Below are 71,460 nucleotides of genomic sequence, written 5' to 3'. Positions count from 1 at the left end.
TGAAACACACAGAGGAATAGGAACACAGGTAGTAAGGAACGTGTCAGCCAGATGTGCCTTTCCCCTTGTCAGCCCTCTAACATCCCATGTCAGTGGTTTGCACCCTGCGCCCCTTGTAGTCTCATTGCATGGAGTAAGTGGCTGGCTCTGGGCACTGCTCTGAGCCTGCTTAACTGGATTTTCCCACTGCTGAGTTCAGGAGTGGTTAATCCATCCCCCAGCCAAAGCCTCCAGCCAAAGCCCTTGCAGATGAAACAAGACTCTGTGTTGCTCTGGCACCAGCCCTCCAGAGAGCTCCAAGTACATTGTGAATCTCAGTTCAGCCTCATAAGAGCCCCGGGGATTGGCAAGTTTGACCCCCATTGCACAGATGAGTGAGTGACTGCGCAGAGAAGCCATGGGCCTTGTTCCACATCACACAGCTAGTCAGTGGCAGAGCTGGGGAAAAGAACCGAGGAGTTCGACACCCAGCAGCTCTAATAAGCCACCAGACCTACGGCACATGACACAGCAGCACATCCAGATTCTCCTAAGACAAAGTCAGCGTGAGAAGAGCATTCAGTTCCGTCCTCTGCCTTATAGTATTGGCAGGAAACTTTAATTCAGAGACTCCTCCAGCCCCCGCAAGCTCAGCTCTGTCTTGTACAGAATATGAACAGCCCAGCAGCTTTTCACTGTTTACAGTTATTAAATTCTCAGCGAACCCAAGAGATCACTATGGAATAGTTGGTGAAGAACCTCTGCACAATAATTTGTGATCCATAGAAAACACCAAGCTCACAGTATTTAGGGGGAAAGGCGCTAGCTGTTGTATGTGATCAGACCCCATGATCATGTTAGGGTATGGGGCAGTGTCCACGGGCGAGGGACAGTACTGTCAGTCCTTGAAAAAGAAGAGGCCTTGGCAAAAAATAAGGGGGAAATGCTGCTGATCTGCAGGGCATTCTCCACAGCCACACAAAGCAAAACCAAATGAAGGGAAAATCCAAAATCAGGGGCACCGGGTCCCACAATTTTAATCACCAAGTTCTGCAACATTTGGTGTTTTTCTTAAAGCCCCTTTTCTTGTGCCCGTGTGAGACTCTCTGCTTTCATTTTAAAACAAGGACCTTTCAAGCCCCGGTGGTTGTCGAAAAAAAGCTAGAAAATCTGACCTGAGTGCAGCCACCAGAAGCCCCGTGTTCATTCATTTTTTAACTGCCCTGTGCCCACTGAAATGCAAACCACGCCGGGTGGGTGAAAATAAATAACAGCTTCTGAAAGGTGGAGCAAAACCAGTCCACAACAAATCAATTTATTAAATAAATTCCATGCAAGAACTTTAAAATGGAGCATGGGCAGATTCAGAGGAATCAATTAACACAAGGCAGCATCTGGGCTGGCTGAGGATCATTGACCGGCATGGAAAATATGTTTCCAAATGATTTACAATATGCAGTAGCTTTGTTACAAACAAAATACCCGTCCCACTAGTCTCTAATTCTGTCTCAACCAGGCTGATAAGAAGAGACCGAGAGAGAGGAACAAGGACATAAGAATGGCAGCTTGATTTCCTTGTATAAGTGTCACTCGATTAGCGGACTCTCATATTAATTCCCTGCAATTCTCTGGTTTCTACTTGTTTTGGAAACTTTCGCAATAACTGTTTAAATGACTCATTTATCAATTAAATGTGCGATTTTGCAAGGCAAATTAAAACCCATGTTCTTGTTTAATTAATAGGACTGCTTAATATTAGATAAATTAGGGATACTGTTGATGAGCTGATTTGTTAATTAATGGAAGCCTTGGGGCTCTTGTTTTATTAAACTTTGACAAATTCTTTAATCTAAACGTGGAATTTCTCCCGTAGAAACACTAGAATTTTGCAAATTTGCTGGGCTGATTTATGCCTGTAATGCACCTCATGGAGCCACTGCCACCAGTGCAGAATCAGGGTTAAAAACCGGCAAATCATGACCTCTCCATTTGCTCACACTTATGGCAACATTTTACATCCACTTGACCCGCACTTTGCAAAGAGGTCAGGGGTGACACTCGGTGCAAAGCAGGGGGAATCAGTTCCCAAAAATGCTTCACTCCCCCAGGGCAGCCAAGTATCGCAAAGGCAACACAAAGCTGTGCTAGTTTGTCACACTAGAGCTTTGCGACCTGGTGAAAGTTATTCCATGAAGTTCACCACTGAACTATTGCTGTTTCATTCCTGCTGCTCATGCACCCCTCAATTTTTGCTTTTCCACCAAATGCAACAAAAACAGCTATTTTTGCATCAAAAATGTGCACAAATTCAAATGTTAAAGTTTAAACCGTGAAACACCATCTGTTAAAAATGATCCAGCTTTTGCTCTGAAATTGGCCCATTTTAACTGGAAAAGGTACCAGGAGATGCAGAGTGTTGTTTCTTCTCTCTCCGGGGATGGTTTTCCCAAAGCCCAAGGCTGTTCTGACCCAGACATTGTTTCAGGGCCTTCCCAACCTTTCTTCCTGCGTCTAGGATTTTGGCAGAGCTACCAACAGAATTATGCCCCTGCCATCGCATCTGAAGACTACAAACATGCCCCTCTGTTTGCCAGCCCCCTGAATTTATAGCCAGTGGCTTGGCATGGAAATATTTCTCTACCCTTTTCCTTCACAAAAATTTATTTCTGCTGCCTAGGAAGAGCATGAATTCTTAGCACTCGCAGTGCCAGTTCTGTCTTTTGCAGAACAACATTCCGGACTTTCTTCCGGGGAAGAGGGGAAAAAAAATCCATTGACAGTTCAGAGAGAAACTTTAGCCACATTTTTTAAAAACGATGGAGGAGCTCATTGTACATGGAGGAGCTAAGTGAGTTAATTTGCTTTAATAAATGGGTTGTGTTAATTGAGCTCATTCTTGTAAATTAATAAAATTGTAGCAAATGGACAAAGCTAGTGCAGCTGTTCGGGAGGGGAGAGTTCGGGGGAAAAAAAGATTTGTTCATGTTTTGAGGATGATTTTTTTGGCAATGGCTTGTAAAAGGAATGGATGCATTGAACAGTGCATGTAGCTGGGACTCGGGGGCGGGGTTCCCATTCAGCATGTGTTTAAGTGCTTTGCAGAATCAGGGATCTCCAAACATCTTAGGAAAAAAAACATTGATGTTCATATGGGCAAAATAGTGATAGAGATGAAAAGGTTTGGATCCTGTCCCAGCGACCTTTGCAATCCACCCCCTCCTCCCCCCACACACACCTTAGGGGCAGAATGGAAACCCTTCCGCCTGTTTCGACCCCATGATCAGAAATAAAAGGCTTTGTCTCTCATTCCCACACAACCCTGAACCATGCAGTGCCCCCTGCTGCCAGTAGCTCTGACCTTCGACTGCCATGCCTACAGGCAGGGTTTTCCCAGCCCGCGTTATGTAGCAAACTCTGCAACATAAAAAGATGAACCCATTTTTTATTTTATTTTATTGTCAATTGCAACTGGGTTCAGGATGTCATCTCAGAAAGTGGCCCCCGCCCCTTCTCTTGTACATCCTAATCTCCTTAAGTGCTAGCACATAGTCACTCTGGTAACCTTTGTTCCTTCCTACACTGATGCTGCCAACTACTACATCACGCTATTTCACGCTCTTTAGACTACACAGCACATTTCAGCTTAGCCACTGCTTTATGGTTCTAATTTATATTCTGTAAAATGGCACTGCTACTCATGTTCAGGGCTGCTGCCTACCTGATTAATGCTACCCACTCCCAAAGACACAACATTGTCAGAAAGAGGGGTGAGAGAGAAGTGTAAGACCTTTAGTATGGGGACTGAAGAACCCAAGCAATTGATACTGCTCCAACCTTCACGGGACACCAACCCAACTATCTGGGATGAATCCAGGAGAAGGGGGTAGGGGTTATAGTCAGGGAGATAGCCAGGGAGTGTCTCCACGCCACAATCACTAAACTTGTCATGCACGTGTGTATCTAGGCCAATTTCCCTCTGTGCCCACTAGGGGGAGCATTACACCCAGTAAGGTAAAAGACCATGGGGCAAATTTTCTGCAGGTTAGAGTGACCAGACAGCAAATGTGAAAAATCTGGATGGGGGTAGGGGGTAATAGGAGCCTATATAAGAAAAATACCCCAAAATCCGGACTGTCCCTATAAAATCAGGACATCTGGTCACTCTACTGCAGCTGGCAATTGTTGCAGCTATGCTGAAGTCAATGGAGCTCTGTGGAGAATTTGACCCCATAGTGTGAAAATATCACCAGGAAACCCCAAGTTAGTGGAGTCTATAAGAGACCCAAAAATGCTAGTCAGGCTGGGATGTGCAGTTGGGTTGAACAGGTCACCGAGATCAGCACAGGTTTTGAGGGACAGCACTGAAAGGCTAGCTTGGGATTCCAGTCAGGAACCGGCGCTCCACCACCAAACTCCAGTCAGGAACCGACTCTCCACCACCAAATTCCAGTCAGGAACTGGTTCTCCACCACCAAACTCCAGTCAGGAACGGGTGCTCCACCACCAAATTCCAGTCAGGAACGGGCGCTCCACCACCAAATTCCAGTCAGGAACCGGCGCTCCACCACCAAACTCCAGTCAGGAACGGGTGCTGCACCACCAAACTCCAGTCAGGAACCGGCTCTCCACCACCAAACTCCAGTCAGGAACCAGCTCTCCACCACCAAATTCCAGTCAGGAACAGCCCCTGCCCCACTGGGTTCTGGTCAGGAATAGCTTCTCTCTCTCTCTCTCTCGATTTGCAGATGATGCCCGTTTTCCACTGAACAATTGGTGACATTCAGCAAGTGTTTCTGGAAAATGACCCCCTTCCAAGCTCCACTGGTATGTGCGCCAACACACAATGTGTTAACTGAGGGAAAACACCTGGATATCAACTAGCTTTGCATTTCATTGGGAATGTGCCATTCACCTCTAGTCATAATCCCCAAGCCAGAAACCTGCTCCGATTCCCTCTTTTCCATCTGCTGCTGAAACGGAGTCACTCTGCCATTTGTGTTCAGAGCTTTCAAACCAACGCTGGAGCCGATCCTTTGCTGCCTCTTCATAAGCCCCGTGGTGCCTTAGACCCTCCTGCCAAGCTCCTGGAATCAGAGCAAAGGATCTAGCTAGATATTTATACCATGCTCGTTGCCCTGGTACCTGGCACAGTTACCAGGTGAACTGCATCTCTGATCCATCCTGGTCTGAGACCACCCCTCTCGGCCTCGGGCTGTCATCGCTCATGTGGGATGGAATCACGCAGACCCCATGTATCAGCCATGACCACCTCATCACTTCTGACTTATGTCCAGACCCCACAATTCTGTTCCCTCCAAAGCAATGACAATGGTAACCAGGGACCAAACAGCCTTCTGAAAGCAAAGTATCATTTATTCAGAACAAACACATTTCAGAGAAAATAAATCTTAAAAACAATACACCAGCTGATACACATGCCTGCTTTTCCCTAAGGCTTACCATCCCCTGTGTCTGGGAAGTGCCAAGGCCTTCAGACTCCTTCCACAGCGCTTGCTGCGTAGGCAGCTGCTGACAAGTGACAAACGCTTCACAGGAACCAAAAGCAGCAAAGAACCCTGTGGCACCTTATTGACTAACAGACGTTTTGGAGCATGAGCTTTCGTGGGTGAATACCCACTTTGTCGGATGCAACGACGAAGTGGGTATTCACCCACGAAAGCTCATGCTCCAAAACGTCTGTTAGTCTATAAGGTGCCACAGGATTCTTTGCTGCTTTTACAGATCCAGACTAACACGGCTACCCCTCTGATACTTGTCACAGGAACCAAGACACTTTTTAACTGTCTGTAGCCCTTTGATCTGGTAACTCCAGTTCTGGCCAAATTAGGTTGGAGACAGTAGCTTGGGCCACTGTCTTTCAAGTATGTACCTAGATGGTCTTATCTGGGAAGCCATTGTGTTGTCTCCCTGCTTGCCCTTCATACAGCCCCTGTTGAATTCAAGCATTCTAGCTATGGAATAAACAGTCTGCTACCCCAGGATACGTTAACTGTCTTTCTCAGTAACTAGGTGACGTATCAATGTTCTTAGATTCTTGCATAGCAGTTCCTACAATATTCATAACATTATTACGTATCAGTTCTACTTCTGTCACAGTGCCTCTGCAGTTAAGGATTCTGGGTTGTGTCTGAGTAGGAGCTGAATGCAAAGTGACGGTGTGAAATGGCTTGAGAGACGTGCCACTGTGGAATATCTCAGCAGGTCCCCAAAGTCCAATGCTGTGCATAGTGACGAATCTGCAGCCATTCTGCAGGCACTCGGGACGTCGTGTTGCCACTGAGGATGGATGGACAGCAGCACCTTGAGATATGGGAGGAAGGTATTGACTGCAGTGAGAGAGACAGAACTCTCCACCCCCTTCCCCCGACCCCCCCACACACTAGAACCTAAATCTAATCAGCACAGGGAATGATCAGACTTGGGACTGCAGCTGTGGTGAGAAATTGCTCACGCTTGGCAGAATATATGGAAAATAAACCACTGGGTGATGTACTAAGTGATAAATATCTTCTTACTGTGCATTTTATTTATACAGGCCCACTACCGTAAATTGTACATTACATTAAAAAAAAGGCTAATTTACTCCGAATGGGCCATGCACCATTTTTTCCTCCAAAACAGATCAACCCAGAGTCCAAGTCAATGGCGCCCTCACTTATTTTTAGGTATTTGCGCCTACTGCACTAACCGTCACGTTATCAAGTAAACACAGAAAGCCAGGCAGCTGCCAGTAGAGGGGCACTGAGAGCCTCTGTTATCTTTGTTTTAAATGGACTGTCTGTTCCTGGGATATATTTGCTTTCAGCCCTGGAAAAACAAAAACAAAACAGAAGCTTCACATTACACTGCAGAAGTTTACCAAGTTTCTGGCTCTCTCAGCAAACTTATATCCTAGCAATAGTCCAAGATAATGCATAAGCACTCCAAGAAGGAACACAAAACTTGCAGTTGGAATAGGAGATGATTGTATTTGACCAAATACTTGTGAAAACTGTGAAAGGAACTTGCCATTTTGGCTCATTTTTACAAATTTCAATTTTCATTGTCTATGTTTGCACCCCTTTTCTGTAATATTGTTTACTTGCCATATATAATTTAGTCACTAGATGTCTCTGTGTGCTATACCGAATTCCAGACAGGATGTGGTCCATGGTAAACAAAGGAGACAAAGCTGGAACTCAAGCGGTGTGGAAATCTTTTTGTTTATTTGTGGATGAAGCTGTTTTCTTTAATAAACACTTCCTCTTTAAGGTCTGTGATTCCATATATCATGCCATGCACTTGTCTTGAATACTTTGTTGAACTTGTCCCCTGGCAGGAATGAAACAGTGAATTTTAAGCAATTATTAGAGAGTATTCATGGAAAGTGAATTCTGACCTCATAAGCTCGCCTATTTTTCTGGAAACCTGATACTAGGGGCTGACTTCTCTGGCCCATTTTGCAATGCTCACCAAGCACTGCAGGACCAGGTCCCCTCCCCTTTTCTCTGCTCAGGTGGGGTGGAGAACATGAGGCTTCACAATACAGAGATCAGAAACTATCTTTGGGCCAACAGAGGTGAAAGTAAGCTGGTACAGTCCAGTACGGCATACTGGCCAGAGCCAGTACACTGTGCCAGACTGGACCGGGTTCCAAGGTGATGATTTAAAGGGCCCGGGGCTCCAGCCACTGTGGGGAGCCCCGGGCCCTTTAAAGCACTGCTGGAGCTCCGGCAGCCGGACTCGGGTGGGGATTTAAACAGCCCAGTGCTCCTGCTGCTGCAGGGAGCCCCGGACCCTTTAAATCCCCTCCAGAGCTCCGGCAGCCAGGCTCGGGCAGGGATTTAAATGGCCCAGTGCTCCTGCCACTGCGGGGAGCCCCAGGCCCTTTATATCCCCTCCGGAGCTCCGGCAGCCAGGCTCGGGCGGCGATTTAAATGGCCCGGTGCTCCAGCTGCTGCAGGGATCCCCGGGCCCTTTAAATCCCTGCCGGAGCTCCAGTAGCCAGGCTCGGGTGGGGATTTAAAAGGCTCGGTGCTCCAGCCGCTGCCAGGATCCCCAGGCCCTTTAATTCACCCCTCAGCCCCAGGGCTCCCAGCCGCCTCTGCAGCTGGTAGCTCCGGGGTGATTTAAAGGCCCTGGGGCTCCCGGCCACAGCTGGAGCCCCAGGGCCTTTAAATCTTGAAAGGCCCCGCCTCTTCTGGCTAAGGCCACACGCCTCTTCGGGTTGAGGCCACGCCCCCGCTCGGGCTCCGGCGTACCGGTAAGTCCTTTAAGTTACTTTCACCCCTGCAGGCCAAGAAATGCTCTCAGAAATTATCCCATCAGTAATTTCTTATATGGAACAAGACAGAGAAAATTAAAGGCTGCTCAGAGGTGATTCTTGACCAGAAATGAAAGGATTCAGATAAAAGAGTTTGCTATGAGTTTTTTGCTCACTATAGTTTTTAAATTCAATTTTCACCAAGGAAATACTGCAGCCAATGGGAGTTAGTGAGTAAAGTGAATAAGAACCATGTGATTTGTGCCATGAATAATTAATTTAGACTTAATGCCACAATATCATTCCAATTGCTGTTCTCTGCTATGGGGGATCATTTGTATGAGGCTGTTGCTTCCCCAGCAGCTAAAAATAGGGCTGTGGCCCACCAATGAGAGTGTATTCTGGTGATGACAAAACAGCTCTGAGCCCTCGTCTCCTTGTTCAAGCAAACTCCCAGTGGCAGCTTTGTCTAAGGAGAGCAGACTAAACACCACCACTTTGGACTCAGCCTTTAGCATCTTGCCAGTGCTGCACAGACATGAACTAACCATGTAGCACATGTCCCCTAAGATCCTGCCAAGGAGCCCTGCTGGGTGAAGCTATGTGGAAGCAGAGAGGACTGGAATTTGCTCTGACTTCTTTCAATTAAACTCAGTGGAAGTCATCTTTTCCTTGTGAAGTCAGCAGTTAGTTTTTTTTTCTAATTCAGCTCCTATTTTTCAATGGCTTTTGCTCAAAACACAATAGGCAGCTTACAAACAAATACACTGAAATATACAGCAGGTAAAACTGCGGACTACACAGAGACTTGGGACACAAGGCTGCCCAGGAACCACAAACAAACAATACAAACACCACGTAAGAAACTCAAACAAACTTGCTCAACCACGTGCTGAACCTCACAATTACATACTCCACAAGCATCACCTTGGTTCACAATACACTGAACGCTGTTCAGGACATTGGATCTTTTGTGAGTGCATCTCCAAAACAGATGCAGTGTTTTTTGGATGAAAGTGACACCAAGCAGCATCTACAGGAGTTTCCTTATACCCGCTGGTCTCAGCAGGAGGCATGCCTCTCCATTGTCATCGCCAATTACCAACATTTGTTTCCCACTGTGGATCATCTACAGACCTGCACAGACCACAGGTGTGACACAGCTGCATGCATAGCCAGAGCAATGGAGTTATTTAACTTTCTGGTCTGTAGTATTGTTTGCCAGTACAGCAATATGTTACGCCACTGAGCAATGCTCTTCAGAACCCACCTCGTCATCTTGTGAACGCCAGCCAAGCAGCCAGCAGTTTGATGTCACCACTTGGGGACAAAAGAGTAGGCTGCATTTATAACTATCTACGGGGGAGATGCCCAGGCACTAGCTGGGAGAGTGGAAATAACTGTCTTAATGCTTTGTATAGCTAGACTGCAAACCCAGAGATCGAATGCCCCAGCTTCAGTACCTCAGGAATGCTGGCACTAATTGTCCCACTTTCAGATCGCTTAACTGCCCAGCTGAATGATCGAGTGTGTAGTTCTTTGACTGAAAGCCCAGTATCTCCTGCCCAGCAAGCTAGCCATGCTGACCCCAGCCATGTGGAATGAGACAAAGAATGAGGCCATGCTTCTATGTCTAGAAATGGCTGATGCAGGGCTCTGGGGGCATTCCAGGTCTGCCGAAAGCAGTAGTGATGTGAGGGATGTATCAGAGGACACTGTTACGCTCTGCCCAACATCCACAATGTCTGAAAAGTGCTGCCTGCCATGCCAGCGTTCACTGCTTCAGCTTTATTCACTTGCAACTGTTTGAGGCATTTGAAATGCTACCTGTGCCGCACCGTGATGGAGACGCGCCTACCAGGGCTGGCACTGAGGAGCATCCGCCATGATGTGGCCTTTGAAAGGGTTGCAAGACTTTGGTGCAAGAGGAATGCAAAGAACACAGCTTCTCTTCCACGACTGACCATAGTAAGTGCACCTTTAAAGTTTCACTTGTATTTATATGTTAGCAGTACCTAGTATTAAAATGTCTGATATATTTTCTTGATCATTAACATTAAATGACAAGTTGTGTTATTACCAGCATCATCAGTTTGGTTTTTTAATTACCTCTTTTGCTACTAAGTGTAAGATGATAAAAAAAAAAAGCTTCTGTCTCATCACCATGCTAAGTTAAAGCGAGAGGGGTTCAGTTGTTCACAACATGTGAAAAATTTCTCAGGCCTCACCTCAGGGCTTGGTCCATTATGCATAATGCTCATGTTCCTTGATGTTATCTCCCCCCATTCATTCAGTGCTGAGCTAATGACTTTACCCTTCCATTTATCATTACAAGCTGCTCAAATCAAACAGGTCTCCCGGAAATTGCTACTTGATTTCCTTGTTTATTCAGTAAAAGAATTTTGGGTATTTCGAAATGCCATCAGTTATTCCCCCCCCTCCACCCCCCATTTTCTAACACTCCAGCCTCAGATCAATAAATTAATTCAAAATTATCTAATGAGCACTCAGCCTGTAATTTATTTTTCATAAGTGTTAATCTAATTCCTCCTGAACGTTATGCCTTTGGGACTGTTGTGAATTAGGAAGCTATTCAAGACATTTCTCCAACGTTACTTAGGCAGAAAACAACATCAGACTGAAAGTAATAATGTCAGGCTCTTTTTAAAGATGGTTTTCAGAGACCCAAAACATATTTCATTTTAATTGATGTTTTGGGTTCTATATTTACCAGTTCACTCTGGAGACCATCCCTTTGCAACTCACTCCTGTCTTTACTAACCACTATAAAATGAAGCTTACTAAAAGCCTTGATGTGATGTGGCTTTTATTGTGATCCAAAATCATACTTATCCAGGGACCAATTTCTGTATTAGCTGCAGTAGACTCCTAAAATACCAGCTGATTTCAATCTAGGGTTTTAGACATTGGCAAACTGTATTTCTGCTCAGGTGTGGGAAAGTTTAAGAGTTGCGACAAATAGCCTTGTCTGGCTCCTACAAGCAGGAAGTGGGGTAACCAGACAGCATAGGTCCAGGTTTTGCCCCACCAGTGGCAGTGAGCGCTGGGGCTCTAACACCCTCCCGCCTTTTCTGTCTGCGCCATCTGTGTAGGGACAAATGCCCCTTCCAAAGCCAGAGCCTTTTTAATGGGAAGCTACAGAGCTAAATTGCATTTCTCTATTCTCTGTCTCCTGACAGTCCAGGCTCTAATGAGATTCTCCCTGGCTAACACATTTTAGCAGCAGCCGCACTGAAAACTCATATTCTGATCCAGCAATGACTTACGCTATGCAGAGGACGAGAGGAGGGATGGCCCCCATGAGGACTGAGCTCCATTTTCCCAGCCCTGTGGGGGAAAGCAGGTAATCTAATCGACGCAGGGACATTTCCCTAATGCCTGCTGCGAACGCAGCTGTCAAACACTTTTGCATTAGAATGATATTGATGATGGAGACACTGGCACACTGCAAACAGCAGGTCCTTGAAAATAGGAAGAGGTAGCACGAGCCCTCTTTGCTGCTGGATGAATTCCCTCTCGCCTTTCTGAATAATGCGCAGGACGCAGTCAGCAGGGAGCAGCGCCGCTGAACAAAGCCTTCACTGGTCAGCGCAGTCAATATTGCAAGGTGAAAATCCTCGATAGCAAACCATCCCCATGCCGTTCCCCTAGGAGCAGTCATTATGTCATTCTGCACGCAGCCACCTGACCTCTCAGACATTTCTCTGAGATCCTCTGGGTCCAGTCGGGGCGTTATTCTATTCCCAGCTCTGGCACGTCACTTTCCTACTCTGCATTTCAGTTTTCCCCCTGGGAAATGAGAATAATATTTCCCCTACTTTAAAAAGCGCTTTAAGATCTTTGGATAAAAGCTCTCCCTGGCCAAGAGTGGTTCTGACCGTGCTTACTCACTCCCAGGGCTGGAAAGGAAACAGTAGCAAGGGCGGCTCCAGCCCACAGTACTGAGCTAGGTACAAGGAAGGTACACGGTGACGAAGGGGAAGATCAGCCATTGCAGGAAGGGTCACCCAGAGAGCAAAGCCAGAGCTAAGGGGCAGCAGTACCGCTTGCTAGGTAACTTTACTACCTAGTAGAGAGCTTGTGCCTTTCCCCACTGGGGTGAGGGGCATCGGGCATCACCAGGGCTTGCGAAAAGCAACGGCAGGGACAGTAAAAGGCTGATACTTCCTGGCACATGTGGACACTTGGAAGCCAGCAATGAGAGGGTTAAATGCACAGTGGCTCTAGAAAACTCCTGTTGGTCATTTTCTCCTTCCATGGTGGGTTTACTCTCAGAGGGGATGGCTACCACTGCAGTAATGCACCCGTGGCTGGCCCAGGCCGCTGACTCGGGTGCAGTGTGGATGTTCAGACCCCGACCCAGACGTCTACACTGCAATTCTATAGCCCCACAAGGCTGAGTCAGCTGATCCGGGCCAGCCGCGGGCGTTTTATTGCAGCGCAGCCAGACCCAGACCCCAGCCACACAGAAGGGCTATGGCCTGGCACTAACGTTCGTTGGTTCTACCTACATGTTGCATATCAGTTCTGCAAAGTCCTTAGGAAATGCTTTGATCTCAACAACCTAAACACTGCTGTTTCTTCCCTGATTGGAGAGGCGGGAGTACAGGGCAGTGTTAGACTCTCAGAAGTGCCTATTTTCCATTTCCTCTCCAAGGCATTTAGGCGGGTTGTGCTGGGATGTGTGGGGGTGGTGGGAAACGCCTGTGCTTTCCCCTCACTGTCTGAGAGCGCATTTCTCCTTCCACTTCGCAGCTAATGATACTGTGCTTGGCACAAAGAGAACACAAATTGCAGTGATACTTAAAAGCTAATTAGTCTGAGAACTGACTTGGAAATTATTATTAGAATTACGGAAAACACGGATTTGTTTGGAACTTCATGTTGATTTTAATAGGGAAATAAAGCAATTGGAAATTCAGCTATGAATGGATACAGATTATCTAGCTCTCCTGCTCTCGCTCGCTCTCACTCTTCAGAAAATTGACTTCCGATAGTTTACCATTAGGCAGAATAGGGAAGCAAAGCTGAGTCTCTCTGCACACACTACCTTGCCTGTTCTCAGACAATCCTATATCAGTCACAGGCTGGATCGGGATTTCTAGTTCATGTGCATCAGGTCTCATTAGCTAGACTCGTTCATTTCCACACGCTAGAGGGAAATGGTACCATATTGTATTTTATGCTGGAAAGATCTCAGGCAGTCACAAGGAGGTGATGAGGATGTCCTGTCCTACAGAGGGAATTCCACTGGATAGCGTGGTATTCCGGACACACCCTCCCTGCTGGGGAGGTGGAAATGTAAAAAGCCAGAGTAGTTAAACGTGATGGTGCCAAAACCCATATATTATGTAAAGCTCTGCAATCTGACTGGCTCCACTGGTTTCATTTCTACCCAATCAGAACTGCCAAATGAATATGGTCCCCCACTCCTCAAATTCTCAGCTGAACAGTAAATATTATTTTAACTCAATTATGCAAAGATATAGAGTCACTGGCCATTTCAATATACTAACAGTGTGACCATGCTTCCTGCTAACTCAGTAGTCACCATATTACAGGTTAACGAGACCCTCTGTCTCCAGGTGGATTTAGCTCAGAGTACATTGATACCTCCTAAGAAGGATGCTAAGCAGCCTCACCACGCGATGGCTGTGGATCACAGGATCAGCCTGCCCTGTGCATTGGATTTCTGTGAGCAGCAGTGACCCCCTGTGGCGCTTCAAAATACTGCACACTTTTCCCCAGAGTAGGGCCAGGTGAACAATTCGCTCAGCAAAGGTCACCCTCTCTTCTGATTGCGAGATTGTGAGCGGGCCTGTCGATATACACCAGCCGAGGAGCCAGCCTTCTGGCTTGAGCCAGCTGATTTGCTGTCAGCAACCGTCCGATGCATGTTTCGTGCAAACCAATTGCAGCCCGTGAACTTTTCGCCGCGATGACTAAATTTGAGTTCTCGCTAGCGACAAACTTGATCGTCTCACTGCCCTGTGGATCACATATGGCACATGCTCCCTGATCGGCTGACCCAATCTTTCTAAACAGGCCTGATTAACTCAGTGAGAGGGTGGGATACACTAAAGACGAGCAGGGCATTGCAAGAGGCCACAACAACGGGCGAGCAACAGGCTTAGAAACAGACCAGCCAATGGAGGCAGAAAGGTTAAGCCATTGGCTTAAAGCCACACAAAGAAGCAGGGTCGGAGCTAGGGTTAAAACATCCCATTCCTGGCTCCCAGGCCTGTGCTTAGACCACCCCTGTCCCTGCTGATCTGCCAACAAGCAGGCCACTCCCGGCTGAGGTTTGGGCAGCGTGGGAACCCGCCCACTAGGAGGCATCTCCAGAGACACCATCCAGCCATTAGGGGCAGGTGCCACACAGGTAAAATCACCTGTGCCCTGCCCACACTATCTGCTACTATCTCCGGTGGAGTTGCAATTGCGCTTATGTATTTTCCATGGTGGATGCACTTCAGGGGACATATTCCAATGCTGAGAAGCTGTAACCACAAGCCCTTCAGCCCCCCATGTTAAAATATGGGTGCAGCCCAGTTGTGTTCTTCACAGGAAGTACCACACCAGGGGCCACAGGCACGTCATAGCGGGGACTGAACCACGTCCCAGGCCTTGCCTCAGCCAGACCGAGCCAGACCACGTTGCCATGGAGAAATGAAGGGATAGGGATAGAACATGTGTATTGAACATGGCCTAGGGCAGTGTTTCAGCTGAGGTATAATAAACAATAACAATAGATTTTAAGGCCTGAAGGAACCATTATGATCATCTAGTCTCTCACCTTGCATAACACTGGCCATAGATTTCACCCGTGAAAATTCCTGCACCTAGGCCAGAGGTAAAGACACATTACCTACAGGTTCTGGAAGGTCACAGAGAAACGTGTGTCTCCCTGTCTCTCTCGAGGCCCATGTCAGAGAAGCTGCTCGAAATGCAGGCCTACAAATGAGAAACAATACTCCCAAATCAATAAAGTGTTGACCCTCTCTGAGCACCGTGTTTAAACCACTGTCATCATGCATCTTTTATACAAAACCAAGGATGAAAATGGAGTTGCTGCATACACAGGCCCCAGGGTAAAAGACCTTCTTGCTGGCCTGATAAAATTCACTGACATCCATAAATATTTCAGCGCAGCTCGGTTTCATCTCCCCAGTTCAATAACCATAGCTCTTCATGCTGCAGAAAAGTTGGGGAGGATTAGAAAGAAGTTAGCATTAAGGACCAGCAAATAATTTTGCTTCTATTGGACTTGAAGGGGGATATAGGGATTTCTGTGGATTATTTGGCCCTATCTAGATTAAAAGCTTGTTAGAGTCAAAAATAATATTAGCAAATAACCCTGGCCTATTCCTCCCATTCATCTAGTAATGCTATTACCTTGGAGATCTCTTTGAAATTCATAGCAGATTACAATGTGATTACAAGTTAATACTTCCAGTGCCTTGCAGCTAGGATATACACCCGGTGACAGGGCATTGGGTAGACACAGACATGCATCTTGCATTAGACTTCCCACCCCACAAAAGGCAATGGGGTTGATTCCACAGTCCTTGCACAGAGCTGTCACCTTGCACAAGTGAGGATTGAAGATTCGTGCCCTGGTGTAAGAAGGCTGCATGAGATTTGCCCTGGGTGGCTAATCAGATAGAAGATGCCAGTGCTTTAAAGATCACCAGTCGCTCACTTCTGTTTGGGTGGTTGTTGTGTTTTTAAAACTCCTGGGTTATGGCCACAAATGTATGGACAGATATCTGCTTACATGAACACACATTCATCTACGTGGCCATGAATTTACACCGCACTTTCCACTAAGATATCCCAGCTTTGATCAGCCTCCAGTCTAAACTGTATGGCACAACCATTCACTGGGAACACGAGCCCTCCTGTTCCCTTGGCATTCCGGCTTGAGGAGACCTCTGGGTGCTGCTGTTCTCCAGGGGTGTTATCCTGGTCCAAAGCTACACAAAGGCTGTGCCTGGACTGCATGGTCCCAAAGGAAGACTGAAATCCTGAACAGGGACTTCCCACCTGCAGCAGTGCCATTGTCGCTGCTAAGCGGGTGCTGAGTCCGGCCTCTCCCCTGAGGGTGGAGTCTGAAACTCTGCCCCCACTGCCTTATAAGGGGATGGACGTCAGGGGATGCTCTATATTTAAAGGGACAAAGGCCAAGGTGGGATTGTCCCTTGCGGATCTGTGCTGGAAGGAGCCCGCCCCCCAAAACCTGCCCTCAGCCCTTCTCCTCGGGCGCCACAGGCATTCAGGGAGCAGGGCTTGCAGAACCTCATCCCAGAGTGGAAATCAAGGAGCTGGGAGCTGCACTGACTCATTGCGGGGCCCCTCCACTGCCTCGGGGGCCCAGCCCATGGCAGCATGGTGCCCATGTCTCCCCTGCTCTAGATGCACAGGGTTGGAGCTGCCTTTCTGAATCACGAGCCTAGATTTAAATGTCTCCAGCAAAGCCGCTTCCCCAATCTCCCTCGGGAGTCTCTTCCCCAGTGTAACATGCTGCCCCCTCCTGCAGAACCATGGATGGTGCTCAGAGGCCTGTGTCTGTCTCCCCGGAGGAAACAGAACTGTCCCTATAGAAAGGGGCAGCCCATTAGCACGGAGAGAAGCACAGAGTTTGCTCAGCTCAGCTGGAGAGCTCTTTTCAAGGGCACAACAAGGCATCAATCAATCACTGGCTTCAGCAGATTGTGTTCTCAAGATATTACGGTCTCGTAAATACAGGCAGCCAGCATAATTAGTGCTGAGATAGAACGGGGAGAATTTTAATGTAGGTGTCTCCTGCCTGGAGGGCGCAGTAACCCCCCAACCCACACCAAAAGCCATATGTTTTGCACCGCACAGAGATGGGGTCTCTGCAGCCTGCATCTCAGTGCCAAGGACACCACGGACCCTGCCACTTTCATGTCTGGTTAATTTGAGTGTCTATCTGAGACTTGGCATAGCCAGAAAGTAGGCAGATGTCGCTTTGCTCGGTCAAGCTACTTTGGTAAATTCCACTAACACCACCTGCTTGGAAAAGAAAACAAACATTTCTACTCAGCTGCTTGGGTCTTCTCACTCCCTCCACCAGGCAAATGGAGCCCCTCTGTGGCATCAGCACTGAGATATTCACCTGCCCTAGAACCACAGAGTAAAATCCCCAAGGGGCGGACTCAACCTCTCACCTCTTAGCTTTTTATGGTATGCATCTGTCTTGGCTGTTCAGTGCCCCCTTTCTCACATACTCACACTCTCACACACACACAGACACACACTATATTGTCTGTGGCCTACCTGACGTTTCTATAGCCCTTCGTTCTGGAAGGTCGTGAAGAACTTTTCAGAATAATGGTTGGATGGAAATTATTCCATCCACCACTGAAACGCAGCCACCTCTGGGATGGACACAGCAGCACTATACGACAGGAAGCCAAGAAGAGTAAATCCAAATGAAACTGCCATAATGGAGACTTTAGGTGGCACAAAGTAATTTCCCAGAAGACGGAGCCTTGTTCATTTCGTGTTATGGCGCTCAAGCTGCCGAGTTTATCCATAAGTCTATGGAATTATTGTGGAGAAGAGCCTCTTCTTTTGCCCCGAAAGGAATTTCTTTGCTAGGGAATTAGAGAGCAATGAAAGCCATGCTTGAAAAATAATCCTTGCGTTTCATTGATATTCACTGTCGGAGGATTTGCGAGCGGACCCCAAGCAGGTTTTAGCTCATTGGGCTAGAACCGAGGCAATGGTTCCAGTGACGGAGGGGAAAGGCAGAGTTCCAGGTGGATATGTTACTCCAGTGCCAATGCCTCCTGTGTTGCTCCAGTGGGCACTCAGGCCCAGATCCCTGGCTGTGGCCAAGGAACACACTGCATAGCTCAGGAGGATGGGTGTGAAGATGGCTTTAAGCCATCGTTGTGCTCTGTATCTTGGGCAGTTTGTGTCCATCTGATCTAAATTAGAGCAGTCGGCACCAGCAGCCCCAATGGGCCAAGACAACAGCTAGGAGGCAGCAGAGAGCAGAGAAACTCCAGCCTCACCTTTCCTGGCCAGCCACCCCTATCCCAGGAGAGGGACTGGCATGAGACCCCATCTCTGTGCCGCTCGAGGATACGCTGGGCTAACCCTCGCTGGCTCTCCTGGCCCGAGGGCTGCTTTGCACTGTGAATGTAGTGTAAAAGTGGCAGTAGACTTGGCCAGGAACTGGGCAGACGTACCATCATTTTCAAACTTGCTTTTTACCGTACTTGGTCTTCAGGGAGATAGTCAATTTCTGGCTCCATCCCTGGGGGGATATTGCCTGGAATTCTGGTCCGGTTCTGGGCCCCACCTTTCAGGAAAGCTATAACCTGGTGAAAAGTCAAGTACAGGATCACTTGGCTAAGAGATGACTGGGGTGGAGAGGGAGAGCCATGGTCAGACTTTACAAATATTCCCAAGATGCAAACCCCAAGGAAGGAGAGTTGTTCAGGGGAGTCGGAGGGAGAATAACTAGAAGTAATGGGATGAAATGTTATAAGTAGGGCTGTCAATTAATCGCAGTTAACTCACACGATTAATTCAAAACAATGAAGCGCAATTTTAAAAATGTGTCAAGATTAATCGCATTTATAACACTAGAACACCAATGGAAATTTGTGTAATACTTTTCGATGTTTTTCTACATTTTCAATATTGATTTCAATTACACCACAGAATGCTAAGTGCACAGTGCTCACTTTCTATTATTATTTTTATTACAAATATTTGCACTGTAACAACGATAAACAAAAGACACAGTATTTTTCAATTCACCTCATACAAGTGCTGTAGCACAATCTCTGTATCGTGAAAGTTGAACTTACAAATGCAGATGTCTTTGGGGTTACATAACTGCACTCAAAACCAAAACAGTGTAAAACTTTAGAGCCTCCAAGTCCACTCAGTCTTGTTCTTCTGTATTCTGTCAATCGCTAAGACAAGCAAGTTTGTTTACATTGACAGGAGAAACTGCCGCCTGCTTCTTATTTACAGTGTCACCTGAAAGTGAGAACAGGTGTTCACATGGCACCTTTGTAGCCGGCATTGCAAGATATTTACATGCCAGATATGCTAAACATCCGTCTGCCCCTTCTATGCTTCGGCCACCATTCCAGAGGACAGGCTTCCATGCTGATGACGCTCATTAAAAAAATAATGCATCAATTAAATTTGTGAGTATACTCCTTGGGGGGAGAATTGTATGTCTCCTGCTCTGTTTTACCCGCATTCTGCATGTCTTTCATGTTATAACAGTCTCGGATGTTGACCCAGCACATGTTCATTTTAAGAACAGCAGCAAAGAATCCTGTGGCACCTTATAGACTAACAGACGTTTTGCAGCATGAGCTTTCGTGGATGCATCCGACGAAGTGGGTATTCACCCACGAAAGCTCATGCTGCAAAACGTCTGTTAGTCTATAAGGTGCCACAGGATTCTTTGCTGCTTTTACAGATCCAGACTAACACGGCTACCCCTCTGATATTTTAAGAACACTTTCACTGCAGATTTGACAAAACACAAAGAAGGTACCAATGTGAGATTTCTAAAAATAGCTACAGCACATGACCCAAGGTTTAAGAATCTGAAGTGCCGTCCAAAATTTGAGAGGGACGAGGTGTGGAGCTTTTAGAAGTCTTAAAAGAGCAACACTCTGATGCGCAAACTACAGAACCCAAACCACCAAAAAAGAAACTCAACCTTCTGCTGGTGGCATCTGACTCAGATGATGAAAATGAACATGTGTCGGTCCACCCTGCTTTGGACCATTATCAAGCAGAACCCGTCATCAGCATGGACGCATGTCCCTTGGAATGGTGGTTGAAGCATGAAGGGACATATGAATCTTTAGTGCATTTGGCACGTAAATATCTTGCAACGCCGGCTACAACAGTGCCATGCAAATGCCTGTTCTCACTTTCAGGTGACATTGTAAACAAGAAGTAGGCAGCATTATCTCCTGCAAATGTAAACAAACTTGTTTGTCTGAGTGATTGGCTGACCAAGAAGTAAGACTGAATGGACTTGTAGGCGCTAAAGTTTTACATTGTTTTATTTTTTAATGCATTTGTTATACATAACTCTACAGTTGTAAGTTCATCTTTCATGAGAAAGAGATTCCATTACAGCACTTATATGAGGTGAATTGAAAAATGCAATGTTTTTGTTTTTTACAATGCAAATATTTGTAATAAAAAATAAACATAAAGTGAGCACTGTACACTTTGCATTCTGTGTTGTAATTGAAATCAATATATTTGAAAATGTAGTAAACATCCAAAAATATTTAACATAAATGGTATTCTATTGTTGTTTAACAGTGTGATTAATCACGATTAATTTGTTTGATCGCTTGACAGCCCTAGTGATCAGGGGAAATTTAGGCTGAATCCTAGGAAAAGCTTCCCACCACTGAGCTGTATTAGATTGGGGTCTCCCAAAGAAAACCTCATTGCTTGGGGTGTTTAAAACAATTCCGGATGAGACACTTGGAAATATGCCCTAGGCACCCATCCATTAGGTGACCTACCAGGTCTTGGCCAATGAGACGGGAAAGCTAGACAAGGTGCAAGGGCAGGAAATAAAATGTGGGGGGGCTCAGAGGACAGAATGCAGGAGCAGCATTTATGGGGTCTAGCGAGAGGGATTCCAGGGAGCACGGTCAGAATCCAGGTAGAAAATAGCCTCTGGGGGACAATGGAAGGGAACTCTGCCCAGCTTCCGCAGAGGGCAGGAGCCTGAAACAAAAGGAAGGAAAAAATTTGGGGCCAAATCCAACTTCCTTTGAAGTCAAGGGGAGTCTTCCCATTGCACCTCGAGGCCCTGTGTTAGCCAGCGGGGGAGAAAGCCACCCCCCTCCCAAGCACAAGGCTATTCTGAGGGTCTGAGTGGTACATAGACCTTCACACAGGGGGAATTTCACCCAGAAAATCTAGACTCCCCGCGGAGGTGGCAGAGGTTCCAGAATGCATTCGCCTGAGCAGTCATGAGAACCAGCATGGGAACGGTGCTCCCGCAACGCGCCAGCGGATCAGACTGTTACATCAAATGGCCTGTTCAGGCTGTGCTCTGTACACACCTGTGATTACTCACAGCACTCAGACAGATACCCTGGCGATGGAACGAGAGTGTCTGGGTTTGCACTGGAAATGGATCCAAATGCGCCTTCCCTTGGGGGAGCTGGGGGTAGTTACCTTAACAGGACATCCACATCTTGCATTTGGCCACTCAGTTTTGCGCTGGTGCATGCCTGCGTATTTCACACCCTCAGGCACCAAGACAAGAAAACAGGTGCAAGATCCAGACATTCCACCTTTGAAAAGCCATATTCCCTCCAGACACCCCATTGGAAAGCAATAAGGAAGCTCAGCGCTTGTTTGACACCATAACACAGGGGCCGTAGCCCAGAAGGACGCACGTTCCAAAGCAATAAGGAAAGGCAGCACTTGAATTTGAACTGCTGGGACACAAATGAGCACAGATTCCACAGAGCCGGCTGGGAGGTCTATGCCAGCAGCTCTGATTTACTGTTTGTCAGGCAGTGGAAGTGCTCCGTGCCAACAGATCATTGCACCCTTCACTGACCCAGTTATCCATCAGAGAGCAGCTCACTTTCAGAGCAGCAGTCCCCCGTCACTCGCGAAATATAGATCTGCTCAGCAGAGTCACGGGAAATCATTGGTGGTTTGCTGCTTGGGCCTGAGAAAGTCAAAAACCAAACTGAGGTCGCTTGGTTTGCTTTAGATCATGGATTTTTCCTCCTTGCTGAAAGAAGGGAGGAAAATGTTGAGTTCCTCAACCCACCCACCTCCCCGGGCTGTAGAGGAAGAAGAAACAATCTCTTTCCACGTCTGTGCTGGTGCGACAGGGAGTAAGCTCAGGTTTTGATGGAAGAATTATAGCAGCAAGCAGCCTGGCTGCGGTACAGGCTCAGTGTAAGGAAAAGAGTGGATTGGACTTTAAAGGGGGACACCGGCCTCAGGTAGGGCCATATTTAGGGGTTTTTTTAATTCAAAAGGAGGTGGATTTACAGATTCTAATGAGTAAAATTCATCCCTGCAGGACTTCAGTGATACCTAGGTCTGTCGGGGCACTGGAAGTGGGGATCCAGGGGTCCATGTCCCCCACACTTTTAGAAGAGGGAGGGCTATGTCCTTCCACTTGTTATCCTAAGGATGAGCGAGGGGGTGGGGCCTTAGGGGGAAGGGGGAGGGGCAGTGCAGGGGCAGAGGATCAGGGAGAAGGGGCAGTGAGGAGTTGGGGGCTCGGGGCAAAGGGCGATGCGGAGTGTGGGGCCACGGTTCGGGCTCCAGGGATCCCCCCACTGTTAGGAAGCTTCCGCCACCCCGAGATCTACTGTCCCTCTGCACAGAGTGCGAATTTCACTCCGGACTAATGGAAATGGTTCCTTGAATGTATCAAATCCAATTAAACCACAGTGTTTGTTTAACTCAATCATTCCCTCGCAGCCTTGGGAACCCAAACACACCAGCCATTACGCATGGGAACCAGGAAGTGAAGCTGACTGCAAAGAAAAGTATCACTCTCCAAGGGGCAGAAAATGACGGGAAGTAAATGAGCACACAGCAGAACTGGTGCAAAGATAAGTGAGCACCTCTCCGATCATTTCTCATGCCAAGGAATTGTTAGAAGCAGCAGTGAGGAAAAGACGTTGCAGTCAACTGGCAAGAGTATACGTAACTGCTTCCCTCTCTGCTAGGTGGACTGAGAACATCTCAAGTGTGTGTCATAGGTGTTGCACTTCTAGGCATTTGGGAAGATTCTCCTTCAGTTCCAGTGACGGAGCCTATGAGTTTTGGAGCAGGAGGACCTGACTCCTATCTCTAGCGTCACCGTGGCATGAAGCACAGTGACAGGAAGGAGGTTCCCAGGGGGTCACAGCTTTGTTGCAATGTGAGATTTGCCTGGGCACTCTCTTTTTCAGCAAGAGAGGGGCCGATCGAAGACGGCGTAGAAGAGGGGGATGAGCAGAAGCAAAGGGAAAGGAAGAGAAAGGCTCCATCTGTGTTTGGATGCTTCCCTTCTCAGCAGAGGAGCGGGAGGGCAGGGAGAGAAATGTGGGACACGTTACGACTATTTAGACACCGAGATTTACGGTGCCGTGCAAATGCCTTTGCTTTTTGCTCCCATATTGCACCTCAATTCAATTAAATTTAATTGAATTGATTTCTTGGAAGAAGATGCAGCCAAGCAGAGAGTTTATTTACAGCAGAGTATTTCAAACAGCTGCACTAATAAAAGCCGGCGAAGAGAACACGGACATGATCTAGACGGCACTTGGTGCAGGGAAAGAATGGCCCAGTTCGGGTTGGAACTGACACCACTTGCTCACCTTCCATGCCCAGGATTTACCCTCCTCTGAAACACGCCCAGTCATATCCATCAGCCATTGCTAACGTAACGCCAGCCCACGCTCCCTGGCATTACTGTGCACTGATGATTTGCTGCAAGCCCAGATGCTTCTGTCTGGTACACAACGGAGCCCTGCCCAGCTTGAAGTGTCTGGCACGACCAGCTTTGGTCCTTGCCCAGCACTGGGGAGCTACATGGCCACGGTGAATCTCAGTGCATCTCGCGCTGGCGACGGGAGTCAGAATTTGATCATTAGAGAGCAGAGTTCTCTGTATCCCCAGAAAAGGCACAGCTGGTGTAAGTGTCCCCTGCTCTGCTCCCCACTGTGCAGCATCCCTGACCTGCAGGGGCCGCCCTTGAGGGAGTTCAGTCTCAGAGCCCTTGGCCTCTCTGCTGGGACGGACCGCCAGGGCCAGCCAGGGTGTTTGTGTAACGCAGGCCCCTGGGCTGAGATCAGCAATTCATTTCACCCAGGCCAGCACACAGCAACCGGAGGGCACAAGCCCTGTGGTCCTTCCAGGCCCTGTCCTGCAGCGTGCTGAGGGTAACCCCTGGGAGCGCAGAGCTCCTTCCTCTGCCTTTGATTTCAGTTGCAGCTGAGGATCTCAGCACCACACCGACTGAGCCCAGGTTCAGATCCTGACCCTACTCCCAGTGCAGACATAGCAAAACTGAGCCCCCTGGGGAGCACCGTGCAAAAGGCCAGATCCCCTGTGGGTATGAACCACCACAGCTCCTGAAAGTTTATAATCCACTGCAAAACTTTCTTCTGCTTGTCAGATGGGGAGCCAGTGGATTCCTAGTCTAGTCTCTAAATGGCCTTCCTGCTAAATGGATAGAAGACAGTGGGCTTAAAGCAGAAAATCACTCTGTATTCCAGATGGTCTGAAAACCCCGTCGTTTGGCAGCTAATCATGGATTTTGCTTTCCCAGCACTGAGTTTCAAACGCAGAGAGGTCAGGCTCGGTTTAGAGAAAGCAGCAGCGTGTTCTCGGCTTTTATCTCTGCTGGACTGACAGCGGAGATGTGCCCGGCTCCGGATTCCAAAGCATCAGAGAGATGCAAGAATGTTGTGCAGTTTGTGTCAAGAATAACAGTCTTTGTGCTGAGACGTGTCTCATTTCCACCCTCTTGCCCCTCAAATCAGCGCTCCCCAGTTCAGGTTTCTTGCTACAATCAGACACAGACAGACAATCTTTACGTTTTTAGGCTCCCTTCCATTCTGCAAAAGTAGGGCGGTAGAGTCATGCAGTGGTTAGAGCAGGGAGATCAAGACAGCTGGATTCTATCTCTGGCTCTACCACTGGCTTTGCTGAGAGACCTTGGGCAAGTCACGGCACCACTCTATGCCTCAGTCTCCCCATCTGTAAAATAGGCAAAATCTGTACTTACCTCACTGGGAGGTGGGTTTGTGGGGCTTTGTTAATCAAGGTCTGTACAGCCCTTTATGATCCTTGGTGAAAGATGCCAGAAAAGGGCAACTTCTTAGTATTTAGTATTTATTACAATCATGCCATTAAATAGTCACATTGCTAGAAAGAATCTGCTGGGTCACATCTAACCCCTCCCACTCCAGCAGTACTGAAGTGTCCTCTGCATTAGGTCCCTTGGTTTTCAGATCTGCCCTGGCACGCAGCTTCAAAATATTGGTGGATTTTGTGTGTAATCAGGGCACTGGTCATTTATGGTTGATTCCACCCTTTCATCTTCATGGACCTGTAAGTGTGGAAGAGGAACTCCAGACCTGCACTTCTCTACAGGTCCATACAAGGCCATGCCCATGTTTCTGATGGAGGAACTTCAACGTGTTCAGGAGTTTGGCTGGGTAAGTTCAGGTCCTCACAGGAGCTCTTTGGGCTGAAGACAGAGTTGGATGCCCCAGAAGCATGGGCTTCCTGGTGAGATTTGAGGTGTTTCTTGGTTCCATTGTGACAGAAATATTGCAAGAATCTCCTTTCTTGTGATCTTTTGGGATCTGCACTCCTTGATGGAGTGAGGAAGTGGAAATGTCTGTGAAAATGGGAGAAACAACAAAAAGTCACTGAGCTTTTTAGACACTTGAAGAAGATTTAAGGTTTGGGTGAAGGTTCTGACTGGCTGCCCCCATTCATAATACTTCAGCTCCCACCATCTTCTCCTTGGGATGGGACTTGTTTGGTCTTCTGGAGACCAAAGGTAAAAGCTGCAATGTGTGACCTCCAGCGGTGCATATGCTACATGGCAAGTGTGAGCAAACTGGCACATTCAAACCTCTCTTGGGTGAAGAACCGGATTTGCACACATCAGACCTACCATTTGTACTCACGGGGAAGAAGCACGGGAAAGCTGCCTAGAAGAGATTGCACACTCAAAACCATGCCCGTGCCATTGAGGGCCTTTTGAAAACAGCATGCAGCATGGAAGCCCTGAGCGCTTCTTCCCTAATGTCAAATAAACCAACGTGTGACCTGGGAACTGCCACGTGGATTCTGATACTTGTTAGCCAGGGAGGCACCAGGGCTTGCTTAAGGTGTGAGACACGTTCTGCACCGGATTGACAGAGCATCCTGAAGCTTGCAAGCTTTACGGAGACTGAAAGCCGTCTGGGCAGACGCAGTAGTGTTATTGTATGGCAGTACAGCACCTACCAGAGCAGAGCCTGGAGCCCGGATTGGGGCCGCTACATGTTACAACTGACAAAATAATAATTCCATAAAATATCCTGTAGTTTGATTAAGACAGTGGTAAAAATGCTGAAAGCTGCGGGAACCTTACCACTCTAGGGTTCCCCGTACTTCACCATTAGGCATGTCTGCCCCCCGCCACTGTCCATTCTGTCCTCATTCTGCGGATAAAATAGCTGGTTGCTGTCCCCGGCCCTGTTCACAAGCAGCAAACGGGAGGAGGAAGTAAATGAAAATAACGTCACCCAGTTCTGGAGCCAGCGTTCTCCTTTGAGGGCAATACCTGGCACACGCTTGAGGCAAGCTGATCAAAGAGGAGTTCTCTAAAAGGCGCCGGTTTGCTGCTGGTGTCGTCTAATCCCAGCATGCAATGCCAAACGCGCCATCATGACAAGGCCTAACGAGGGTTTCATGGCAGAACGCTACTGACATGGGCCCAGCACAAAGAGAGACAAGCGCTGAGAACCAGCCGACAACATCCTGTAGGCAAAGCTCTTCCTACAAACGCCACAGACTCCCAAGCGCTGGTGTTAACCCACTTAGGAGACACGGCAAAGATCTGCGGCACTGATTGCTCCCGGCAGAGAAAAACGGGGAAAATCAGCTTTTAGAAGTGTGAGGCTAAGGCGAGAAGCAGATGTGCCAGCAACGCTGAGCCAAACGAAGCATTTAGAAACCAAACTTGAGCTTTGTGCAGATTAGCCATTAAAATGAACTCACTTAATTTCATGCCCCATGCAAATCTTTGCCAGCTGTCAGCTCTGCAATCGCTGGAGACTAGCTGCAATAACTGCACAAGAACAGAAATGCAGCAAGTCCATTTATTAGGAGTTTATTGTTCTGGGACTGTAGCAAGCAGGCCTAGCCTTTACCACAGACATCCAGTGCCAGCAAAAACCTTTTCAATACAACATCTGCAAACAAAGGAAATACAGGACTAGGCCATCATTTATTCCTGACAGTCAAGGAATTCCCAGTTTAGCCAGTTCCTGGGTTTCTGTATGGCCTCACCTTCCTTAATCTCCCAACTGGCCGAGTGGGTCTCAAGGAAGTCCCATTTCCCCAGAACAGAGCGTGAGCCAGGTGGTCACGATGGACCCTCTTGGACCACTAGCTGATGTTCCCAACACTACACCAAACCGCTGCCTCCATCCATAACCCGTCCACTTCCTTTCCCATCTTCGCCCCAACCTCTGCAATGCACAACATGGAGCGACACACTCAATGGCTTCATTCCTGAGTGAAACACACGGAGAAGGAACACTAGACCTGACTGCGACCAAGAATCCTTCTGCTTTTCATTGCTATCGGTAACCAGGCTGCAGCTGGTGGCATGTTACAGGCCCCAATGAGGCCCCAATCCCTGATGTAAGCAGTGGAGCTGTGCTGAAGTATGCAGCGAGGTGGGAATTATGCAGCAATGCTGGCTGCTTATGAACTCGTTGGACAAGCCTCCATTTCACCAGAATGACACTATAAATGTAGCACAGAGTAAAAATCTGTAACTCATTTGCAACCAGGGGACTAGCACTTAGCATCTTCCAGCGTTTCCACAGCAGCCCGTCCTCCGAGGAAAATGAAATCCCTGTTTGAGGAAAGCATTCTCTCAATCTGCAACATGGCTAGGATGCTTGTCCACACAGCAAAATGCCATGTGGGCCTAACTGGTTTCAGGAACCAAGCCAGGTGCAGGGCTAAGCAGTCAGCACCGCGTAGAACATGGTGAAGGTTCACGTGGTTGAGCGGATCGTTAGCCAGGAACGGAACAGATGCAAACTGTGTTTTCAGTGAGAGCATGGTAAAAAGCTGCAGCCTGGGAAGGAGCAGACAGCAGCAGAACTCCACCTGCCACAGGCTGCCAGCCACTTCACAACTGAAGAGCCTCACAGAGAGAGACACAAACAGCGTGGTGAGAAGATGCACAGAACAAGTTTGCTAGGAAGGAACTGGTGATAATAACAACGCTCCATCAGAGTCGCTTCCAGACATCAAAGCAGGCGTTTGCAATCCCTTTGGCTTACAGGCTTGACGCGTGTGTCTGAACACAGGTGTGTCCCTCTGCTCTGCTGCGTAACTGCCTAGATCTCTGTGGTGTTTGCTTTAAATCCTGGGGTAAAATACCTCACTGTGGACAGAATGTGAAGGCTTGGATTTACTTTATGTCAAAGTTGCAGAAACTTGTCTGCATCCCAAGCAAGGGGGAAAACTCATAGGGAAGTGTGGCAGGCCAAGCTGCATGAGTAAGTATCGCCGACAGGTTATTAAGCGAAAGCAGAAAGCCTACAAGAATGGGAAAAGGGCTGGATCAGCAAGGAAAGCTGCCTCTTGGAGGTCAGAAAGTGTAGGGATAAAGTGAGAACTGTCAAAAGCCAAGCAGAGTTGGACCTTGCACTGGAAAGTAAATCCAACAGTAAATGGTTCTTTAGCCATATAAATAAAAAGAAAACAAGGAAAGAAGTGGGATCCCTAAACACTGAGGAGGGGATGGAGATCAAAGATAACCTAGGCATGGCCCAACACCTAAATGGATACTTTGCCTTGGTTTTTAGTAAGGGTAATGAGGAGCTTGGGGACAGTGGGACGGTGGCTAACAGAAGTAGAAATTACCACATCCGAGGTGGAAGCCAAATTCAAACTTATTTATGTCCAGATGTGGCTGCTGAGGAAACAGTGGGAGAGCCTCCTGGGGTACCTGCTCTCCTTGGCATGAGGTCAGATCTCCATTTAAATAGGACCAGCTGCTGAGGTGCTTTGCGGCTTATGGGGTCAATGTAAGCAGTTTTTAAAACTGTTTAGCAGGGACGATAAAAGCCGGGTGAATATTCCAGCTTCCCAAACCTGAGCACCTACCAGGACCTCTTTTACCTTTTGACACTGAAAGGACAGAAGAGTAAAACTGGACTGAATGGACTGGGAGTAAAATGACGGGAGTTACCCTATAAATGCAACTCTAATCATGCTTTGCCATTCGAGTGAGACTTTCATCAGAAAAGGGCCCCAACTCACTTTACTAACTCCAACCCAGAACCTGCATTCCCAGGACTGCGACCGACTTCCTCAAGGTTTGGGGTCATGGCAGCAGGGCAGCCAGTCCCATGGAGGTCGCAGACACAGGGCTGGATTCTCACCAGGTGTAAATCAGCATCGCTCCATTGACTGCCCAGCCTCCCCAGGCTGCTGGACTACAGTACATCTGGGTATAATGGGGTCCTCTGGCCACAAGAGAGTCTTTTCCCAAACACCAGCGCCCATCTTCATCAATGCTTCCTCCGCCCACGGCAGCGCGAGTGGCACTTTATTAGGTTTTAAGCTCCAAAGTGTCAGTTTCACTTCACTGGGATTTTGATGTTTAAATGGCTTTTAAACACCGTGTTTATGAAAGCTTCCCATTATCAAGCAGCGCTCGTGGGACACGGGGGGGGGGGGGCGGATTAAGAATAGTATTGGCAAGCAGCCCAAGGTGATCAAAAGATTGAGGAGTCAGGATTCCAAAATGTCAGAACTTTAAAAAAAACACCCTACTGAATAAGTCCCAGTGCATCCTACTCAAATCAACCATAACTGAGGCTCCGGTAGCTGCTGATGAAAGGGACGGGGGCTGCAGAGTGACTGATAGCATTTGGGGTGGGGTACGGCTCTCTGATGGCACGTGCCTGGCAGTACGGTGGAGATATACACCCAGCAGGGCTGGGAAAGGCCTTGTTTGCACTGTGTGTTCCCCCCAGATCCTGAGGTTTAGAAAGAGGGGAACAAAGTGGCGAGTGCTCAGATACAATCCTGATCTGCCCCGAGCATGCTGGCATGACACGGAAAACATGGGCGTGGCCATACCAATGGACCTGCTCTCCAGCTCGCCCAGTATCTTGTCTCGGGCAGGAACCACGGGCAGATGCTTCACCAGAAGGTAGGAGCCACCTGGCATTGGGCAGATCCACCTTAGGTCTCCTGCTCATTCCTAATAGCCAGAGATTGCCTTAAACCCTGAGTCTTGGGCTTTCACCGAGCCTCCCAAGCGTGGGGGACCAGGAACCACGGTAACTCTGGATATCTGTGCTGTCCAGATGAAAGTGTAGGGCCTTGGGGACTCTTGGGCCTGAGCAACTCCCTGGAGCCAGGATGACCACGTGGCCAATGGCAGGGACTGCAATGGGGAGTATCTACAATGTGAGCTAAAGAACCAGGCGTCCCGGGCATGTCCCAGGCTTGCACCCCCTGTGGATCAGGCCGGGAACACAACAGACCAGTTGGTTACACTGGCACCCGCAGTCTAAGGGCTTGAGGCCTTGTCTACATGGGGGGTTCAAGCACCAGTGTAACTGAGCTGATGCAAACCACTCACTGCGCCAGTGTAAACTGTGCCCTGCACCCTGGGGTGGAGGGATATCAGTGTCAAATGGGAGCAACCCGTGGGAATTCAGGCCCCGGGGGATCAGCCGGTTGCAATTTGGTATGGCGCTCCCCGATTCTTTGCACTCCCCCGTCTGCCTGTATCCAGCTGGCGTCTCTTGTCTTAGACGTAGGTTGCAAACCCCTTGGGTCGGGGGCTGCTTTTGCGTTCTGTATTTGTACCGCACCTAGCACAATGGGGTCCTAGATGCTACTGTCATACAAATAATCATGGTGCGGTTCTCTCGCATGGGCCTGCGTGTCCCGCCACATGCACACATTAAACATGTCATGGGGTGAGAAGAGAAGCCAGGGTGTTAAGAGGCATGACGGAGGAAGGCACATGAGACTCTGAGGTGAGTGAGGACAGGAGACAGGAAAGTGAGTGGAGCGTAGAGGGCAAGGATTGTTCCCATTTATTATCTGGTTGGGGCCTACGGGGTGCTAGGAGCTGTGGCGAATTCCCGCTAGGGCCGGGCCAGACGAGTGCTGTGTTCATCCCTGTGCAGGGCAGACAGGAGCCATGAAGCCAGCAGTTTCCCATTTCACCAGGAAGCCTTGGGGGTCTTTGATCACAGAACTCCCGGCGACCTGGGACGCGGCCCAGCCAGAACGGTGACAGCAGCCGTTGCCGGAGGCTGTTTGGTAGCAGTCTGGAAGGCTGCTCCGGGGCTCAGAGTGAAATGATACGGGGCGTCTGGCCTCACCGCAGCAAGCTGCATTCAGTGGCCACTTTTTAGCCATCTCAGCAGAGAGGCCAAGGGCAGAATGGGTACGCAGGCCGACCAGCCCTTCGGGGAGCCCTCCAGAGCTAGGCTGGCGGCTGGGGAAAGCCGGCCGGGGGTGGGGAGCTTGCAGTGCTACTGAGCGTGCTCACTGGAGAGAGGCCCTTGTGTCCCCCGCTGTCAATCACCAGTCCTACGCTGCCTTCTAAGAGTACAGGGGTGCGCGGAGCAACACCCAAAGCCTTTGATCTCCACCATATTTTTTCTTTAGAGAGTCCCAATGTGCTGAGCCTATGAACTCTGCAGCACGGTATGGGGAGGAGGTGACCAGCTCTCTGTGGAGAAAGAAGTAGTTCGGGACTATTTAGAAAAGCTGGACGAGCACAAGTCCATGGGGCCGGATGCGCTGCATCCGAGGGTGCTAAAGGAGTGGGCGGATGCAGAGCCATTGGCCATTAACTTTGAAAAATCATGGCGATCGGGGGAGGTCCCGGATGACTGGAAAAAAGCTAATGTAGTGCCCATCTTTTAAAAAGGGAAGAAGGAAGATCCAGGGAACTACAGGCCAGTCAGTCTCACCTCAGTCCCTGGAAAAATCATGGAACAGGTCCTCAAGGAATCAATTCTGAACCGCTTAAAGGAGGGGAAAGTGATCAGGAACAGTCAGCATGGATTCACCAAGGGCAAATCATGCCTGACTAACCTAATTGCCTTCTATGATGAGATAACCAGCTCTGTGGATGAGGGGAAAGCAGTGGATGTGCTATTTCTGGACTTTAGCAAAGCTTTTGATACAGTCTCCCACAATATTCTTGCCAGCAAGTTAAAGAAGTATGGGCTGGATGAATGGACGGTAAGGTGGTTAGAAAACTGGCTCGATGGTCGGGCTCAACGGGTAGTGATCAATGGTTCCATGTCTAGTTGGCAGTCGGTATCAAGTGGAGTGCCCCAAGGGTCGGTGCTGGGGCCGGTTTTGTTCAATATCTTCATTAACGATCTGGAGGATGGTGTGGACTGCACCCTTAGCAAGTTTGCAGATGACACTAAACTGGGAGGAGTGGTTGATACACTGGAGGGTAGGGATAGGATACAGAGGGACCTAGACAAATTAGAGGATTGGGCCAAAAGAAATATGATGAGGTTCAACAAGGACAAGTGCAGAGTCCTGCACTTAGGACGGAAGAATCCCATTCACTGTTACAGACTAGGGACCGAATGGCTGGGCAGCAGTTCTGCAGAAAAGGACCTAGGGGTTACAGTGGACGAAAAGCTGAATATGAGTCAACAGTGTGCCCTTGTTGCCAAGAAGGCTAATGGCATTTTGGGTTGTATAAGTAGGGGCATTTCCAGCAGATCGAGGGATGTGATCATTCCCCTCTATTCAGCACTGGTGAGGCCTCATTTGGAGTACTGTGTCCAGTTTTGGGCCCCACACTACAAGAAGGATGTGGATAAATTGGAGAGAGTCCAGCAGAGGGCAACAAAAATGATTAGGGGGCTGGAGCACATGACTTATGAGGAGAGGCTGAGGGAACTGGGATTGTTTAGCCTGCAGAAGAGAAGAATGAGGGGGGATTTGATAGCTGCTTTCAACTACCTGAAATGGGGTTCCAAAGAGGATGGATCTAGACTGTTCTCAGTGGTAGAAGATGACAGAACAAGGAGCGATGGTCTCAAGTTGCAGAGGGGGAGGTTTAGGTTGGACATTAGGAAAAACTTTTTCACTAGTAGGGTGGTGAAGAACTGGAATGGGTTACCTAGGGAGGTGGTGGAATCTCCTTCCTTAGAAGGTTTTTAAGGTCAGGCCTGACAAAGCCCTGGCTGGGATGATTTAGTTGGGTTTGGTCCTGCTTTGAGCAGGGGGCAGGACTAGATACCTCCTGAGGTCCCTTCCAACCCTGAGATTCTATGATTCTATGAACTCACCCGCTTTGGCTGACACTGGTCTGTGCGTTTGCTTATTTCCCCCATTAGAATAACAAGGAGAGAACAGGGGTGGGGGAATCTGCTTTCCTCTACAGCGTCCTTGCTCATTTCCATTTCTCCCGGTTGCTATGGGGACCAAGGCTCATACCTTCAACAGACACCATTTGTTTTTCTTTTTGTGGTGCACCAAAAGCCTTTCCGATCCAGCCGGCACCTGTAGACCCCACCTCATTATGCAGCTGCCTCCGCGCTGCCAGGCCTAACAGTTTCAGCCATTTCAGCTCCATCCCTCTCTGTCGCTGGGCCCCCCGGCGTGCCGGAGCGGCAGTGATCCAGACCCCGGCGCTCCAGGCTCTGAGCGGAAATCTACAACAACAAGAAAGTCAGAATTTCCAAGCGTGAGGGGAAAAAACCCTTTGAAATTGACACAAACTTCCCAGATGGGAAGGAGAGGGACGGTCCCTGCTGAATCAGAGAAACAGCCCCCTTTGAAACAAGGAGGGCTCCATTCGCCAGACGCCAAAACCCTCACACAAATTAATAAAATACAATCCACAGCCTCTGATATTAATTAGAGCTGGGAATAATCCAGCCTGAGGAGGGATCAGGGTAGGAGGCAGATTGAATCTGGATTAGAGCTGACTCCTTCAGCTCAGATGTAGAAGGAGCTCTCTGCTCCTGTCCTTGTCACCCGGAGATTGGCCAGTGCGGGACGAATCCCATGGGCCCGATTCTGATCTCATACTGGGCTAAAATTGGGAGCATCTCCCTGGAACTCCAGGAAACTCTTCTGGTACACGTGGCGTGAGAGTGAGAGCTGCTCCATGCTGTACAAATGCAGCATCTGTCCCCCTCCCTCTGGCTGCAACTGTGTCTGTGGAAAGGGACTAACTTCAACCCTGCAGTAAGTCGAGCCCACTATATTGTATGAGTGGGGAAAACTGCCTGTCCAAATCTGTGAAGCCACCACCATGTTCTCCTGGGACTCTCCACTGCTGTGAGGCCTGCAAAGCACTGACAGCTGTCAATGCCTCAGCTAACGGTCAGCTGAGACTAACGCTTCGTATGCAAACAGCGCTGGTTTTTCTCCCATCTCGTCTTCTCTGCCCAACGGCTTCTTTCTTCACCCTCTTGCCATGAGCCTAGACGGCGCGTGCTAGGGCAGGGACTCTGATCGCTTTGCACAGCACCACGCACAACGAATCTCCACCCCTCAGTCGGAGCCTTTAGTTGCTACTGTAATACCCATCGTGTAAACACCCTGAGCACACGGCAAACCATCTGCAGGTACCCAGAGGAGACTGTTCTCTGCCAAGACAGGCTGGCAAATCCATGCAGCAACCAGTGCCAGAGTCTGAAGCTCCTTTGGGTGACAGTCTGCTAGTCTCTTTCACCAGCAGCACCCAAACCTCTGTCTGTCACAGGCTGTCTCTGACCCCTGGGCTTCAGTGGGTCTGATGCCGAATCACTGTGAATGAGCATCAGCTCTCTGCATTAACAGCCAAACCCGCCTCGCTCGGTCAAACTACCACAGTCAGCAATGGGGGGAAAGTGAGTAAGAACCTGAGTCTCTGTCTCCACGAACCTGCTCATCCCACAAGGTGCTGATCACCTCTTGCAGTTAAGTTACTAGGAGCTGTGGCTGTCCTGCACTTTGCAGGATCAGAGCCCTTAGAGAGGAGATCGGTGAAGGCAATTTCCCTACCTTTATTGGCATGCAAATCATCAGCACTAAAGATAGCTCGCAGGATTAATATATTTCCAAATTGCCTGGCATGGAGTCACATTAGTCAAGTATATGTGGCAGTCAGTCCAAAATGTCTAGTTCTTATACAGTCAGCAATTCTGTGCTAGTTTCAAGGGCAGCCCACAGCCAAATGCTCAGGGACAGTCACTTGGTCGTTCATTCTGTTAAGGCCTGTTTGATGCAGTGTCCCCAGCGACCTGGTTTTCTGAGCCACACGAAAGTGACGACAAACGCCGTAGCGAAATGCTGGGCCAAAGCATTTGTCAAACCCAGACATTTTGGGGGACCTGTGTACAATGTCTGAGAAACACTCACTTTCTGACCCTGGGAAGCTTGCAGAATTGGGGAGCTTCCTGGGCAAAGTGAGTTTTGACATTTTAACATTTTTCACTTCAAAACAAATTCCTGAGTGCGAACAGGGTCTCTCGTTCAAACACAAGGTCCGGCTGTCAGGCCAAACACTGACATCTCAGTGGTGCTTCTTCCCACAACTTGCAGCTTGAAAGCTGCAACATTCCATCTGCCAAGGTTTTGAATCAGATTAGACTTTTCATGCCCCTTTGGGTACATCTACACTGCAGTGTAAACCCAAGTCGGTGGGACCCAGTGATTCCAAGCCTGAACTTGAGTGTCCACACTGCCTTGTAAGCCTGGGTTTACAATTGCAGGATCCAGGACTCATGACCATACTAACGCCTCCACACTGCACTAGGCAGACCCTGCGACGCAGGTCTGCAACCTGAGCTGTGCCATGCCAACACTGCAGAATGCCAGGGCATGGGCCTGAGTCACAGCAGGACTTGGGCTCTGATCCCCCCCCCCCCCCCAATCAGGATCCTAAAACCCAGGTTCCAAATGCTTGTTGGCCTGAATCCGACTGATTTGTGGGTGAATGGAAGAGGAGCTTGGGTTCAAACCTGAGTCAGAACCTGGGGTTAGTGTGCAGTGTAGACATACGCTTTGTGGGGTTAGTGTGCAGTGTAGACATACCCTTTGTGGCTTATTGCCTTTCGAACACTTGCCAACCCAGCAGCAGCCTGCAGCCAACCGGCCAACCGGGCTGACAGCAAGCGCAAGAAATAAAAGGAGCCTCTTCCACCCCACCTGGGACTTCCTGTTCCATTCTCTCAAGCTCTGCTTAACGGGATCTGTCCTTAGACAGATGTTCCAGTGTGGCTTTGTCACTGGGGATCTGCTACATGAAACAAGCCCAGCTTCCTGATGTTAGAATTGGAAGTCACTGAATGTGCTGTACATGTGTGCTGTGATTACACAGCATGCAGCTCCAGCACGGCTTTTGAAGTTCCCTTTTTGTTCATTTATTCCCAGTGTTACAAACCAATCTGCTACAAAACCTTGCTTTGGGCATTTATTAAGAGAGGCAACAAAGACCTCTGTTTCTGTCTCATCCTCATCAGAGCTTTGCTCCCTAGCCACATATGCATGGAGGGGCTTTGCTTTTGTATTTCTTTGGCATTTGTACTGAGAGCAACACACTTTGTCAAAATCGTTGCTTTCATTGCATGCAAGGCACAGCACCCTTGGTACTGGGTGTCTTTGCATTGTGCTGTAATTGTCTCCACGTACAGCCAACAAATCTGGCCTCTGCCTTTTATTTACCTTTGTCCTGTCTTGCACACCGAGGCGCTTGCTAATGCTTTTATCTGGGAAGCGCTGTTTTCCCTAGCCCGCCAAATATTCACTATGCTTTGTGATGTCAACGCCATTTCTCACAATAACCTTCCTCTGACCTGGCCATCAGCTACATACCGCAGATAATTTGGTCTCTCCTTAAACCATCTTCTAACTGTTCAAAATCACATGACTTAGCTTTGGTATGTAGATCTCTTAACTGCAGTCAATGGTGTCTCTGGCAGCTGGATTCTTGCCAAGAAAATGTGCTTTTTCCAAGTGTTATTCTGACATGGATCACAGTATTCTGGACAGTTTTGAATGACTTTGCCTGCTAGTTTGCAATTCCCTTCACCCTAGCACTGGGCTGCATTGTAGCTCTCCAAAGCCTCCGGGCCTGGATTTCACCCTCTGCAGCACTGAGATGGTCAAGGGGCATAATAGCCTCCATTTTTGCAAAGATTTAATTTCCTTCCACACCACGTAATAAAAGTGTGATGCCCAGGGGAGATGGCTGCTTTAGTTCCTGATACAAGTTAGGGTTATGAAGGATTAACACTATCACAAAATTGAGTCTAGTGGCAAAACCGCACAAGCTTTTACCTAACACATACACTTACAATACAACAATCATGACAGATCATCAGGAAGAGGTTTCAAATATGCTCATTGCAAACAGCATCAAGGCAACTTTCAACCAGTGCTAACAGTCCCCAAGGCTATTCTGGTGCCCTTCTCAGCCTTAAACTCTGTTTTTCATGCTCGCTGCATCTAAATGCAGAAATGCAGACCAAGTCCAAAGAGAACAAAATTGCAATATTTCTTCCAGGAAGAAGAAAAGCAGAATGAATTACTGCCATCTAGTGGCTGCAAAGGACATTTTCTCCTTTGGATAAACAGTTCAACATGGTACTGAGACAGGGTAGAAGGAACAAAATGCTCCACCATGTAAAACTCCATTGCTGGCTATGATAATAATGCTCAAGCCTTTACAATTCTGTTAATGGGATATGGTCTTAATGCTTCTAGTCTATGCATCTGTAATTCTATGACTGTCACATGACATGAGCAACAGAGCATGATTTCTAGTGCAGAGTCATCATGGGCGTCAATGGTGAAATTCAAACATTCTGAACATTCACACCCGCTTTTGGCTACTTCCTGTCTATAGAACCTGAGTAAAGGGCCCTGCAAGGAGAGTAACCTCTGGGCTACATAAATGTAGAAACATGCAGCCCTAGGCAATGAAGTGTAATGTTATTTTAAATGAACTGGAGAGTGCATGCGTATATCATGGCCCTCTGAATCAGAACAGTTCAAAAGCATCTTAGGCCCTGTATTGCTACTAGTGAGCCTCCTGTAGCTCACGTCATAGTGGCCTGTGCTTCTGAAATTCTTTCCCTGCTATCCCTTGTGAAGCTGTGAATAATGACGGTGTGTGACCTACCAACAACTGCAGTCCTTCAGCTGCCATGGATTTGTCATTATACTTAGCATTTACACAGCACTTTATAAGCATTGACTAATCAACCCTCACCACACTCCTGAGGGATGGGTCGGTATTTTCATCCCTGTATTATACATATGGCAACTGAGTCACAAAAGAGCACTTTTCAAAGAATTGATTCCCAAGCATTCCTGGCTACCGGTGGTGTGCTCACACCATTAGATCAAATCTAACTGGATCACCAGTGACCGATTATAAATGTGCTTCTTAGAATGTAGTTTGGGACTGTCCGAATTTAAAAAAAAATACAGGTGCAGTTGTTTTCTAATCCTCAATAATTAATTCCCCAATTAGGTTTGAGTGCAATGGCATTAAGGACAATGCATTTGGTGTTTGTATTACAGCTTCTTTGAAGAAATGTTTTGCTGATCTCTCAAAGGCTATTTGATTGTTCCAAAACTTGTTCCTCCAAATTTTGTCATAAAGGACATTGGCATGTTCAAAATTAATAGACTACATGGTAATTTCCTGCTGCAGGGATTGCCTTGGGCTCAGTTTGATGCTGAGCGGTCTCCTAGCTGAGATGCTGTCAGGCTACCTTTAGGGATGCAGGTCTGATTGAGCTGATCAACCTGCTTTTGTCAATCCCAATAAGTCAAAAAGCACATGGAGAAGTCCCAGGACTGAGAATGTGGTTACTGCATTTCGCATTTCTGATCTAAAACACCAGAAAGAAGCGGGAAGACTTTTTCTGAGCACCCATCTCCTGTATAATGACAACACCAGAGAGCTCTGCCTTCCCTGGGATCCTTAGGATGACAGCAGCGGCCTAGCTCTGAGAAGGGTCAGCCTAGGCCTGGAGCAGTGGAAAACAGGTGAAAAGTAGCCCAGAATCCAGGTCGTGTGTGTAAATCATGACCTCCCGCTAGGAGGAGCCTTCCCTGTTAATAATGCTTTTACTTAAGTGTCTATTACTTGTTTGGTAACATTCAGGACACAGAAGGCAGCACTGTCTCCCGCTCCCCCCCCAGCTTATCACCCAAAGAGAAAACACAGCACAACTCCCTGAAAAAGGCTGTGTCTTGGGCCATTACTGGGAAGGGAGTAACATTCCCATTATTTTAGTGGGTGGCAGCAATTCATGGGAAAAGCAAGCTCTGAGGAGAGATCTGACAGCAGAGAGGATGAGCTCCAAGTACAATAATGGAGGAAAGCTGGACTTGTGCTTCAGGCACTGACAAACCTCAGATCTAACTTATCTTCCTGACTCTGCCACAGCACCCCTGGGTGACCCTGGAGTGAAGTCACACTGTGCCTCAGTTCCCCCCCTGTAACAAGGGGTTTGTTTTGAAGGCAAATGCTTTAATGTGTGTGAGGCACTGCTGGGAGAAGGGAGTTCCAGCCAGAAGGGGCAGCAAGGAAAAAAGGCAAATGAGGCAATTAGGGAAGTTTTTCAAATGAGAATTGCAGCCTGCGCATTGCCAGCAATCCAAGGCTTTTCTTTTGCTTTGCTAGGAGACTTAGCTCTTGAGTATTCTAGAGCACTTGATGAGAAAAACAAATGTGAGGCGGGGCACATAATTAACCCCATTTTACAGCTCAGGGGACTCCAACTGTTTTGTTGTGTGACATAACCTTTCTGCGGCAGAGACAGTAACAGGGAGCCAGCATAGCACTTCCTAGCTCCCCCACCTGTGTCGTATCACACTTCTCTGCTGCAGTTTGTTTAGTGGCAGTGGGCTGATGGATGCTCTGAAGAGAGTCCCTGGCAAGGCTGGATTTATAGATTCCAAGGCCAAAAAGGACTATTGATAACCCAGGCCAGAGCCCTGCCCCACAAGGATTCCTAGAGCAGATCTTTAAAAAGTCAGACCATCTTGATGATTTAAAACTTGCCAGTGATGAAAAATCCACCACAACTCTTGGGAAATTGTCCCTCCCGGCTAAAACTTTACACCTTGTGTAAAATCAGAATTTGTCTCGCTTCAGCTTGCAGCCCTGAGAGCCCATTGTGCTCTTTCCTGCCAGAGTGCAGAACCCTCCCTCAAGTGTCTGTTCCCTAGGCAGCACTTCGCTGTAACTTCAGTGCACCCCCAGAGCACGGGAGCAGCTGGGGAGACCCTGCCAGAGCCCCAGGGTGCTGGTGACTGCACCCGCTTGCAGAGCGGCCCCGAGCCCCCCAGCTCCCGGAGCACCAGCACGGGAAGAACCTGCCTGCCCCTGCCCCTATCCCTGTCTCCAGGCTTTCTAGGCCTAGCAGAAGCCAGCAGCTGCTGCTGACCCACCACTAACGTGCTACCGCCGCCCCTAGGCGGCTTGTCGGCCCCTGGCTTTTAAAGAGCAGCTCCCGCCCTTCACGGTCGAGCGGCCTGCTCATTGGCTACTAGCGCTGAGACTGGCGTCAGAGCCCCGCCTATCGCTGCTCTCCACGAGCCTCTCCGGCGCCGGAGACGTGGAGCTGAAGGGGAAACACGGCCGGAAGAGAGGGCGGGGCTACGGGAGACGGATAGGCCGGGAGGCCAATGAGAAGGGGAGGCCGGGAGCGGAGTAGCCAATGGTGGGGCAGGGCGGAGCGCGGAGACGAGCCCGGGCCGGGTGCGGACAGTAGCCGGCAGCCGGTGCCGGGGGGGGCCGCCAGGTGAGGCCTCGGGAAGCCCCGGATGGCGCGGGGTGAGCTCTGGGGATAGAGGGAGGGGGAGGCCCCGAGGCCGGGGGGGGAGAAGGAATGGGCGAGGGGAGGCCCCGAGGCCGGGGAGAAGGAATGGGCGAGGGGAGGCCCCGAGGGCCGGGGGAGAAGGAATGGGCGAGGGGAGGCCCCGAGGGCGGGGAGAAGGAATGGGCGAGGAGGCCCTGAGGGCGGGGAGAAGGAATGGGCCCTGAGGGGAGGCCCCGAGGGCGGGGGAGAAGGAATGGGCGAGGGGAGGCCCCGAGGCCGGGGAGAAGGAATGGGCCCCATGGGGAGGCCCCGAGGCCGGGGGAGAGAAGGAATGGGCGAGGGCCCGAGGGCGGGGGGAGAAGGAATGGGCGAGGGGAGGCCCCGAGGGCGGGGAGAAGGAATGGGCCCCGGGGTGAGAGAAAATGGGCCAGGGGAGGCCCCGAGGCCGGGGGGGGGAGAAGGAATGGGCCCCGGGGAAGGGGGAGAAGGAATGGGCCCCGGGGAGGGGAGGCCCCGAGGCTGGACACCACCCAGCTGCCTGCACGGAGTCCTGGGGGGAGCAGGCTGCTGGGTCCAGGGGCACCGCAGAGTCGCTGGGTGCTTTGCTGCCCCAGGTCCCCAGTCAGGCCACCCCCTGGGGAACTTGCTGCTCCATGGGTGCTGCTCCGTAGATGAACCATCCCTACCCTGGAGCCGTCCTCTTGATATTTGCATTGAGGGTCTGGTTGCGGGGCATTGCCCTGGGCCCTGCCTCCAAGAGCTCACAGTCAAAATAGACACGACAGACCCAGGGTGGGATGGGAAACAGCAACACCATAGAGGGCTAGTGACTTGCCCCCGATCAGCCAGCAGGCCTGGTGATGCCAGGAATAGAACCTGGGTCTTACAAGTCCCAGACCGCTGCCTTATCTGCTGCATTATACTGGTACAGCTACAAACCTCTGTGCTAACGCAATTTGTGTTCCCAGGTCTGACCCATGAGAAAGGAGATGCTCCTTGTGTCCACCCCTGGGACCAGATGAATCTCTTGTCGATGGCTGTGGTGGCGGATCCTGAGCTGAAATGGATGAGTCTGTGGCTCCGTGTCAGATGGGCAGCAGTGCTAATGGTCCTGGTGGGCTCTCTGTTGGTGCTGTTGCTCCCACTGGCTGCAGTAGAAGAGCAGTGTCAGGCAGTGCTCAAAGGACTCTCCTTCCTGAAAAATAAATTGGGAGTAGGCTATGTAGGGATTACCAGGTACACAGGGCAGACAACTGGGCTCAGCGTGACTTCAGGTAGATTAGAGCTGATGGTGCTGAAATCCAAACCTTCCCCAGGTAAGAAATGGGCTTTCTGTGCTTGAGAGACTAGGGAAATGTTGGGGGAGTGTGTGCTGCAGACACAGGTTACTGGGTGACTCACTGTATAATACTTGGCATTTGTATAGAGTCCTTATCCGAGGATCTCCAAGCACTCTATACACATTAATAAACCCCCACAACACCCCTGCAAGTTAGTGAAGCTGTCCCCATTTTACTGAAGAATTAAACTAAGGCCACACAAAAAGCTGAAAATAAAAGCTAAGACTTCTGATGCCTAGTCCCTATCTGGGCTACCGCTCATTGATTTGAACCATGAAAGGAGTGTGTGCTGGTATTTTACTAGCCCAATTGGTCCTTTCAGAGGTTCTTTCCGCATTTTCTCTGTTCCAGTGAAGCTTCATTAAAATAATTTCAGGATTTTGAACACACTATATTGGACTGATGCAGAGCAGTCTGGATTTTGGAGCATTTCTTCCAAAATTCTGAGATTGTATAATCTGTTGTGTTAACTTTTCTTGAATGTGTCTAACTCTACTATTGACTTCTTTGGGCAGAATTCGACTCAGTGGTTTTAAAAAATATTCCGAGGAACCATTGCATTTCTAGCACTATATTCTTGGCTACTTCAGAGCCATTGTAATGCACTGGAAAGGTATTAAATACTTTAATAAAAAAAAGCAGAAATGCTGCTTCATACTGATCCCATTCCGGACCTTGCATAATTGGCTACATGCATTGTGAAGTGGAGATCGGCAACCTTTGGCATGCAGCCCATCAGGGAAAGCTGCTGGCAGGCCGGGACTGTTTGTTTACCTGCAGTGTCCGCAGTTTCTGGTATTTGCAACCCACAGTAAAGTCTAGAACACGAATTCTTTATATCACTCTTGGCTTGATTAATTTCATTTTAATATGTATTAAAGGAACGCTCTTAGTACCCATCACTGTAGTGTCTAAGTACTGTTGTTGTGCATTTCAGAAATCAAATTAGAAGCCAAAGCAGCTTTGAATCAAGCCCTTGAAATGAAACGGCAGGGAAAGCGTGAGAAAGCCCATAAACTCTTCATGTATGCCCTCAAGATGGATCCAGATTATGTGGATGCTCTGAATGAGTTTGGCATCTTTTCTGAAGAGGAGAAAGACATCATTCAAGCAGACTACTTGTACTCCAAAGCACTGACCATTTCTCCTTGTCATGAAAAAGCTCTGATCAATCGGGACCGAACTCTGCCCCTGGTTGAAGAGATAGACCAGAGATACTTTAGCATTATTGACAGCAAAGTTAAAAAAGTGATGTCAATCCCCAAAGGCAATTCAGCCCTGCGTCGAGTGATGGAAGAGTCCTATTACCACCATATTTATCACACAGTTGCCATTGAAGGGAACACATTAACACTCTCTGAAATACGGCACATCATTGAGACCAGATATGCTGTTCCTGGGAAAAGTCTCGTGGAGCAGAATGAAGTCATCGGTATGCATGCTGCTATGAAATATGTAAATACCACCCTGGTATCCCGAATAGGCACTGTAACCATCAGCGACGTTTTGGAGATACACAGGAGAGTGCTGGGCTATGTAGACCCGGTGGAAGCTGGGAGGTTTAGGACTACCCAGGTGTTTGTAGGACATCATATCCCACCCCATCCTCAAGATGTTGAAAAACAGATGCAGGAGTTTGTACAGTGGATCAACTCCGAAGATGCCATGAGCTTACACCCTGTGGAATTTGCTGCCTTAGCCCATTATAAACTGGTCTATATCCACCCATTTGTAGATGGCAATGGAAGGACTTCACGCCTGTTAATGAATCTCATACTAATGCAGGCAGGCTATCCACCCATCACAATCCGTAAGGAGCAAAGGGCAGAGTATTATCATGTCTTAGAAGCAGCCAATGAAGGAGATGTGAGACCTTTCATACGCTTCATTGCAAAATGTACTGAGACCACTTTAGATATGCTGCTTATTGCCACAACAGAATATTCAGTTGGTTTACCTGAGGCTGATGGCAGCACTGCTAGATACAAGCAAACTATTCCAGTCAAAACTTGAATGTTATGACGATCCAATGACAAAATGAATGTGTCGAGTAATAGAAAGCTTCTCAACGTTCCTGTTGAGAAACAACTCCACCAGAGGAGAAAATCACTATTAGCATTTCATTTATTTAAAGCTTAGTAAATTAATATACTTTTTTATATCTATTATCCTTATGCCAAGCTAAACTGTGAAGCGTTAGTGTTGAATGTGCACTAGGTCCAGCTTGTGTTACTGGAGGGAAAAGGAGAGAGAAATCCAAAGTGAGGTCAATTTGCAAGTGTGATCCAAGCTGCAGTAAAACTGATTGAATTACTTTCTACAGTCCTCTGTGAGATGGCTTCCTAAAGCCAACACCTTGTAATTGCCTCGATGCCAAGTCTATCTTCATTTGTATCGTACAGGGAAGGCACGAGCACCCTTTCTAAAAGTCACAAGGTGGGGGCCATTGTCTTATTTCGCTTTCCAACAGAACCCCTTCAGCCAGTGTTGTAGCACTTTATTTAAAAGCGCTGTAGCAGAATTATTTTACAATTGTCCAAAGGCTCAAGATCTCCTTTCCTCCCTCACCCCACTGCTAATGTGCCATACTGCTCTCTGGATAGTTGAACTACTTTTGTTAAAAGTAACATCTAAAATTAGGGCTATTTTTTTTTAAACTTTGTATATGTGAGTTCCCTCTATTTGGGTGAGTTTTATGCAGCAACAGCGGGGGAGGACATTTTTTAAAGTTGGTTTGAGACCACTGTCCAGGGGATTCAGGAGCAGCTGAACAACCCATCTGGTCCAAATTTAATTCAACTGGATTGCAAGTTGATTTTTTACATTGTGTATAAGGACCCTGTACTGCCTCCTGCAGCTTAGTAAGGATAGTAGCTTACCTAATTCTGTAAGCAGCAGTTGTTATGCCATAGAAAGTGCCTCTTGCAATGAACACTCCAGTTACATGTTTGAAAATGGGTAGCTTCTGCAAAACCATGGGAAGTAAGTGTTCCTATACATGCTAGGATTCAAGATCCAACCCCACCATTTCAGTAGAGATAGCAAATTTGTATTCTAGAGAGTCTACATCCCAGTTAATGCATTTTCATCTTCAAATGGTACAAGAGGCTACCAGCCCTGACTGATGGCTTTAACAATTTCTAGATCTGCCTGCCTGCTACTGTAGTGAGCTATATATGTCATCTCAACAGCAGGGAGAGGGCCACTTTCTGATGCTATAATTTTGCAAGTACGCAGAAGCACATCACAAACAATGTCTTGCACTTAGGCGCCAGTAAATTCTAATAGTAGGGTCCAGTTACTGTTTGTGTAGATGCTTAAGTTGGCAATAGTTAATGAAACAACATCTGTATACTGCCATGTTCTCATCCCTGCTCTTGCTTTGATTAAAAAAAAACATTTGAAGCTTATGACAGTAGCTCCTCGGACCCCTTGCCTGCTAGTTAGGTGATAGTATGACAAAAAAACTGTAGCAAACTGAAAATATAACAGCCCAATGCATCCTAGTTGGATTACCTACAGCAGCATCCTGAATCTGAGAATGCAATAAGATCTTTCCATAGCTCACTAATTGATGGGTATCATATACCCACTCCATTTCTGAAGTCACAAATAGCAGCTTGTGATTGTTATGCTGCCTAGTTGTTTACTATACACAATTTCCCCCACCCTCTGACAAGTATCATTTCTTACTTAGAGGCCTGACACGAATCCTATTTAATATCAAGTTTCATAATAAAACCAGGATACCAATAAAGTATCAAAATATGGTGTTGCCTGTTAGTATGTGCTGGCTCATGTTCATGTCATGTATCATGACTCAATGTACTAGACATCACTGACTGGGATAATAAACAATGGGAATTGTTTTTAAAAGCATGCTTATTTTTGTAGTACAAGATGTGTATACAGATTCTGCACTTTAGCTATTTGTGGAAAATGTTATTTTAGTAACAGATTAATAAAATATTTTACTATGTAAATCTTTGTTTTGGGATAATATCACTTAGCGCAAGTTTAATACACTAAATTTTAATTTTACATAGTAGAGCCTGGTTCCCTGCAATCTGTGTGCTAGATGTCATTACTAGTTGTTACTTTTTTTTTTTTCCACTCAGGCAGATGCGGATTCCTGTGCTTAGTTACAGCAAGAATTCCTGGCTAGCCCTGGCTTTTAAAAAAAAACAAACTTTACGTGTAACTATAATTTGCTGCATTCCAACCAACATTTAATTTGCTTCTAGATTCAAAAGGTCACATGATGAAAAATTATTTATTGTTCCAAGCAGGGGTACATGGATGTTTGCTTCTAGAGCAGTGTTTCTCGACCTTTTTGATACCAGGGACTGGCTTGCTGCCTTCCTAAACTAGGGAGGTCAGGGACCAGCGTCAGTCCACAGATTAGTTGTTGAGAAACACTGTTCTAAAGCACTGAACAGAACTCGGGATTATGGGGAAAACATGTTCCCTCATTTCCTAACAGTGTCACCCACAAGTTATGATGTGACAGTTGGTTCCAGGCTACTGAGGTGAATAATTAGTTTCAACTTTAATTAAAACAACAACAACAAAAAAACAGCACACAACTAGAAAAATACTGTTTGTTCACACCAGTGCCAGTGTTGTAGAACTGACCTCAGCACCTTCTCCCCATACTCATGTATGTTCCACTATCTGAAATTCCCTTGTTTCAGTTGGATAATAGTATTAGTCATTTTCTCTTACATACAGTGTAATGTATTAAGTTACTCAGTGATGGAGATTCCACAACCTCCGTAGGCAATTTATTCCAGTGCTTAACCACCATGACAGGAAGTTTTTCCTAGTGTCCAACCTAAATTTCCCTTGCTGCAATTTAAGCCCATTGCTTCTTGTCCTATCCTCAGAGGTTGAGAACAATTTTTCTCCCTCCCCCTTGTAACATTTTATATACTTGAAAATTTATGCCCCTTTCAGTCTTCTTTTCCAGACTAAACAAACCCAATTTTTTCCAATCTTCCCTCGTAGAACATGTTTTTTAGACCTTTAATCATTTTTGTTGCTCTTCTCTGGACTCTTTCCAATTTGTCCACATTCTTCCTGAAATGTGGTGTCCAGAACAGGACACAATACTCCTGTTAAGGCCTAATCAGAGCGGAAGAATTACTTCTCGTGTCTTGCTTACAACACTCCTGCTAATACATCCCAGAATGATGTTTGCTTTTTTTGCAACAGTGTTACACTGTTGACTCATATTTATCCTGTGTTCCACTATGACCCCCAGCTCCCTTTCCACAGTGCTCCTTCCTAGGCAGTCATTTCCCATTTTGTATGTGTGCAACTGATTGTTCCTTCCTAAGTGGAGTACTTTGCGCATTTGTCCTTATTTAATTTCATCCTATTTACTTCAGACCATTTCTCCAATTTGTCCAGATCGTTTTGAATTTTAATCCTATACGTCCGCAAACTTTATAAGTGTACTCTCTGTGCCATTATCTAAATCACTGATGAAGATATTGAACAGAACCAGACCCAGAATTGATCCCTGCAGGACCCCACCCGTTATGCCCTCCCAGCATGACTGAACCACTGATAACTGCTCTCTGGGAACGGTTTTCCAACCAGTTTTGCACTGACCTTATAGTAGCTCTGTCTAGGTTGTAGTTCCCTAGTTTATGGAGAAGGTCATGTGGGACTGTATCAAAAGCTTTACTAACATGTACATTAAATGAAGGGATCTTGTGAGAAAAGCTAGGTATCAATATCATACTGCTACCTTACGGTAAGTGCAAATCAGACACCATATCTAAACAAAAGCGACAGTATTTAAAAAAACCTTTGAGAACTTTAGTTTAATAAAGCAATAACTCGCACTTCACATTGTGTACAAAACAAAATTCAAGAAGTAAACCATACAGAAACCAACTGTCAAGACATGGAATAGTCATTTAGCAAACAAAAGGTAAAATGGTCCGCAGTAGAATATACAGCTTTTACATGAAACAAAGTTACCAGCTCTAATGTTGTTTATGAAGCTTAAAAATAATAGTTTGAATGTCATTTACAAACACACAATATAAAAACAGACCAACTTGAGCAGAACATCAATTGAATACATTTTTATAGAATTCCCTCCCCTCTCTTAATACTAAAATAGGCCATTGTGGTGAAGTTACTAGCATCTGCCATATGAACTTTTTAAATGGAAGGTGGTGTACGGGCCCATGACTTCTGAAGTAAGTCAGTGTGTGTGTGTTTACGATGGGTTGTATGTTGCCACAGGGGCTGTCTACCATCACCAACCAAACCCTGGTGACCATTGGGGCTCTACAATCACAGCATTAAGCTTTCACTCAACTGTCTCATTCTTTAAAAAAGTAAAAAAGAATACTCCATAAAACTTCATATAGTACCCAATCTGTAAAGTGAAGATTCCCCTCCCATTACCCTCAATATGAGGGATCATTTAAAGCCATTTTACCGGAACAAGAAACATACCTCTTTGCTCTCAGAGAAAAATAAACAACTGGATTTGTACAGCCCCATTCTGGATCTTGGTGAATGCAACAGTCCAGAGAAGTATTTACACGAGTGTGATTGGCGGTTTCTCTTGCTAGCATAAATAAGGACACAACATGGCTTCCAAAAAGGCATCTCTCATTTTACTCTTGCTCACTTTTCCAGTAGCATCCTGGCAAAATCAGCATTGGACATCTTTTTAGGCTCCTCAGTGGCTGCAGATGAAGTTGCCGGTGAATTCTGAACCATCCCATTCTCCGCCTTTGTCACAAGATTGCTCTGGCGCTGTAATGCACGAGGCACCATTGAGAGCTGAGTTCTTCCCTTCCCCCGTCTAAAAAACAAAAGGCATGTTTGAGAACAGCAAGGAGTTTTTTGAGGGGGAGTTGGTACATTAATTTAAATCAAGAGGAAAGAAACAAAGGTTTGTTCGCCACAAGGAACACCCATTTAACTACTGTTCCTTTCTCAGTTGTTTTATTTACAGGTGATGTAGTGTTTACACTGCTTTCATTTTGATGCCCGTTGAAAGAGTGTATTTTAGTGCTGGCAAAAGGCACCAAGCCGGACAGCCCGGGAGACTGAAGTCTCCTATCCATTGAACAGGTGCACAGCAGCAGCACAACCCTGGTCTACTGGCATGCCTTAAACCCTTATCTGTGGGAGCACCCTTCCAAGATGAAAGGAGAGCTCAGCCTTCCTACCCATTTCAAACCCTGGCCAATTTGCCAAGACTGCCAATAGCAGATAATTCAGGCCAGTTTTGTGCTCAGATGTTCACATCAGAAATTATCACCAGAACAGCCACCAACACCATGGTACCTTTCAGTCACTGCTGCGCTGGGCTGGATCTGAACTAGCAATCTAGAAGTGGGAAGTGTCTACATCCCATTACCAACCCTGTGAATCCACCACTCCCTAAACCATAACAATAAGGCACTTCTATAGCACCTTTCAAACATTATCCTCACCAGTCCTTGGTGCGGTTCCTAAGTATCCCTGTGTTACAGACCTGATGTTTTCTAAGCATCCCCAAGCAATACATGCCATGAATACTTACGCTCCATAAATCTGTCGTGGTACCATAGACTGCGAGGCTCTCCCTGCCTCAGGTTTGTCTGGGAATTTTCGGAGAGGTGGATTACTGATTGCCACCTTAATGACATTTTCCTTAATTGTCAGGCCATCCATTTTCAATACCGCCTGCGAGGCCTGCGCTTCATTTTCGTACTCTACATAGGCCAGGCCCTGAACAAGGAAAGCCCAGAGACAAATTAGGTAAGTGTCAGTGTATATTTTCTGCATGACAGCTTCTGCACAGAGCTTAGTCAACTGAGATGACTGAAGTGACAATGGTAAGGTACAGACATGACATATGGCTGAGATGAAGTCCCACTCTTCATGGTTAAACTGCAGGAGTGCTGAAGAATTCAAAGCTATATGGCTGTCTAGAGAGCAGAGTCTTGCTAACTGCTACTCATGAGACCCCTTTTAATTGAAAATGTATTTTGTACATTAGCAAGTAGGTAAACAGTCACTCGAGCGCTACACCACAGAATGCTGTCTTAGTAGTGAGACCTCACTGCAGCACTCTAGTATCTGCAACGAGGCTGAGACCATAGGGTTGGAAAGAATCATCAGATTTACAGGTTAGCCCAGTGAAAGTTAGTGAGACTCTATACATCTCTATCTAGCAGCTACAAAGGCAAGATCCACATGGAATCTGCTGCAATTCTTTACTAGCTTAAAACTTCCACTTAGGAAATCAGGTCCATTACCCTATGGCATAAGTAGTTACTTTAGTTTCAAGAGCAGCCAATCTATTTTAGGCAACACCATCAACATTGAATGGTAGAAGTGGTCTCTGAAGGGTTGGAGAAATTTGTCCCACAAGCCACATGGGGATACTTTTAAGTCATCAGCAACAAAGCATTCCCCACAGGCAATGGTTCGCTGTGCAGGTTTCACTGTATTGCAGCTGCTAATCACACTGCTGATGGTCCATGTGGGTGAGAGTTTCCCCACATGGGTAAGGAGAGGCTGCATGGAGGCACTTCCTCCCACACAATGCAGGAGATTTCTAGCAGCTGTCACTGCATAGTAGGCCAGTGATATTCACAGTGATTTCACAACATGCAAAACTATGCCTTCCTAATTGCGTTACCATTGCTCTTAGGGCCCATAGTTTGTATGCACTTTTAAGGCTGGATAATCTTGGAGGACGCATCATTCTGGACCATACAAATATATCCAGTTTTAAATGTGACCTTGTTTAAGCTATGAATGATGAAATACATTCTATGGCATTTAAGTAGGAATCCCAGCTCAAGCCAAGCTCTGAACATAGCCTGCGAAAGTAAGTGAAGCAAGTGGAGAGCATCAATTACAAGACCTGCAGTGGGAGCCATTTTTGAAAGATTATTTTGCTTTAAAATGGATTTTCAAGCTCTTAGTACATACAACATACACATGATTAGCAGGACGACAGGCAATAGAGTGACTAGCACTTAACTGTGTCTATTTGAGTAAAGTGTGGAAGGGCAACATTTTGAGGGAACAGCAGCTGATTTTAAATCTCTCATTTAATTAATGTCCTTAATTTTATACAGATGCAAATGTCACAAAATCTGTCATGAGATAAGGTGGCTAATTCCTTACTGCCACATTCATTGCTGGAAGACATATTGAGATCACTGGAGTCAAAGAATTAAAAACAACTGAAGTCCTTTTAAAACTAGTTATGATCACAGCTGTATTTCCATATAATTACATCAGGAGGATACTGTCATGTGAGAACAGTTAAAAAAAAATACAGATTCTTCACAGACTACCAGCGCCTATTACTACAATTGAAAGTTCTACAGAACATCTTTTTCTCTCATTTATACCCATACTTTCTGCATTTCACTTAATTTGGGAAAGACAGACAGACTCCATTTCACTTTCTGGTGCTCATGCACTAGCATGAAACATTTGGGTTACAGATACTGCAAAAGAAGGTATAAATTTAAACAAGTCTGGTTTTGGATTAAGAATAACTCATGAAAACATTCCAACTCCCTTGTTTGATTTTAAAACAGAAAATCTATCTTTTGGACCCAAAATATCCAAGAGTTTCCCCTTGAAGTTTCTTTTAACATTTAGATTAATGTTAACATTAGATTAACATGAGTGCTGGACACTTACCTTAGGTTTCCCAGCTCGATTAGTGACTAGCCTAATGTCTTTCACATTTCCATGTGCTTTACACATCTCCTCCAGCTCTTCTTTAGTGCAGGAGAATGGCAAACCAGAAATAAATAGTTTATGCTTCTCTAGTGCAGTGCTGTACCTGAACACCTAGGGTAAAAAAAGGACATGAATTCCTGTCCAGCTGCAGACATTCAAAGAACCTATGTCCAACTTGCGCCATAATTTCAGACCATTAAATATTAGTACGAGACTGGGGTTGTGTCTTATGTGATTATAACAGCGCTTAACACAATAGGGCCTCTGTCCTGATTGGAGCTCTTAGGTGCTCCAACAATACAACTAATAGGTACGCACTTCTAAGAATTCAGTCTGCTCTAAGCAAGCAAAGGTTTCACCCCAATGAGTCTCTACAATATTATAGGTCTGCTCCAAGTTCAGGAAGAGCTTCCCTAACTGTGCCTTCATGCTATATTTTGAGCGTTAAAATAATATAGGATATCTAGCTAGTGTAGCAAGTTGTGTGTGCGCACACACACCCATTGCATCTAACACAGAAACATTAGCAAGACTTTATGGATACCGCATACACTTCAACGGCTGTCAGCTGCAGTGTTGACGTGCTTCACAAACACTGCACTTTGGGATCATGCGTGGATAAAAGTTCACTATCTACAATACCTGTAAACGGTTACTCCTACTGCATTTGATGCAAACCTTTCCCTGTATTACTAGTTATGTACCTAGCATTAGTCGCAGCCTCTTGAAAAGCATTTTACAGATTATTTGAAAAATATACAGCTGGGAGATTGAGAAACATGGTTACTACACTGAGTGAGTACACAAATGACAGAGGATTTATTCAAGTGTAGATAGTCAGAGATACACTGATCACTGCAGAAGTCAGCTCTAGCGTGTGGCTCAGCTACCTGAAAAGATGCAAGAATTCTGAAGGGCTTCAAATGCTTTGGAGGTTCAACCAGTCAAGTGCCTTTCACTTTATCTAGCACCATCCAAAGAGATCACAGTGTGGGTTCTCAACCAACAAAGCAGCACAATTACTCTCCCTTATTTTGGGGGGGGGGGGGGGATTTTTTTTTTGTGTTGTAACAGGAGAGTACAGAAAAGGTTGAGAGCCACTGGATTAAGTTACCAATCAAGCTAATTACTGGTTATCTATTGTGTCAAAAGGTGTCATCGACATGCACTGAGCGTATCTAGGGCAGATATTTCTCAACGTAAATTCTGGACTGCCAGTATGAAGAGGTTAGTGCAGGGTTGAACACTAGGAAGGATTATTGAAGAGACTAGACATGCTGCTAGTATTCCTATGCAATCTCATAATAAGGTTATTTATTGAATGATTAAGAAGTATTGTACCTTAAAATCTGGATTCTTGTTCTTGTCAACACAGGGAGACACAAACATTGGCCTCCCCTCCACAATCCTGCGATCCAATCCCAGGGCCTGTAGAGCTGATTTTTCATCCACAAATTCTACATAGCAGTAGCCCCGGAAAGTCCCCCTGTTAGAAAATATGGGGCGGATTTCCACCACTTCCCCACAGCTCTCAAAGAGCTCTTTCAGTTTCACTTCAGGGTCTGCCATGCTATAAGAAAGATTGCTGACAAAAACAGTGACATTATCTTTAGCACTGTCATGGAGAACTCTGGGAGCGTCTTTTCGGCTTGCAGCTGCCTTTTCCTTTTGTTTAGAGGAAGCAGCTGGTCTTGCAGGTGTACTTCTTCCAAACAGGCCGGTTTCTACCTCCATATCTTCCACCTCTTCTTCAGCATGCGTACTGTCACCATCACCCTTGTGTCTCTTGCTAGGCTGCTCTGCTGTTTAGTGAAACAAAAGCTTTAACTGATTTAGACGTTCTAGCAAGCAGCAGGGTTTTATTATATATATATATAAAGGGAAAGACTGCCTTCCTCTAACAGCCTGATCCAGGGAAGTGCTCAGCACCTGGAACTGCAGGTGCAAAATAAGATCCTAACACAATCAAGAGCAATCCTTTTGGAGTTAGAGAGATAAGGACTGTATACCTAGGACAGTGAAGGCTTTAAAGGGACACAAGGTTAGTAGGCAAATTTTTCCACTTTCTATCTCATCACACACACTGTAACTACATGCATGACCATGTGTTTTTCCCTCCCCACAAATAAGTGGGTAATAGCATTCTTTTCAAAAAAACAAGCAGTCTTCTGAAACCACTGAGTGAGGCTGTATGCATGTTCCTCCCTCTGGGGGACATTCCACAAGAAACATTTGTTTCAACCTTCCGAGATGCTGTTATAAATACAGGAAAATGCAGATGGTTTGAATAGCTTGGAGGCCACACAGAATCGGGGAAAAAATAGGGAGATTTCAGCTAATTGGGGTTTACATGCAATGAAATAATTGTATAAGCCAGGAAACGTATCTAGTGAGCGTTCTTTTAAACTTATTTCAATTATTAAGGAAATGTAAGTGTTCACTCCCTATTTCATTTTATGATCACTGACAATCAAAAAAATGCAACAGAGGCAGTTTTGTGATTGACACATGGAGATAAATTAAGATCCCTTTGGAACACATAGCTCCAAGGAGACCCCAACAAGACTTCCCTGACCTGTGCTGACTGCAGAGAGGCAACTAAAAGTTCTGCTGTCTTAAGTTGTGAAAAATTTTAAGCTACAGGTTTATACCTTCCTCCTCTTGCCCCCACTCTCCGTCGTCATCATCTTCTACTTTGCGTTTGTCTCCAGGTTTCATTTTTTTAGCCTTTTTTGAAGCTTTTTTCTCAGCCCGAGCCTGCTTTCGTTGTTCAGCTTTTTCTTCTTCCTGCTTCACAAGAGCAGCTTCCTTCTCAGCAGCCTGGAAACATTGAGGAGTTTTGTCAGTCACTGCAAACTGAAGCAGATTTTTTCTAAAGCACTTTTTAGAAGGTATGCTGCATGTATCTATAGCAATAAGAAACAGATTCTTCCACTAAGCTTTATACACACAGCCCAAGTGGGAGGATTACTTAACAGATATATCTTAACTGGTCATTTCTATACTTTTAATTGTCATGTTAATTTTACCTCTTCACAAGTATCAACTAGACGGCCGGTGCAGAAGAAACTAATTATATCAACACACTAAGAAGTTAGCAGTTTTTAGGGTATGGCTACACTAGCAAGTTCCTGCACAACAAGTTATACCACTTTTATTAAAGCACTGGAATTAAACTGCTGTTGCATGTCCACACTGTGTTCCTTGTGACAGTGGAGTGCATCCACATTAGCAGCTCTTGCAATGGCAAAGAGCAGTGCATTGTGGTAGCTATCCCACCATGCAAGTGGCCACAGGGTGCTTTGGGAAGGGTTTGCAATGCCTCATGGGGCAGGCACAGCATCACAGCATGCAGGTTTCCCAATCCCATTGCTCCATGGGCATCCTACTACATTGCCAGCTGCTTTTCAACTGAAGGGGGAGCAGATTGTGTGACAGGAGGGGGAAGGAGAGACAGTGTGTTTTGGGGGACAGAGAGTGTGTCAGCAACCAGTCCTGAGGCAGGGGGAAACACCAACATCAGCCCCAGTCTCCCTCCCCAGGTCTCTGCACAGAAATCTGTGTGTCTCACACACACACACCCCTCTGCCTCTGTGTTCAATGGCAGAAGCATTCCACATTAATGGTTTGCTTTGTGTCCCAGAGCAGATCAGCACAGCACAGCACACAATGGCTGTCAGAAAGGGAGCTCTGAAAGGGGAAAGGCACATGTCTCCAGGCCAGCCGATTTCCAAACACTGAGCAGGGTGGCCACTTGAGGGATTAAGGGAGGACAACTAATTGCTTTCTGCACTGTAATATGTTTACACAGCCAATACAGCGCTGGAGCCTCTGTGCTTTAAGGCTTATGACTCTCCTCGAGGTGGCTGGTTTTTTTGCAGTGCTGCAACTGAGGAGTTTCTGCGCAGTGTGTACACCTCAGGAATTACACCGCAGAAAGCTGCTTTACTGCGCAGTAACTTGCCAGTGTAGACAAGGCCTTAGTCTTGCGGATATTTCAAGATCATTTGTGGGGCTTGACAGAAGAAGCTTAAGTCAAAACACTCCTGTAAAGATGACCTTGGAATAACTGTTTCCTATTCTCAGATAGTTCATATAAAGAAATTCTGACCTTTACTCTTTGTTCATTAACTCGAGCTAGTCTATTTTCTGTTTTTTGAACAGCTGCATCCCAGTCCTCTAAAGTGCCTATAGGATACAAAAAATGAGTTTTACTCTTCCCATAATTTGGGAAAAAACACATTTACTAAAGTAAGAATGAAACTTTTGAAAATATCCCTCAATATTACCTATCATTAGAGACAACGCAAAAACGAAGTCCTAATCTATCTAGTGGGCTTGAAAAAGATTAGAATAAAATCAAATACAATGGAAGCCTTTTATAGAGCGTGATGCAAAGTGCACTGAAGTCAAATGAAAGAATCACATTGACTTCAATGGGCTCTGGATCCGATCCACAGTAAAGAATTTTTCCTGCCCAGAACTTCACTGAAAGTAGAGGTTTCTTGCTAAAGTTTAAAAGGTTGAAGCAAATGCACTGTACCAGAACAATACAGGACTACCGTTCTACTTCCCCAGAAGCACAGCTTCACTAAGCTTAGAGTTCACTACATAACAGTTCCCCGAGCAATAACTTTGGACTTAATAAACCAAGGAAGTGACACGTTAGTGGGCTATAGAAGTTACCTTCTATCCTCTCAAGAGATAGCAGCACCTCACAGACATGCTCTGGATAGTCACTTGTGCACTGCACAGCTCGATGCAAGGCCTTCCTACAGTGCTGGGTATCTCCATGGGCCCTGAATTGGGGAAATGCAACAACAAGGAGCAATTATATTTGCTGCTTTCACTCCCAGATAACACGTATAACCCATTATTATAAAACTTAGCAATTCTACAGCATCTTTCCCTAGAACAGCGGTTCTCAAACTTTTGTAGCGATGACCCCTTTCACACAGCAAGCCTCTGAGTGAGACCCCTCTTATAAATTAAAAACACTTTTTATATTTAACAGTATTATAAATGCTGAAGGCGAAGTGGGGTTTGGTGTGGAGGTTGACTGCTCTCGACCCCCCCCAGGCCATAACCTTGTGACCCCTGAGGGGTCCTGACCCCCAATTTGAAAATCCCCACCCTAGAACTCAAACGCACTTAAACATTAAAAAAACATGACCACATTGAACCCATCTTGCAAATGGAGAAACTGAGGCAGAAATTAAATCATTGCTTCATTAAGTCAAGTCCTTACCGTTCCAAGTTATAATATTCTAACCACATATTGGCATATTTGGCATTCCCTTTAGTCATAATGCTGTCCCAGAGCTCTCTGGCCTTCTGCATATTGTTACACAGGCGAGCCTAAAAAAGGCAACATTAAAAAAATTCAATATAAGTAAAAATTATCCACACACAGAGGAATCCAGAAAGGCACATTCACCACACTTTGCAAACCTTGTAAGTGACACACAAGAAATGTCAAAATAAATTATTGCTATTGAAAGCTAACTTCTCCAGTTAGAGCTCTTCTCATCCCAACATTGGCCTCTGGTTGCCAGGCATATTTCAGTTTATACATTACATAAGATCTTATTTAAATAGTTCTGAATGTCTTTAATTTCAAATGTTATTATTCGTGACTGAACACCTTAAAAAATAATGAAACTTGAAAACATCTTTCTTCATATTTATATGATACAACAGATGCTCTATTTGAATAGGAAAGTTTCAAAGCCAGTACTACTGAAATGCTCTTCATTAGCATCTTTAATGTAAGGAAACCAAAGCACGTTGTGATTATAATATCCGTGCAAGTTAGGCACATAACCCCTTTTATAGGTGGGAAAAAAATGAGGGAGAGAGGCGACTTATCCAATGTTGCACAAGGTTGTGGCAAAGCAAGGAACAGAAACTGTGACTCTTGTTTCTAATCTGAATCAGACTGCTGCCTACTCAGGGTCTTTGAACTCATGCCTTCAGGTACACCATGAGCGGCTGATCAGTTTGGAGTGGTTGTGATGGATAAGGAGAAAACCTCAGCTATACAGATCACTGACACAAGGGCCCAAGTGGTACAGAAGAAGGAGTATGCACACCTCTATAAACATAGATTTCTAAAAAGGTAACTTCCACTAGCAACACAATTTAAATACAACAGATTGATGAAAATATTACCTCAATCCTTGCCCAGTTCTGCATTATAGTGCAGGACGGATCCCCACTTTCACTAAAACCTTCGGATTAAAAAAAAAAACCCAGTGTTGTTAGACGCATGTTTCAAAGCAGTGATTCACAAGCAAAGTATTTGTAACGCTACAGTAAAAGACTCGCATTACAGATTTACTATATGTGTGGTCCAAGCTTAAAACATTATCAGAAAATGAATATACCTCAGCCTCAATGGAACACACACAGAATAGAAAATAAGCCATTTTGGAGTGAAAAGAATGAGAATATTTCAAAACTCTGACTTACGTTCTTCCACTTCTTGTTTTAAATATTCCACTGCACGTGCAAATGCAGACCTCAGCTCTTCTAGTTCTTTACTTGAGTCTTTAGAAAGACAGAGAAATATATCTGCACTTTAAAATGATGATTTCCGTTTCCTTTAGCCTACTATGGCTTCGTCACTAATGTTCAGCGCAAAGAAGAAATCCACTTTCACCAACAGAAATTTTGTTTTTTCAAAAAGCATTTTTCACGTCAGCAGAAGTCATTGCATATGGAGTTTAAAAGGACAAACAGCCAAAGGAGATCAAAAACAGAGAAAGAATTTTGGGACAATCTATTCAACTAGGAACTGATTTAGTGAACTCTACAAGTTGTGATTTAATAAATACCAAATTACTATTTCCTCCACAATAAATAACATCTTAAATACAATTATTAGAGGCTCTTTAAGAAGAGTATATTGCCATTTCTAAAGACTACACAGAGCAGAGACTTTAAACTAAGGTGAGTTACTCTCATAAGTTTATATATAGTTACCTTGAGTAAAATCCACCCTTCTTCTTAGATAATCAAGATATGCCTGCCAGATCTCTACATAATCCGTAGCCTGAATAAAACCAGCATTCAAAGCCTTTTCAAAGTTGTCTAGGGGAAAAATAAAAGCAAACATGTATTTACTTTGCCAATAACTGGAGTTAGTAGATTGGGAGATGGGAGGGGGCTATTTGTGTGGTTTTATGAATCAAAAGTTACACTTCAAAAAACTGAATGATGCAGTGGAACCTGTATATAATAAATTCTGATTTGGCAAATTAGTAGGAAAATTGTAAGTTTGTTTCAATTCAGTAATGTGCAATTATGGTTATAACAAAACCTCAGCTTAAACGTGAAATTGTTTCAGGAAAGAGACTTTACCATAAAATGGTTCCACTGTTTCTCCATTAATCCAACCTAGTTTTAGAGATATTTCAGAATGGGTTCAGATTCCTTGTTGAATACTATGCACATCACCATTCGTCAACAAGAAAACATCCTGGTCCAGACACTAATGACAGCAGTATTTCCTTACCAGAAACAATCTGATGATCAACTCTGTGCCTCTCCATTGCTAAAAGGTACCGATTCCACAGCCCGACAGTCCAGGGACAATTCCGAACAGCTCGATCATGTGCGGAGAGTACCAATTCTTTTACTTTCAACTGCCGGTCCTAAAATAATCACACAATTAATTACAGGATGCAAAATAGCCCACTGCTCCTCTCATTAGACAGCCATCATCACAGATGGACACAATATTACAAAAAAAATTGCTGCCTTCGGAAAAAAGCATGTTTTGATTTCACATAAAAGTTTGAGAATTGTAGTTTCAAATTGAGCACATCAAAAGTGAGAGGAGATCTGCTACAGTGTAACAGGGTATAACATTGGTCCCACTTTCAATGAACACAAACCATAACCAATCAATTAACCCATTCTGCTATGCTACCAGATGGAATGAGACAGATGTAATAAAAGCATTGAATGAATCCCCAATAACCTCTTAGTCATTTAGAGCACAAGAAAAAAAAATAATAATTTAGCATCACAGCATAAGACACCCCCTTTAAGGGAACTAGGTATAGCACCTGTGCCTAACTCAATACCTTCCAGGAGGTAAGAATGGAGACTAGGAAGCAGCTCAGTATGGGTACGTCTTCACTGCAGAGTTAACCTGGCCTCTTACTTGGGTGTTGCCTCTAACCGCCTTCCCATCCACACACAAAATACATTGGGATGGACCAGAGGGCAGGACCCAGTTTACCTGTTCTGATCAATGTCAAAAGCATGTCTGTATTTGAACAATTAATGCATCCCTGAGAAAAGGGAAAGAGATACCGGTGAAAACTTCATTGATGCAGCTTAGGATGACTAGATAGCCAGTGTGAAATATTGGGACAGGGTGTGTGTGGGTGGGGGTGTGTGTAATAGGCACCTATGTAAGGCAAAGCCCCAAATATCAGGACATCTGGTCACCTGTCGCAGCTGTCCGGTTAGTTGGACCGACAGCTTACATGAAAGGGGGAAACTGAGGCAGAATCCAACACTGAGTCTGAGTAGACATTTATGGCTACAAAATAGGGTAAAGGTAATATTCTTTTGCTTTCCTTACCAAATACTGATTGTAACGTGCCCACAGATCAGGCACAAGACAGTTCTCAGCCAGGGCACGCTCATAGATTAACTGAATGCGAGCTGGATCCCCTGCTTTCATTTCAAAGTCAATATAGGCTTGATATTCTGCTAGCTTTGGTGTTTCAGCAACCAGCTAGAACACAAACATGAGTACAAAAAGGAAATAGAGTCAGGAAAATAATCAGATCAACCTTGAATCAAAACAGCATTTTACAGGCCAAGGACAATATTATGAAGAACAAGAGTTTAGCCTCAAAATCAGCAGCAGATCTGGGAGAATTCTAAGCAGTGGAACTGGATTCTGGCCTTTGATTTTCACCGATCTCTGAGTACACGTCAGGCTCTGGGAGGGTTCAACTACACAATGCTACCCCTAAGAGGTCAGAAGGTCTGGAAAACTAACAAGAATTCTAATGGGCGCCATAGGGATATTGTAGAGTGAATCTTGATGCAGGTGTCACTGTATAGACCAGGGGCGGGCAAACTTTTTAGCCTGAGGGCTGCATCAGGTTTTGGAAATTTTATGGAGGGCCAGTAGGGGGAGGGGGGGTGTCCCCTCACACCCTCTGATGGTCTACTTCCGGGACCCCTGCCCCATCCACCACCACCCCCACTCCCTGTCCCCTGACTTCCCCCCCCGGAACCCCTGCCCCTGACTGTCCCCTCTGCCCCATCTAACACCCCCGTCCTTCCTGACTGCCCCCCGGGACTCCTGCCCCCATTCAATGCTATTTTGCATTCTGCCCCAGGAGCTCAGGGGCCAGGCAGGAGGGTTCCACGGGCCACAGTTTGCCCACCTCTGGTATAGACAGTACTATTTCAAGCTGCTATAAAATTCTCAACAGTGTCTATAATAATACAGACAACTGGAAAGTTTCCCTTACATTGCTTACTGCTGAAAAGGGTTTTCAAAGTCATTGGTTTACTTCTGTGGTTGTTTAGAAAAAACAGGTTGCTTAGTCTCACAACACATGCTTAAAATAGTTACCAGTGCCTCTTCATATGGTTTACTCTTTTCCATCTGCTGCAGTGCTTTCTTGTAGTTCTTTATTACTGCTTCAGGTATAGGATCCTCTGACCACTCTTCATATTCAGCATATGTGGCTTCCATGTCTATTAATATGTACAAAGAACCAAAGCAACTGAAAATTATTTTACTAAGTAATCTGAACTCAGCATCATGAGTTTTGATGCTGCCATAGCCAGTTGGTTAAAGGGCTGAGGTAACAGTTCCTACATAGTACAATCTAATTCAAACTCAAGATGAACTGTTTTTAAAACATCAATGGTTTTGAACAAAGCCACAGCAGGATTACTTTAAGGCTTTGGGGAAGAGAGAGAACAAGCCAAATTGTTTCATGTGCAAGTCAAAAAAAGTGAGAGAACCGTTTATCTGGGTTTGGTTAGACTCAAAGGAAGGGGACACAGAGGGTACCAAGTGAAAGCATTATGGAGCTAGTAACCTTATTGGACATTTGGGGGAACACCAAAAGCTAAGATAAGCAGCAGCTAGTATGTATTCCCAACTATCAACCTAGGCTCTTACATAAAGCTGGTCGGGAATTTTTCAACAAAAATTTTTTTGAACCTGCTCCAAATTAGGCAGAGCGGGGACCTGAACCCAGGTCTCCCACATTTCAAGTGTGCGCCCTAAGTAGCAAGCTATTGCCTAGTTTGGGGTGCAGGCTCTCTTTTTTTAACCCCCCCCCAGAAAAATCTCAAGAGGTCTCTGTTTTATCCTGATGGGGAATGGAAAAAATGGCTGAAATCACAAAAGCTTTAGTGGGACAAGAAAACAGTTTCCCACCCAGATCTACTTTATACCATGCTTATAGCCATGGCATCTTCATGCCTGTCTTCTGTTTAAAAGTTCCTAGTTTAAATTGTAAGACACATTATACCAAAGTATGTAAAGCACTAAAAGATTTTTTTGGAAATATCTATTTCCTTAACCATTGCAAAATCAATTTATCAATTAGTAAGCAAAATATTTCCAAAGCAGAGGCACAAAGTCTCTCAGAATGACACATCCATGACTGATCACTTCAAAACTACACAACCCTTGCAGCAGCATTTTCTGTGGCATGACCAAAAAGGAGAATTCAGTGGCATAATCACTGCCCAACTCAAGGAGGACTTATAGCCTTATTAATGCAGTCTTCTCAAGTTCATAGACTCTTACCTAGCAGCGGGAGCCCCAGCTGGCGCCTAAACAGTGTGTGGATCTTCTCAAGCTGTGCACAGAGTGTCTGCTGCTGTTCAGGGGAAGGAATACTGCCAGCAGCTGGCTACAAACAAAGATATACTGAGCATTACCTAACTCCCTTGGGTCCTGGGTTGATGAACAATAAACCCAAGTGCAATTCCACATAACAGAGACTTCAGATCCAAATGACAATCTTTAAAAAGCAGACACGGCAAACAAGCGTCTCATGTGACAGAACGGTACAAGCTCACAACAGGAAAACTGCTCAGCCTGGAGGTCTAAGGCATGCAAGTAGCATTTCTCACCAAGAACTGACATGAACATACATTTGTAAATTATGTTTACGATCACAACAAATGGTTTGCGCATTGGCCTGCTAAACCCAGGGTTGTGAGTTCAATCCTTGAGGGAGCATTTAGGGATCTGGGGCAAAAATCTGGGGATTGGTCCTGCTTTGAGCATGGGGTTGAACTAGATGACCTCTTGTGGTCCCTTCCAACCCTTATATTCTATGATTACAGTACTTGATGAAGACAGTGACATGATAACGGCAATTACAAGCCCAATGTCAGTAACTGCAAGACAGTTTCTTACCTGATTTAATAAATCCCTGAAGTTCATACACAAAATGTATCCTCTAAGACTTCCAGGTACCCTAACAACCCTGACTAAAGACTGGATTCCTTAATACTATGATCTCCAATTACCCCCATTTAAATAGTTATTAGCGTTCTGAGAGTGGCTCTTTCAATGTCTTATTTTGTAAACTACCAAGAAACAGGAGTGGTAATGTTATCAGCCAGGTTGTGGGACTATTTTTTTAGGCTTTGTGCTTGCATATTTCAGAGAAAAAATATGCTCTGGAAATTTTGTCTGGAATCCAACATTCACTCACACAGAAGAAGAAAATGAATGAATCCTGAGGAAAAGGTAGAAAATCTCCAAAGATAGAAAACAAATATGGGTGAGTTATGTTGATAAATATTTATTGAGAAAAAACAACTGTTTAATAATGCAATATTTGGTTTAATTTAAAGGTATTTTTCTGAGTGTCAAGCCTACACAAAAGCAGGAAGGAAACTAACATCTGGAATGAGGTTCCTCATTGCATGCATCACAAATGACACCATCCCACAGCGATGGAAGAGATGCATTGATTGTTGAGAGGTCTATTAGAACTACCACCACCATTTGCTCACTCCTAAGATAACAGAAAAATCTGGACTTTACCTGTACTGTTTCCAAAATGGCGTTTTCAAACTCGCGGTAAGCTTCCCAGATTGCTGTTCCTTTTGTCACATGTAAGCCAACTGCAGTCAGCGCTCTTTCGAAAATGGAGCGAACTTTCTCAATTCCACCTTCCTGACCAATGCCACCAATCGAATACTGAGCATACTCGAGCCAGATTTCAGGACCTAAACAAAAGTCATCAGAAACAATGAAGTAAAGTCTTCTCCTAGGAAAAAGTCTCCTTTCTACTTCCCAAATCATCAGGTGTTTATAGCAAATACACAGAATCTTACATACTAACAATATACTTTCCTTGCACCCTACATTTCCACACAGGAAAAGAGAAACTAAAATATTCTTTCATACGGCACTCTTACCCCAATACAATTTGACAGGGTTACTGTCCTAGTGGATAGGGAAGCAGCAACAGACAATATCTTGATTTTAGTAAAGCTTTTAACACAGTCCCACATGACATCCTCATAAGCAAATTAGGGAAATGTGGTCTAGATTAAATTATTATAAGGTGGGTGCACAACTGGTTGAAAGACCATTCTCAAACAGTAGTTATCAATGCTTTGCTATCAAACTGTGAGGTGTATCTAGTGAGGTCCCACAAAAGTCAGTCCTGGGTTCGGTACTATTCAATAGTTTCATTAATGACTTGGAAAATGGAGTAGAGAGTATGTTTATAAAATTTTTAGATGACATCAAACTGGGAGGGGTTGCAAGCACTTTGAAGGCCAGGATTAGAATTCAAAATGATCTTGACAAATTAGAGAAATGGTCTGAAATCAACAAGATGAAATTTAATAAAAGACAAGTGCAAATTATTTCACATAGGAAGAAAAATCAAATGCTCAATTACACAACGGGGAATAACAGGGGAGGTGGTAGTTCCACAGAAAAAGGACCTGGGAGTCATAGTGGATCATAAATTTAACGAGTCAACAATGTGATGCAATTGCAAAAAAGGCTAATATCATTCTAGGGTGTATTAACAGGATGGTCATATGTAAGACAGGAGAGGTAACTGTCCCACTCAGCATTGCTGAAGCCTCATGTTAAGGTCTCTAATAAAGAGGATGGTGATCAGTTGTTCTCCCTGTCCAATGAACATAGGACAGGAAGTGATGGGCTTAATCTGCAACAAGGGAGATTTGTGTTAGATATTATGAAAAACTTTCTAGCTATAAGGGTAGCTGATCTCTGGAACAGGCTTCCAAGAGAGGTTGTAGAATCCCCATCATTGGAGGTTTATAAAAACAGATTGAACAAACACCTGTCAGGGATGATCTAAGTATACCTGGGTCCAGCCTCAGCACAGAGGGCTGGACTTGACTTTTTGAGGTCCCTTCCAGCCCGACATTTCTATTATTTTAATTTCTCTGCCAATTAAGGGCAATGGGCAAGGTATAGAGAACAAAGGATACCAGGCTGCATAACTTTTCATCACATACCCTAAAAAGCAAGACACTCAAAACCCCAAGCGTAATCCACTCAGCAGTTCCCCTGCAACCTCAACTACCTCCCCCTTCCCATAGTTCACATATTTCTACCTGACCTACCAACAGGCATCCTTAAATGCCAGCCATGTTAACTGTTACACTCATGTCTTTCAATGAGTAGTGGGTTAAGTGTCTCTGTATGTTGTTCCGCATGTAGTTCCAAACTGGTGTGTGTAAGTTAAGCAAGGTATGATATCAGGCTGAAAATGGTGGGTGCAAGATTTTCTGTAATAGAGCTGGTCAAACAAATTCTATCACAACAGTTTTCTATCAGAAAATGCTATTTTGCCAAAACCAATTATTTTGTGAAAAATGTATAGATTGGCAAATTTTGTTTCTGAAAAAACCTGGAAAAACACACGGACGTTTTTAGAATGGAATGTTTTGATTTTGTTTCTAAATTTACCTTATTCAGATTAAAATATATATAAAGAATGGTTGAAATCAAAATAAAACATTCCAAATGTCCCAAAACAAAGCTTTTTTCAGAACTTCATTCAACAAAACAAAACAAACAAATAAAAAAATAAATAAAAAAAACTCAACAATTTGGCTTTTTGTCCCTAATCAAGACAAAAACACTTTAGACATCTCAAAAATGTTTCATGGGATGGAAAACCATTTTCCAACCTGCTCTATTCTGTAATGTTTATGAAAACTCCAAACTCTTAATGCTTGAAGGGAAGAGTGGGAGGGGAGATGAGCTGGACATAGATAGGGACAGCACCGATGAGCAAGAAAGGACAAAGAAGTTGGCAGAAGAACTGCAAAGCAGAGCCAGAGAGCAAGGCAGAGCACCAGAGCTCCCATGTGACTCCATAGCCCTCCACTATGTTCCCAGCTCCAAAACAAAACCCAATGGGCCACTCATCTCCCAAATTCCATAGGTCCCGCTCCCCCACGTGTCATCCCAAATTAGAAAACTAGCACACTATCTTTCCCTTTAGTTTTGAGTGTTTATTTTTACTGTTCTAATCAAACTATCATAAAACATAGTGTTAAAAAAAAACAAGAAAAACAAACAGTAATGGTCTCTTGGAAATAGAGATAAGAAATGCTGGGTGAGCAGTTCTGTCACTTTTCTTGGAGATCAATTCAATTATGACAGGTCAGGGAATAATTCCTTTTTACGTGGTTTTTAGACGTTCAGGAGTGGCTTTGCCTGCAGATTTGAAGAATTAACTACGAAGCCACTACTGACACCTCCATAATATCTGCCAATTCATTTCACAGCTAGCTCCACCACGATACATGAAGCAAACCTGGTTGTTCAGTGCAAGAAATTAGGTACTTAGCAGCAGCCATCGCCCGGTGAACAGGTGCAGACAAGTATCAGATATTTGTCTCTCTTTTAATGAGAGTCCCCATGGTCCAGCACTGTAAAGAGTAGGCTGGCTGAGGTACTTAGCAGGTTGGTTAAAAGGATGGTGTCTTTGTGGTATTAATGGCAACCTACTCTGAAAAAGCTTTCATGGACAGTGGGCACAATGAAATACATTAAAGACAGCAGGAACTAACAAAACAAGGTCTACAGGAAAAATGCAAGGCACTGAAAATAAGCCTTTTAAAAACACTTTCTAAACACAAGAATAGAAGAATTCATTATGGGATACCCAATTCAATAGCTTTAGGGAAATACTCCTCATCAGGTAACAGCATGAGACAAAACCAGAAAATGTAGTGTTAACCATCTGCTACCCGCTGAAATAAATAAAATGATACAATAGATCTGAATCATTCAACGACTTCTCTCCAATTTGCACAAACTTGAAATCTCAAACTATGTCACCAACAGATTATGAGTTATTACTTTTAAACAGCTATTCTCTTCCTCACAGATCCAAAAACAACAACAACAACAAAAAAAACCCCACACACACTTTGGGGGAGTATTTTTCATACTAATACTTCTGATCCAGTTTCAGTATTAACCATAAGAAAACACCTTCTTAGGAAAAAAGAAAGTGATGATTTCAATGCAAAGCTACAAATGTTTATTTTGCAGGATATATTTGCAACTTACAGATATAGTCTTTCACAGCTCTCTCAAACAGCTCATAAACCTTCTCGCGATCGGTGCTTTCAGAAGCCATTCTTATCTCATCCTTCAACCAGTCCAGCCAAATTTCTGTAAGACAGCAGGAACTTTAGAGGTACATTACCAAGAATATTCAAGAGAGTCCAAAAGACAAGAAATTAGTTTAACTTGGCATCACTAAATAGAATTGTTTGAAAATGTGATTTTTTTTTTTTGGTAACACTTTTTTTAACCTTTACAGTTAGCTAAGGTTAATTTCACTAAAGCTTTGGCCAATTTTACCACCACAGCACCAGATATATAAGTAAATTTCTATTTGTAAAGGCAGAATGTTACCATGATTCCTATGTGAAAAGAGCATAATTGGTGTTAGTTCAATTCCCAGTGAACAATGATCCACAGCACAAGGGATCACCAGCACCAGGGATACCCTTATGGATACAATGCAGATGCCAATCACTGAATAGCCACAGAGGCTGTTCTCCCCCTCTCTTCTGGAGCAGGTCCTCCCATGTCAGGGCCAAGACACATCAGCCAGGCAGTGTAGGGAAGCTTACTCAGCTGCTGTCTGTACCATCAATAAACAAATAAACTTCTGGCTCAAGGGCTATCTGCAACTTTCAACAGCATCATATTCAGAAGATTACAAAATATTAACCTTTTGGCAGGAGTTTGTATGCTCAACACTGGACATTATAGCCAGAATCATCCACATAACAGTAATGCCCAAAGATGTCTGATTTGGTCTCATGGACTTATGTTAAAATTCAATGCAAATATTTTACAAACTGTTCAGTTTAGCTGCTAAAAATGGGATGGGAGTGGGGGTTTCAAAAGGATAACACTCAAGGGTGAGCTGAAATCATCCTGTACCTTCAGTAAGTGGAAAGAGTTCACTCATCTTCTGGCGGGCTCTTCTAAGCTTTACCAGCTCTCCTTCCTGGCGGAGCAGTTTTATCAGGTCCAAGTGACAGTTATAGTCAAATGCATTGATGGAAAGCTTTAAAAATGAGATTTAAAGAAATGTAAGACAGAGTACATCTAGCAGTTGGAGCAGGAAACTAGGATACAGAACTCCGAAGTTCTATTTTGGACTGTGCCATTGACCAGGTTATGGCTACACTAGAGAGTTTATAGCAGCACAGCCACTCTCAGTCAAGAGGAGAGAGCTCTCCATCGATTTAATTAATCCACCTTCAACAAGCAGTGGCAGCTGGTGCTTTGGTCATCGCTCGGGGGATTATTTATTCACATCCCTGAGCAACACAAGTTATACCAACCTAAGTGGTGGTGTAGACATAGCCTCAGTCTGTTCATGTCAGATGAATACAATACATACCTCCCACCGTCCCTCATGGGGTAGTGCAAGGTTTCATTATTGTTTGTAAAACCCAATGAGGGCACAAAATGAAAGAAGTCAGGTTTATAAAGAATACTTCTGACACAGAGGGTTGAATTAGGCGCTCAGAGCAAGAAACCACTATTTAATATGCGGCTCCTCAGGTGATAAGCATAACAAGTGAGTGCCTGCAAGCCTCACTGAGCAGTTGTGCATATTGACCAAGTCATCATTTCAATGGTAAAAATGATAGTATGTATCCAAACTGCGTTAATCTCTGCTGTTCAATACCATCGTTTAACAAAACTGAGAATTTGCTCTAGTAAACTAGTATAAACCCCAAAGAGTTTCAGCTTCCCCTACAGTAACTGGAAACAGCCAACAAAAGCAGTTCTCATCTACAAGATACCGTAGTTCTGACCTGTCAAAAGACTGAAGGCTCTTCTCACTAAAGTTCTGTCTCCCTTTTCTCAGTGTCTGTCAAGCTCGGAAAAATCCCTAGACTTGTTACTGTAGGGTCCACCTTGCCGTCCATTACAGCACCAGACATCCATGCTCTCCAACAATATTAGTCCTCAAAAATTGGTACTCCTGGCCACAACTGTCAATTATTTCAGTAATCAGTGCATAAAGAAAGCCCTCTGAAGTTAGCAGCTATTCCATAGTTTGCCATAGCAATTAAATTGCTGAAGGATTACACAATAGAAGGTCTTCTTTACACAGGTATAACATTTTCATAATTACCACTCTGAAACTGTCAGCAATTAGCACACTTTTGTAAAAATACTGAGAGTGTCTCCAACTGAAAGGGCTCTGTGGAAAGATGGCCAAAGAAGGTACACATTTCAATTCTCAAACTAATAGACAACACACACAAAGGTTAGAAAGTGTAATTTACATACATTTCACATGATTATAAAACCTGGAATTTGAGATTTGATTTTTTGAAAGCCATTCCAGTGTGTGATCAAATAATTTGATACTATATATAAACTGAAAGGATTTCTTAATCCTTTGCAACAGACAGCAGAGTTATACAATCCTGGATTAACACTACAAAATGGATATACATGAAAGGAGAATTACCCACGCCTAAAAGTTTAATCCAGTATACTCACTTTCTTCCACAAATTCACCCATCAATATCATCACCTTCCTAGTCCACTGGTTCACAAAACTCTCTCACCCTCCCCACAGGCTAACTATACTCCAATATTTAATGAGGGACTATAATACAGACTCCCTCACATATTTATTCTTTTGCTCTGTAGAGATATCAATACTTCATTAATCATTTGTAGCCCAGTAGCACCCACAACATACAAGGACACTGCTATACATACACGAAGACAGTCCCTGCCCCAAGGATCCTTACACATGAAGACAACAAGCAATACAGAAAGAGCAGTGAATGATACTATAAGCTTATAGACATTGTAGAAAGTGTTTTTTCTCCTTAACAACACTGACTAGCGCTCAGCCTAGATACCACAGTGCTGGGGGGCCGCAGGGTACCCGGCCCCAGCTCTCAAGAGCCAGGCTCCGTTCAGGAGTGCTACAGGAATGGAAAGCCCGTCCGAAAAGGCGCAGCCTTTGGCTCCCCTGCTCAGGAAGCACGTGGCACTGAGACGGGATAGGGGTGTGGGGAAGGTGTTTCTTGTGGGAGAGCCAGGAGCAGATGCCAGGCGCGGCTCCCTCCCACGGCAGGGGGAGAAAAGGATCCACTGTGGAAATCCTAAAGCCCCCGAGCCACAGTGCCCAGACCCGCCCCCGGTGCTCTGCACGCGCGAGGCCCCCAGGGCGGCGGGCCGGGAACGAGGGGCTCCCTCCCGCGCACCCCGAACTGGCCCCGCCGCCTCGTTAGCGCCTCAGCCGCGAGACAGAGAGTGCGCCCCCCCCCCCCAGCGATCCCGACGGCCCGCGAGGCCACGGGCCGGGACACGCTGAGGGAGGCCCCACGCGCGGCTTCAGGGACACGCGCTGCTCCCCTCCCCGCCCCCTACCTGCTCCTCCAGCCGCTGGATCTCGGCCTCGTTCTCCTTCTCCTCATCCTCGCCGTCCGCCGAGGAGTCCGAGTCGCCCTCGTCCCCGCACTCCCCCTCCGACTCGCGAGCCCCCTCCCGCCGCTCTTCCTCCGCCGTTGTCGCCGCCGCTGCCTCCTCCTCGGACCCAGCCGCCGCCATCTTGTGCAGCTACCTCCGTTGCGCAGCCTGCCGAGCTCGGCCAAGCAGTGGGGCTGCCCCTGGCGCGCCTGACCGAACCGCCCCCACACAGATGCTGACCTCACCCCCGTAGAGACAAGCGAACGCCCGCCTGGAGCTCGCGCTACACAGCTCCGCGGCAACGGCCGTTTCCGAGTAGGGATTGACGGCCTTCTCGTGCACGGATTCCTGCAGGCATCTGTGTAGTCCCCTCGGGCCCTTGGCACGTAGGGCCCTTAGGGAAGGTCGCCCTAGCCAGGGCTTGACGATAAGGGGAGGAACCAGGCTCGGCCGCCATATTGTGTGTGGCAACAGGCTCAAGAGCTTGGTTGGGCTTTCTGATCAGCTCAGCCCATAGCAAATGGCTCAGGTCCTGCTGCCGCGTCCCCGCTCATCCTCCCACCACCACTGCAG

General features: G+C 45.9%; 2 protein-coding genes across 4 annotated transcripts; one reads left to right on the top strand and one right to left on the bottom strand.

Annotated features, from left to right (window-relative positions):
- The first annotated feature begins 40,686 nt into the window (after positions 1-40,686).
- On the top strand, positions 40,687-46,564 carry FICD (FIC domain protein adenylyltransferase). Of its 2 annotated transcripts, none has more exons than XM_039505923.1 (3): positions 40,687-40,821; positions 41,808-42,155; positions 43,117-46,564. In XM_039505923.1, the coding sequence occupies exons 2-3, from the start codon at positions 41,858-41,860 to the stop codon at positions 44,190-44,192; spliced, it is 1,374 nt and encodes a 457-aa protein (XP_039361857.1). In that variant the 5' UTR covers positions 40,687-40,821; positions 41,808-41,857; the 3' UTR covers positions 44,193-46,564. The 2 variants fall into 2 exon arrangements, with proteins under 2 accessions (XP_039361857.1, XP_039361856.1); XM_039505922.1 differs by having other exon boundaries at positions 40,749-40,853.
- Positions 46,565-47,991: 1,427 nt separating this feature from the next.
- On the bottom strand, positions 47,992-71,043 carry SART3 (spliceosome associated factor 3, U4/U6 recycling protein). 2 transcript variants are annotated; one of them, XM_039505463.1, is made up of 19 exons: positions 70,849-71,043; positions 68,380-68,506; positions 67,492-67,596; positions 63,961-64,145; positions 62,707-62,812; positions 61,513-61,637; positions 60,502-60,657; positions 59,422-59,560; positions 58,890-58,997; positions 58,377-58,454; positions 58,077-58,135; positions 57,154-57,263; positions 56,592-56,704; positions 56,017-56,093; positions 54,557-54,725; positions 53,247-53,707; positions 51,864-52,016; positions 49,738-49,925; positions 47,992-49,011 (listed from the first exon to the last, which is right to left on the bottom strand). In XM_039505463.1, exons 1-19 carry the CDS (start codon positions 71,026-71,028, stop codon positions 48,831-48,833), a joined length of 2,820 nt encoding a protein of 939 aa, XP_039361397.1. In that variant the 5' UTR covers positions 71,029-71,043; the 3' UTR covers positions 47,992-48,830. The 2 variants fall into 2 exon arrangements, with proteins under 2 accessions (XP_039361397.1, XP_039361398.1); XM_039505464.1 differs by lacking the exon at positions 70,849-71,043 and adding an exon at positions 69,964-70,236.
- Between the last annotated feature and the right edge of the window lie 417 nt (positions 71,044-71,460).

This window comes from Mauremys reevesii, linkage group 18 (assembly GCF_016161935.1).
Source record: "Mauremys reevesii isolate NIE-2019 linkage group 18, ASM1616193v1, whole genome shotgun sequence".
In the NCBI taxonomy this organism is placed as follows: domain Eukaryota; kingdom Metazoa; phylum Chordata; order Testudines; family Geoemydidae; genus Mauremys; species Mauremys reevesii.
The sequence above is the reverse complement of the archived record's forward strand: the minus strand, read 5'-3'. Positions and strand labels throughout refer to the sequence as shown.

What these genes read in the sequence shown, in the direction of transcription:
- FICD (XM_039505922.1), top strand. An exon ending in GAAATCCAAACCTTCCCCAG is followed by an intron (nt 42,156 to 43,116) that starts GTAAGAAATGGG and finishes TGTGCATTTCAG; the next exon opens with AAATCAAATTAGAAGCCAAA.
- SART3 (XM_039505463.1), bottom strand. Translation starts at nt 71,028, where the DNA reads ATGGCGGCGGCTGGGTCCGAGGAGGAGGCAGCGGCGGCGACAACGGCG. An exon ending in ACTCTTTCCACTTACTGAAG is followed by an intron (nt 67,597 to 68,379) that starts GTACAGGATGAT and finishes GCTGTCTTACAG; the next exon opens with AAATTTGGCTGGACTGGTTG. An exon ending in AGCTGTGAAAGACTATATCT is followed by an intron (nt 64,146 to 67,491) that starts GTAAGTTGCAAA and finishes ACTTTTGTTTAG; the next exon opens with GTCCTGAAATCTGGCTCGAG.